Source organism: Jaculus jaculus, chromosome 2 (genome assembly GCF_020740685.1).
Source record: "Jaculus jaculus isolate mJacJac1 chromosome 2, mJacJac1.mat.Y.cur, whole genome shotgun sequence".
NCBI classification, from domain to species: Eukaryota; Metazoa; Chordata; class Mammalia; order Rodentia; family Dipodidae; genus Jaculus; species Jaculus jaculus.
The window spans coordinates 88828227-88900315 of record NC_059103.1 but is presented as its reverse complement, the minus strand read 5'-3'; positions in this window follow the sequence as shown (position 1 = coordinate 88900315).

Genomic DNA, 72089 nt, shown 5'->3' with positions numbered 1-72089 from the left:
CTTCTTTCATCACCCCTATTCCCCCACTTTCTCTTTGTTTGTGCTGCCTCACCATATGAGAGCTTCTGGCATATTATGAAAGAGCAAAATAGACCTTTTCTGAGGCAACCTTTCCATTTTGACATCCCAGCGTAGGTAAATCAAATAAATTGGTATTATCCATAAACTACCCACTGCTGTGGTGCTCTGAACTAAGGGAAGCTGGTATAGAAAATGTCTTCCAGTCCCAGGAGAAAGTGGAGAGTGGTTCTTCCATGTAGCATTTTCAAGTACCCTTGTTATCCCAGCAGAAGGGAAGAATTTTCAATGTTTATGTCTCTCAAGTGTCATTACAACCAGAAAGAGGGATAGTTTCTGGGAACAAAGAATAAGAAAATGAAAAACTCTTTTCCGAAAGTCAAACATGCCCTCTTTTGTTTCTTATTGGCATAGGCTTAAGTCGATTACTGTCAGACCCTTAGGCTAGATGAAAGAACTGTGTGTTGTTTCCTTAGCACTAGTTAATGCCAAAGGGGATGGGACCCTCTCCCCAGTCAGCCCTTGTGGAGGTACAGGTGAGTCAGTTTTACCTAAAAAACATGAATTGCATACCATATGGCACTGGTGATGCAGGATTTTGGGATTCAGGAGGAGTCTATCAAGTTTATGAGCTGCAATTTGGAGTCCTGTTCTATTTTTACAAAGAATTGATTAAAAATGAACTCAAAAAGAATCAATTATGAATTATTAAATTTATTTAGGGAGAAATCACAAATTGTGGGGTTTATTTAAGTGAAATTGTGATCTAAAAGAAGGTTAGATCAGAATGATAAACATGTGGAAAGTGAGAAACATGCACTCAGGTGGCAAACAGCACAGTTCATAAGGTTCATTTAAGAGAAATTGAGATTTTTTTTAAGAAAGATTGAAGTAGAGCCTCAAACATATGGAAGATAGAACCTAGAAACTTTTATAGGGAAATTTAGAAGGGACACACATAGCATCTGCCTAGAGCTTCCATATGGAAGGAATTTAAGAGGGCAAATGGTGGGAGCTTAAGGAAGAATAGCAGAGGGTAAACATCAAAGAAGACACCAAGACATTTCAATGAGAAATGAGTAGTAAAGTAAGTTGTACCCATGGCTACCCTCAGTTTGGCGCAGTTACACGGGTAAGGGGCCTAGAGTTCGAGGAAGCATCCGTGTATGAGATCTAAAGTGTAAGGGGAATACACAGAGTTAGATTTAGCGACCAGAGGAAAATCATGCACGAAATTAAAGTGAGAAGTCACCCCAAATTATAAAGCACAGGCAAGAAGAAAAGTTCCAAGAAACAGTTTTATGCTCTCCCCTCCCCCTTAGCCAGGCAAGGTTGGGGGAGAGGCCAGACTCACATGCATCCCTGTGGCAAGAGCAAGGAGAAGCAGGCAGAGAGAAAATCCAGACAGTAAAGGGGAGCTGGAATAACCCTTATAGTTGATTTGAAAGTATTCTTTCCTTAAATTCAGGTACTAAAAGGGAGGACCCAGTGGGTTTGTAGACTTGCAGGGGCAGGCTCCAGGGCCAGTCCAGCTTGAAAGCACGGGATGCTGGAGTCGAGGCTCCATGGGATAATGAGTTCCATTCCGACTAAGAGTTCTGTTGGTGCCAAAGTGAGTTGGCATGTGGAGTGGCACCTCATGGCTCTCCTTAAGCTTCAATTTCCAACTGAAACTGCCTAAAAGAAACTAGCTTCCTCCTGTTTCTCTTTCACTGGAGAAAAGGGCAAGAGGAACACTTAGTAGATAACACACTGTGCTGTGACAATGTATACGTTCCTGTCCCTTTAAGGACGCATTCTCCCATATCCACAAATTCCCACCTCCAGTATCATGGGATTCTGCAGTCAATCCCTGTCCATGTAGCTTGCCAGAGAGGCCTGCTAGGCATACATTTCCTATTGTGAACCAGAGACCCAGGGGACTGCATCCTTTTGGGGCTGAGATTGTATGTCTGTGGCCACTTGATGAAGTCTCCAAGGGCTTTTATTAGGGGTACACAAATAACAGGGGTCAGAAGAAAGAGGAAAGTAGGGTCACTGTCTAAAGTTACTAAAGCCAATTGGCTCAGGCAGCATGTTGTTTGACTAGGTCACTGCTGTCTGTAAACATTATGTTTTCCTACAAGCACTGTCAGACCTCGTGAGGCCAGAAGATTATAATAGGCTGGGGTTCTAGCAATATGTGCTGTGTACATGTCGCCTTCCTGCCTACTGACTTGTCATGTAGGATGCCTGCATGGCTATTCATGAACCTCTAACAAATCCCCAAAGTTCAAGTTTATGTGACTACTGTGTCTAAATTTCAATGTGAACTTACTTCCCATTCTTTTAAATGTTTTCTTCACATTCTTTTAAGTGTTGTGCTCTGTTTCATGGGCAAATCTCTGCCTGTGTTTTAATGATAGCCTTGGCACTCCATGCTCTTATTCTGTTCATTTTGATGGCTGTTGATAACATATATGTTTTTAGCTTTAATCTTTTTATTTTTTTTTATTTTTTGAGGTAGGGTCTCACTGTAGCTCAGGATGGCCTAGAATTCACTCTGTAATCCCAGGGTAGCCTTGAACTCATGGCAATCCTCCTACCTCTGCCTCCCAAGTACTGGGATTAAAGGCATGCACCACCATGCCCAGCTTGAGTTTTAATCTTGATACCCTTGCACCTCACCCATTTGGTCTGTCAGACAGTACTTTAAACATTGACAGTGATATTCCAAATGAGAGACCAGGTGAAGATTAGTAGCTTCCAAATAAAATACACAGTACAGAGTCAGGACAGAGAGAGTAAGAAGGATAGCAGTTGGCTTTCTCTGCAGAGACATGCTTATACATGATGTGCCAGGCCATAATATAAAGCCTTGTTTTAGACTTATGTGATATAATGTGCCTTTGATAGCTTATAAATAAAGAAATGGAAACTGAAGAGGCCAAATACCTTTCTCAACATTTTTAAACCATGAATGGTAGATCCATGAGATGGACACGGGCTGTGTGCCTGAGGGGAAAAATATAAAATAGGACTCAAAATAATTGTAACTTCTGAAGTAAATCAGCAGACATTAATTTAAATCAATTTCATATGTACTTCTTAGTTTGATATAAAATTTACATTTTATATTGTGCATTCATATTTTGGCAATTTTTAAGTAGAATCTTTGTGTAGACACATCATATGTTGGTATCATCATTTCCCTTCTCCCTTACCCTGGAATTGTGGGTTATGAATTATGAAAGCAGCAGTCAGTCATTGTGGGTGAGGGGCATGCCTTGGGGTATTCTTTCCCACCCTGTGGCTCTTATGTTCTTTTCCCTCCCTCTTCCACAAAATTCCCTGAACCTTGGTGGGTGTGCTTTAAGTCTACATCAATGTTGAGCTCTCAGCAGTTTCTGGATTTCTGCTTTGGTGCATTTTGTATATCCCTGGTGCAGGTTGTCAGGCTTGCCATGGAAGCAGCACTCTTCTCTGCTCACCAGTTGCTCTGTGGTATCATCTGGGCTGTAGCTGCTATGTGAGGGGTAGCTTATCTCCTGCCAGGGAGATATAAGCTAACATTGTCTTGTTGATAGATTTTGGTTGGCCTCCATTCTCCCTGCTTCTGAAAAAGAAAAACAGATTATCTAAAGGAGAGTGAGTTCCGGATAGGTTAAAGGGGATAGGCATTGTTAATTTAGAGAGATTTTGATGGCGTAACCTCACTTTTGGCCAAAGACCAGTGGAACCTTTTCATTGTAGTCCATAAGCTGGGTTTTAATAGGATTCTGACCTGGTTCCCATTTATGGCTATGAGTTCCTTTGTGCCAAGCAGATCTCTTAGCCAACCAGAGAGCCCTTTGTTACAAATTTAGGTTGTGTGCCATTATGGCATGGGTGTGTACATCTTGTCAGGCTGGTCACTTTCACATAGCAGGACACACAATGCTTGCCCACAATGTTGATGGCCATTTTCCCTAGCAGATCATGTAGCACTTTTTAGCACTATTTAGGATATCTGGAATTGGCTTGCTTCTAGATTCAGCCAGATCTCGCAGTGTTCTGCATTGGCAGCCTGTGGTGTCTTCAGCGATACTGTCTGACCTTTAACTCAGGTTGGTAATCAAGTGCTTTGACAGAAGCTTGTCTTGTCTTTGGGTCCTTGTAGTTCTCACCAATCAATAGCTCAACAGTTCAATGAAGGTTGTAACCAATTTCTGGTACTGGGAGTTACAAGCCAAAGCAAGATAGTTTAGGTTTAGGCTTCATCTCATCCCTTTCAGGGCCCTTCTTACCACACAAACCCTCTATGCTCCTATTGAGGGATATATCTACTAGTCTACCTCCCACGGGAAGGTTTGTGTGGTACCAATTCATTTTAGATTTGATTTTGTGTATATGTCCTCCCCACCCTCCCATGAGGTATTTGTCTTTCTGTGCTTGTGTGAGTTTGCTTTTTATATGTTCTGACTCTGTCCATTTTTCTAAAAAAGTCCATTATATTATTTATCCTTGCTGCTGAGTAGAATTCCATTGTTAATATGTGCCACATCTTCATTATTCATTCATTAAATAATGGGCATTTTCCAGTTCTTATATATTGTGAATTAAGCAGCTATAAGCATACTTGAACAAATACCTATGCAGTGAAAAGTGGATCAGTTAGGGTAAATTCCCAGCAGAGAATTGGCTGAGTCAGTTGATAGCTCAATTTTCATCTTTTTCAGCAGTTTCCACATTGGTTTCGATAATGGTTGTACAAGTTTGCACTCACAATCAGCAGTGAATGAGAGTTCCTCTTTCTAGACAAAGCTGGACTCTCACAGTTGTTTTAATTTGCATTTCCCTGATGGATAAGGATGTTGGACATTTTCTTAGGTGAATATTAGCCATTTATATTTATTCCTTTAAGAATTCCCTATTCAGTTCTCTTCCCCATTTTTTGAGTGCATTGTTGTTGTTTTTTTATTGCTTCATTTTTGAGTTCTTTGTATGCCACACCAACTCCAGTGGAGTCTGCGTGACTTGTTCACCAAGCCAAGGCAAAATCTTCAAGGAAGAAAGCCTCCTGGAAGGACGTGCATTCTCCAGGCTTATAGTGCCTTGTGCTGCTCTCTAATAGCTGTTTTCTTCATTACTACTGTTCTGTTCCTGACACATGACAAAAACATGATGTTCTTCCACAAAAATTAGATATGGAACAGTTTCCAAAATAACTGAGTCACCTGATGGTGTGATGCTTCCTCTAAAGACCAAACTGTTGTTTCAAGTAATAGTCAGAATTCTGAGGACCAGAACCAATCGATGAACCATTACCTTATACAGGAGTGTAAAGAAATGGGGATACACTAGTAAAGAATGGTGGGAAGCATGTTTCTTGGTAAGCTTTAACTTTTGTGGAAAGATTTGCTAGGTTGAGGCCACCTTTGTGCTTGTTTACATTTTTATGGCATGGTTCAAGGAAGAAAATATATTAGAGTTATGAAGTCGCCCTGTTAGAACTTTTGTTAAAAATACTTGATGCTTGAAGCAGGCTAAAAAGCAAACATCATTTGTAACCACTGACTGTCTAACACTAATTTTGGTGAGATATTAACTATTAAATTTGTGATTGTAATCTTTACTCAATGTATTTGTGCCTTTCCTGGAACAGGCTATTAATAGAGATTGTACCGCTTACATAAACAAAAGCTAAGCTTATGCAGCCACAATTGTATATAACCTGATGCTCTACTTCAGTAAAATGCACTCAGATACATTAACCTTGTGTGTGTGTCTGTTTGTCACTTCGCCAACTCCTTGCCCACTTCCCAAGGCCCTGTTTTCCCTCGGACTGGTGGTCCCGGCTCTGCCAGTCCACAGCATTTGTAGATTCTAAATATTAGGCCTCTGTCAGTGGTATAGCTAGTGAAGATTTTTCCCATTTTGTGGGTAGTCTGTTGGCTTTGTTTATAGTATATTTGTGCTTATAAAAGTATTTATGCTTCATGAGATTCCACTGGTTGAGTGATTGTTTAATTTTCTGGGCCACAGGGGTATTGCTCAGGAAATCTTTCCCCAGTTCTATATCATGAAGAGTTCCCTTTGAGAGTTTCAGGTCTTATATTGAGGTCTTTAATCCACTTGGAGTTGTTTTGTGCATGGTGAGAGTAGTGTATCTAGTTTCATTTTTCTACATGTAGTTATCCAATTTGTCCAGCACAATTTGTTGAAAATGATTTTTTTTAATTTATTATTATATTTGTACTAAGTGAATACAGTCAAGTTGGTACCATTTTTAGCATCCTCCCTGTCCTCCCCCTCTACAGACCCTTCTTGTTGGAGTATATGAGTCATACATTGTGGGGTCAGCCCTCAGTTATGGGTAGGAGGAAATGTCTCTGCATATCATGACCCAACATGTGGCTCTGATGTTCTTACCATCCCATCTTCCACAAACTTCCCTGAGCCATGTTGGGTTCATTTTAGGTCTGCTTCACTGATGAGGTCTTGGGAGCCTCTGTGTCCCTGGATATCTGGTTTGGAAGGAGTTGATGGCTCTCTGTGTCTAGCTGCTCCACCCTTGTGCTGGTTCCAGGTTCACCAAGAAAACAGCACTCTTTATTGTTTCCCCAATTATTCTTAGTTTCAGCTGGGACGCTTTTAAGGTATAATGGGGTGGTTCTCTCCTTAGGATTTGCATGCATCTGAAAAAGAGAAGCAGATTCCTGGACAGAGAGTAAAGTTAGCACAAGATAAATGGGATAACCATTATTTTTTAGGCAGAATTTAATAGGTGTAGGCCCTCTTCTAGCCCACAACTGGTGGGAGCTTGATAATGGAGAGTAAGCTCATTTTTGGATATGGTTCTGATTTGTTTCCCAGCTCCAGCTATGAGTTCCATTCCACTGAGCAGATCAGTTAGCCATATCAAGAGTAGTTGGTTTCCCACCCTGGCTTTGCACCACCATTGCTCTTATGTGAGCATCACAACAGGTTATTTGCTGTTAAGTAGGTTAGACCATGAGTTCATTGGACAGATATTCATCATTTTTCCCCAGTTGCTCATTTAGCAAGCAACTTTTGGCACTAAAAGTGCTAACTGTCTGGGGACTGACTCTCTTCCAGCTTCCAGCCATGTCACTCCATGTTTCGTGCCAACAGCATATGGTGTCTTTAGCAGTAGGGTCTTACTACTAACCTTTTGTGGATCATCAAGTACTCTAACAGAAATCTGTCTTCTTTGGGAATACTTTCAGGTCTCTCTGATCAAGAGATCATTGTGGATGATAGCCACCTGCTCATACTGGGTGTTACAGGTCAGTGCCCTAGAAGAGACTCCAGAAAAAGATAAGTAATATAAAAGAGATAGAGACATGAGGAAGACAGAGAGAGAAGGGAAGAGAAGAGAAGAGAAGAGAAGGGAAGGGAAGGGAAGGGAAGGGAAGGGAAGGGAAGGGAAGGGAAGGGAAGGGAAGGGAAGGGAAGGGAAGGGAAGGGAAGGGAAGGGAAGGGAAGGGAAGGGAAGGGAAGGGAAGGGAAGGGAAGGGAAGGGAAACAGGAGAAGATTAAGGTCAGTCTTTATCATACATTCTCCAGGGCCTTGTGACTCTGGTGTTTCCTCTAAGGGTCTGGTGAAGGTTCAACCATTGGTCTGTCTTTTAGGATGTATAATTTTATGGTACCAGTGCCATTTGGGTTCAGATTTGTGTCTCCCATGCCCTCCTTTACCCTCCCCTCCCTCCTGATGCACCCTATTGTCCAGTCCTCAAGATGCTTACTATGTATGTAAGCATCTTGGATAGACTCAGGTTAGGACCTGTAGATGAGTGAGACTATGTAGCAATTATCTTTCTGTGATTGGGTGAGTTCACTGAGAATAATCTGTTCCAGGATTGACAATTTTTCTTCAAATTTCATTTTGTTGCTTTTCCTTACTGTGGTGCAGAATTCCAACATGTAGATATACCACATCTTAGTTATCCATTCTGCTAATGATGGACATCTGGGTTGATTCAAGCTCTTAGCTATTATGAATTGAGCAGATATAAACATGGTTAAGAAAATCTCTCTACACGGAGGCATGGAGCTTTTAGGGTACATGCCCAGTAAGGGAATAACTGGGTCTGCTGGTAACTCTATAGTCAGCTTTTTTAGGAGACTCCATATTGCTTTCCAAAGTGGTTGTTCCATCTTACATTCCCACAAACAGTGGATGAGGGTTCCTATTTATCCACTTCCTCACCAGCATTTATTTTCATTTGATTTTTTAACATTTGCTATCCTTACTGGGGTCAGGAGGAATCTCATTGTTGTTTTAACTTGCATTTCCCTGATGATTAGGGATGATAAACATTTTCTTAAGTGTGTGTTTGCCATTTGTATTTCTTCCTCTGTGAACTTCAGTCCAGTTCTTTGCCCCATTTTATGATTGGGTTGTTTGACTTTTTTTTGTTTAGATTTTTGAGTTCTTTCTAGGCCTCTGTCAGTTGGATATTCAGCAAATATTTTCTCCCATTCTGTGGGTAATATACTGGCTCTGCTTATTGTATGTATGTCTGTAAAGAAACTTTCCAGCTTCATTATATCCCAATGGTTGTGTGATTATTTAAGTTCCTGAGCTACTGGGGTTTTGTTCAGGTAGTCTTTTCCCATTAATAAATCATGAAATGTTCCTCCTAATTCTTCTTCCAGTAGTAGCTGAGTTTCTGTGCTATACTGAGGTCTTTGATCCATTTGGACTTGATTGTCCAGCACCATTTGTTGAAGATGCTGTCTTTTTGCCAGCCTATACTGTTGGGCCTTTGTTGAATATCAAGTAGCTGTAGTTACTTGACCCAAAATCTGGGTCCTCAATTCTATTACACTGGTGTATACTCCTGTTTGTCCAGCACCATGCTGTTTTTATTAATATGGCTTTGTAATGTAGCTTTAGATCAGGTATGGTGATACCTCCACAGATGTTTCTTTGGCTGAGGATATGCTTGGATATCCAAGGCCTTTTCCTTTTCCATATGAAATTTGTGATCAATTTTTCTGTCTCTTGAAGAATGATGTTGGGATTTTGATGGGAATTGCATTAAATCTGTAGATTGCCTATGGAAGGATGCCATTTTCAAAATGTTAATTATGCCTATCTAAGAGCATGGGAGTTCTTTCCATTTTGTTAAGTCCTCCGCAATTTCTTTTTTGAGTGTTTTTATGTTTTCATTGAATAGATCTTTCCACTTCCTTGGTTAATAATATTCCAAGGTATTTTATTATTATTTTTGTTGATATTGAAAATGGGACCATGTCCCTTATTTCTTTCTCTGTATCTTTGTCATTTAAATATAAAAAGGCTACTGATTTTTGTGCATTGATTTTGTATCCTGCTACGTTGGTGAAGGAGCTAATCACCTTCAAGAATTTTGGGATGAAAACTTATGGGTCTTTATGTATAGAATTATGTCATCTGTGAATAGAGCTAACTTAACTTCTTCCTTTCCAAATTGTTTCCTTTTTATTTCTTTCTCCTGTCTTATTGCTTGAGTTAGGACTTCCAGTACTGTACTGAAGAGCAGAGATGAGAGTGGACAACCCTGTCTTATTCCTGATCTCAATGGGAATTCCCTCAGTCTCTCTCCATTAGGTAATATTTGGGCTTCAGGAGCTTTAAATATAGCCTTTATTATGTTAAGATATAAACTAACCATGCCAATTCTGTCCAATGTTTTGATCATGAAGTGATTTTGTATTTTGTCAAAGGCCTTTTATGCATCTATCAAAATGATCATGTAGTTTTTGTGCTTAATCTTGTTTATGTGGTATATTGCAGAAAGATTTCCATATGTTGAACCACCCCTGTTTTCCTGGCATGAATCCCACTTGATCAGGTGGATAATGTTTTTGATGTGTTGTTGGATTCAGTTTGCAAGGATTTTGTTCAGGATATTTGTGTCTAAGTTCATCAGGGAATTAGGCCAGTAGCTTTCTTTTCTTTTGGTGTCTCGGCCTGGTTTTGGTATTAAGGTCATACTAGCTTCATAGAAGGAGTTGGGGAAATTTACCTGTTCTCCAGTTGTATGGCACAGTTTGAGAAAGATTGATTTGAGTTCTTCCATGAAGGTTTGATAGAATTCAGCTGAGAAGCCATCTGGTTCTTGACTCTTCTTTTGGGGGAGGTTTTTGAATACCTTTTCAGTTTTGATGGGTGTGATAAGTTTGTTTAGGAGATTAATCTACTCTGAAGTTAGCTTAGGTGGATGGAATGTATCCAGGAATTTATGCATTTCCTCCATGTTATCCAGTTTTGTGAGTAGAGTCTTTTAAAATAAGTCCTGCTGATTCTCCCAATTTCACTTAGGTCTGTTGTGATCTCTCCTTTCTCTTTTTATCACTTGATAAAATTGGCCAGGTGTTTGTCATTCTTGTTTATTTTTTCAAAGAACCAGTTCTTGTTTTGTCAATTTTCATAGTTCTAATTCATTAATTTTTGCTATGATCTTCATTATTTCTTTCCACCAGGAGCTTTTGGGGTTGGATTCTTCTTGTTTTTCCAGTGCCTTTAGGTGAATGGTTAGGTTATTGATTTGGGATCTCTCGTCTTTGTTATGAAGGCATTTGGTGCTATGAATTTTCCCTAGGATTGCCTTCATTGTGTCTCATAAGTTTTCATATGATGTGTTCTCATCGTCATTCATTTCTAGAAATTTTGAAATTTCTTTTTTTTTTTATTGTGTCCACTGCCCATTTATTGTTTTAAAGTATGCTATTCAGTTTCCAGGAGCCAATGGGATTCTTGGTGGGCCTTTTGTTGTTAATTTCAAGCAATATAGCATTGTGATCTTGTATCATGCAGGGAATTATGCCAATCTTTCTAAATATATGGAGGCAGGCATTGTGACCCAGTATATGATCTATTTTAGAAGGAGGTTCCATGGGCTGCTAAGAAGAATGTGTAGTCTGTGGAAGTTGGGATGGAATGTTCTGTAGGTGTCCATTAGGTCTAAATGTTCTATGATTTTGTTGTACTCTATTATGTCCCTGTTGAGTTTCTGTTTGGATGACCTATCTATTACTGATAATGGTGTATTGAAGTCCCTGACTATGATGGTGTTGTTGGTTATTTCTGTTTTATTATAAATTGGGTTTTGTTTTATGAATCATGGTGCCCTTGTGCTTGGTACATAAAGATTTTTGATTGTGATATCCTCTTGATGGATTGTTCCTTTGATAAACAGGAAGTGGCCTTTTATGTCTTTTTTGATTATTATTTTTGGATTGAAGTCTATGACTGCTTGTTTCTTGTTCCCATTTGCTTGGAATATCGTTTTCCACCTTTTACCCTGAGGAAGTGTCTCTTTTTAGTGATGAGGTGGGTTTCTTTAAGAAAACAGCTTGAGGGGGTCTAATTTTCTGATCCACCCAGTTAGCATGTGTCTCTTGATGGGTAAATTGATAGGGTAATGACTGTGAGGTTTGATTTGATATCTACCATATTGTGTTGATATATGTGGTTTGGTGTTTTCCTGGACTTGGAGGTTTTTTGTGCCTTCTCTGAGTTTGGTTATTATGATCTGCTTCTTGTAGGCATTTGAGGTTGATTATGTGATTCTTTTGTGTGAAGAATTTCCTGAAATACTCTCTGTAGGTTTGGTTTTGTGTTCATATAGTTGTAAGGCTGAGTTTTGTCATGGAAAGTTTTTCTTTCACCATCTACTATGAGGGATACTTTTGCTGGATAGAGTAATTTGGGTTGGAAGGGATAGATTCTTAAACTTTGCAATGTTCCATTCCAGGCCCTTCTGGCTTTCAGGGTTTCCATTGAGAAGTCTGAAGTAATTCTGATGAGGTAACCTTTAAATGTGATGTGCTGTTTTTCCCTAGCTGCTTTTAGGATTTTCTCTTTGGTGTCAATGTTTAGAGTCTTAATGACAATTTGTCTTGGAGAATTTCTCCTGAGGCCCAATCTTTCTGGAGTTCTGTTAGCTTCTTGTATCTTGATGGGTCTTTATTTTGAGAGAATTGGAAAATTTTCTGTAATAATTTTTTTAAATAAGTTCTCCATGTCTTTGGTCTGAATTTCTTCCCCTTTTGGTATTCCCATGATCTGAACTTTAGGACATTTAAGGGTATCCCACATTTCCCTTTTATTCTATTCGCAGAAAATGTTGAACTTATTGTAACTTTTGAACTATCAAACTATCCTCTGTTTTGTCTTTCAGGTCTGACTTTCTATCCTCCACATGGGTGCCTCTTTTCTTGAGAGCTTCTATAGAGTTTTGGGCTTGTTCAATTAGGTTTGCATTTTCTATTACTTTTCTATGAATAGTTTCTAACCCTCTGTCAAGTTCCCTTTTCACATCATTTTCTGATTTTCTTGATGCTTCTTGGAATTTGCCCTTTCATTTCTTTATGTCTTCATTTAGCATAGCCAGCTGATTTTTGAGGTACTCTTTTTTTTTTCACTCTTCTTCATATTCTTTAACTGTCTTTGGACCCCTTCCATTTTCTTATTTATTAGGTCCAGTCTGTTGATGGGAGCATCCACATGATTATTGGTCCTTTGTTGTTTTTCTGTAAGTTCTACCAGTAGCTTGGTCAGAAGTTGCATTGCTCATAACTTCATTTTGGGGTTCTGATCCTAATGTCTCTTCTGTGTTTTGATTAGAGACATCCATTGTAGGACTGGGTGATCTTATTGGATGTACTTTCATTTTACTTTTCATGTTATTCCTTTTGCACTGTGGTCTGCCCATCAAAGTGTACAGGCAGGGAGAGTGGGACTATGGTCTCAATGGGAGACAAAGTGTTGCCTCTTTGGGGGAGTGGGCCTGAGGTCATGGTCAGGCAGGTGCAGGGCCTGAGTTTGTGCATGTTCAGGCAGACTGAGTGGGCCTGAGGTCGCACACGGGTGAGAGGGTGGACTGAGTTGGCCTGAAGTCATGGGCAGGCAGGTGCAAGGTCTGAGTTTGTGCATGTTCAGGCAGACTGAGTGGGCCTGACATTGCACAGGGGTGGGTGGGTGGAGGGGATCTGAGCTCTTGCATGGGCATGTGAGCATAGTGGGCCTGATCTCACCCATGGGAGGGTGGGCAGGCGGGTGAAGCCTGCCCAAGGTCAAGTGTGGGTAGGTGTAGCTGGGTGATTGCCCATGTGCAGTGGCACAGGTGTAAATGTGCTGGGCTTGCCTGCAGTTAGTGCAGGAGTATCCTGAGCCTGGGACTATGGCTAGGACAGCTGCTTTCGGGGATTTGGGGACTGGGGGACTACCCAAGAGTGAGGGAATCAGCCAATTCCCTTTTTTTGCCCCTCCGCGCCTTCCCAGTGGTGATCTATTAGAGACTTCTCTCCCTTAAAAGATCCAGTGAACCCTTAATGTCTTGCATTTTCTTCCTGGGAGGTACAGCACCATTAGACAGATGCCATCTTGACTGGAATCACCAAAATTACTGTCTTTTTTCTAGTGCACATTGTTGGCTATTTTGTCAATGTTCAAGTAGGTGTAGTCACTGGAACTAAGTGCTGGGTCTGCCATTCTATTCCACTTGTGTATATGTCTGCTTTTATGCCGGTACTATGCTGTCTACTTATCTATTTATGTTACTATGGCTTTGTAGTATAGCTTTAAATCTGGTATAGTGATGCCTCTAGATTTTTTTTATTGTTGTTGGTTTTTTTTGATGTTGTTTTCAAGGTAGATAGGGTCTCGCTCTCAGGCTGACCTGGAATTCACTAGGTCTCAGGGTGGCCTTGAACTAACAGAAATCCAGATATCTCTGCCTTCTGAATGTTGGGATTAAAGGAATGTGCCACCATGACCCAATAGGTGTTTCTTTTGCTGAGGATATTTTTAGATACCTGGAGCCTTCTGCTATTCCATATGAATTTTGAGATTATTTTTTCTACCTCTGTCAAGAACTATGCTGGGATTTTTTTATTGGCATTGAAATAAATCTGAATATTTCTTTTGGTACAATTGCCATTTTCACAATATTAATTCTACCTATCCAGGAACGTGGAGGGTCCTTCCATCTTCTCATGCCTTTCATATTTTCTTTCTTGAGTGTTTTCATTATATATGTCTTTTATTTATTGGTTTGTGTTATTTCAAGTTTTGTTGTAGCTATCGAATATGGGACAGTCTTGCTGACTCATTCTCTGTACACTTGTCTTTTGCATATAGGAAGGCTACTTATTTTTGTGTGTTGATTTTGTATCCAGCCACTTTGCTGAAGGGGTTAATCACCTTTAGAAGTTTTATGGTAGAATCTTTCAGATCATACTTTGGTAGAAATCTTTTGGCCTTTCAGGATGCTTATCATCAGTGCAGGTTTTTATTTTTTTTTAATGGGATGTCCAGATTACATTTAATAATACATTAAAATGTAAAATCTATTCATAGCTCAATAGCCATGCAAAACCTAACTGCAGGATAGATTTAGCCCATTGACTACATTTCATCAAATTCTCCTTCAGATACTTTTTCAGGAAACTGAACATTGAAAGCCAGGGCCTTAATAGACTAAGCACTTGCCCCACATGAGTTGCAACCCAGAGATTCTATGTGAGATTCTTAATATGTTAAATTCTAAGAGATAAACTGATAATAAAACCTTCTCAAATACTGGAATACACTTCTTGATCAGTTGAGAGGGAGAGAGAAAGCAATAAAATCAAGCTGGGTAGACTATAAGAACTCAAGGCTCCCCCCCGTGTGAAATACTTCTATGCTACCCCCTATGATATGCTTCCTCTAGCATGGCTCTACTTTCTAAACTTCCCACAATATACCCAAACAGCACCACTAGATTTGGATACAGTATTCAAATATATGCATCTATGGGGGACATTTTATATTTAAATCACCATATGCTTTTGCATTCTAGCAAATGCTTTTGTATTCCAGCTTTATCCATTAGATCTGATAAGAAATAAGAAAATATTTCAATTGTTTTACAATGGTCTAAACTTGCTTTCTCTCCTAGAATACATTAAAAGTTGTATTTTTTTAAATCTAAAAACTCTAGAGGAAATGTATAAATTTCCTAGATATTCATGACCTAAAAATTATAAATAAGAAAATGTAAACAACTTAATAAATCCATAATAAGCAATGAGCTGCAGAAATAAGAAGCCTTTCAGTAACAAAAAGTCCAGGAGGCATTAATTCCCAAATATCCATCAGCTGGGAACCTAGCATCCAGAAGACTTAAGTTTATGGGGGACACCTGAATCAAAGCACCACAACTGTCTTAGGCTAGGGTGAGAATTTTAAAGAGGTGGGAAAGGGTGACTAGCAGGTAGTGACGTATTTGTGATCTCAAAGCAGAAGGTGGAATCTTGAGGGGAATAAAGGGATCAGAAAGAGAAGATAAATGAAGATGAATAGGGATCAGTGACCAAGAATAAAATTTAATGTATGAAAATGTCACAATAAAATCTTTGTATGTGAACAAAATAATGTTTAAAAATCACAAATGTTTATTTATATAATCTAGGAAATATTGTGCATTTAATGAACATTGAGTAAAGCAGGACAGATAAGTGATACATAAATCAATAGATTGATAGAGATAGATAGATGATAGACAGATAAATGATAGAGTTTTCACTGTATTTTTTGCAAGTCTTGGATATCAATATTTATATTTGGTTTTCTTGTTTCTGAGAGATATACTTTAAAAATTTAGGACTCTAATTATATATCTTTTCTTCCTGCTTTTAAGTTCACTGTTCATATTGTTGTTTGCATATATGCTTTGCACACATTTATGGTCCTTCTCTATTGTGTCTTTAACAAAACAATAGCATTTTGGAACATTTTACTTGAAAATCTATTTTGAATGATGGTGATACTGTTTTTTCAGGGTATTTTTACTATCACATGTGCAGGTATATCTCTTCCTGCTCTCTCATTTTCATGTTCTTTGGAGAACACATCTATCTCTTATAAAGAATACAATATGGAAGATCAGATTACTGTATTTTCTTTTTTCTCACTATCAGGTAAATTTTCTGATCCAAGTTTCATTTTTACACTCTTAGGGAGAAATAAATCCCCACCCTGGGTGAGGGAGTGCACACAGGAGCCAATAGGGGTAATCTGTTCATATTTCAGCACCTCAGTGGGCTTTTCAACCCTTGGCAGTCTGCAACATTGCTGCCAATTTCCAGTAATGAGCAGACAGTAATTACCTAATGGTAATATGGAAAAAAGCAAAAACAAAAATTAAAATAAAAACTTTCTGTGATTTATTCTGGCAGCCTACCTTAAGGAGCTGTGCCCCTTTGTAGCTGTTTACCATGTACACACTCTTCAGTTGAGGAAAGTCTTAACACTTTTCCATGGCTTCTCACTTGTTTTGTTAATTCTAAAATTCTGTTTTGCCCCGGCCAGTGGGGAGTCGAACAAGGAAACGAGGGGAAAATTAACCTGAATGAAAAAAGGCAAGCAGACACAAGAAGGAGACCATGCTAGATGTGTGTCAAGGCCTCGAGAGTTTATTCTTACATGTAGGTTTATATAGGGTTGTAGGGGGAAGGGGACGTGGCCAGGGCAAGAAGTTGTCAGAAAACCTAGAGGGGATATAATTAGGTGTTCATCTAATCTTGCCTCACTGGCTTAACATCCTGACTGCACTTCACATCTTGACCATAAACTCGCCTTTTTCAAAAGATAAGATTCTGTAAGCAGTCTGCTGACTGGTTCCAGAAGTACCTAACAGAAAGCTGGATGGACCAGCTTCCTTGTTTTTATAACCCACATAAGGCTAATTTTATGAGACTAGAGCCATGCTTGTTCATCATTGTGATAAACTCAAATGATTTATTTTTAGGTTATTTTTGGTAGTTTGTGGATTCTGGTATTGCCTACAAACATTGCTAATTTTGCAGCATGTCCTCATTATTACAGTTCAATGATTTGTCATGCAGCTGACCTTTTATCTAGTTTGGTGCTATTATGAACAGGTTTGTTGTTGTAACAGTGACTCTATAGGATATTGTCTGCCATATAGAGTGCTTTTCTCAGCAGGCTTACATAGATGACAACAGAATACAGGCTTTGGATGGCTCTTTAAATGCCTCAACTTTTTTTGAGTTGGTTATTATTATTTAAAATTTGTGGGCTGGAGAGATGGCTTAGCGGTTAAGCGCTTGCCTGTGAAGCCTAAGGACCCCGGTTCGAGGCTCGGTTCCCTAGGTCCCACGTTAGCCAGATGCACAAGGGGCCGCATGTGTCTGGAGTTCGTTTGCAGAGGCTGGAAGCCGTGGCACGCCCATTCTCTCTCTCTCTCTCTCTCTCTCTCTCTCTCTGTCTGTCTTTCTCTCTGTGTCTGTCGCTCTCAAATAAATAAATTAATTAATTAAAAAAAATTGTACTTTAATGCTTCTGTTCAGGCCCAGGCAAAGTGATATAACAGAGATTATCTCAATATCATGAGATTATTTATATGAAAGCAGGAATGGAGGAATGAAAATGAACATGGCAAAGAAAAGATAATGAAAACAGTTTTCATTCAAGGATAATGTGTTCAGTTACAGAAGATGTTAAAGTATCTGTGATCCATCAAGGGGTTGTTTTGCATTAAAGTTCTTCTGAACATTCATGTACAACTTGTATGACTACGTATGCATCATTTCCTTAGGTTAACTATGAGGGAATTGTATAGATTACACACTAGTCATATCTAACTTGGGAAGAACTACCGAACTGCTTCACATTCGACATAGTAAATCTTTAATTTTGTACATTCTAATATGTGTGTATTAGTGTGTCACTATGGCATTGCAAATTAATGCTATAGGGGTTAGTGATGCTATTCATTATTTTCTTACCATTGAGTTTCCTAAGTTCTGTTTTTACATTTAAAACAAATTGTTTATCAGATATGTGATATGAAAATATTTTCTCTCATTTGTCTTATATTATTTCATTATTGATATATTTTAGAGAGTTCTTCATTTCAGTATTGTTCAACTAATCTTTTTTTCTCTTACTGATTACATATTAGACATTGAATCTAGAATAATTTTTACCCAATCAAACCTCAGAAGTATTTTCCTGTTTTCTTCAAGAAGTATTATTCTAAAAGGTGATTAAATTTAGGTTGACAATTTACTTTTAGTTCATTTCTTATTAGTTGTAAGACATTTATCAAAGTTCCTCTTATTACCAAATATATTGATCTTCTCAAATAACTAGCTATTTTTTTCACTCAGTTCTTTATTGATATTCAATATATAGCTAGCAATTGGCTTAGCATAATCCTTAAGAAGGGTTTGTATTCCCCTATTGAATCACCCTTTTATCAAAAACCAATTGACGGGCTGGAGATATGGCTTAGCAGTTAAGCGCTTGCCTGTGAAGCCTAAGGACCCCGGTTCAAGGCTCAGTTCCCCAGGTCCCGCGTTAGCCAGATGCACAAGGGGGCGCACGCGTCTGGAGTTCGTTTGCAGAGGCTGGAAGCCCTGGCGCGCCCATTCTCTCTCTCTCTCTCTCCCTCTATCTGTCTTTCTCTCTGTGTCTGTCACTCTCAAATAAATAAATAAATAAAATTAAAAAAAAAAACAATTGACTATGTGTGTATGTTTGCATGTGTATGCATGTTTATAAAGATGTGTAGGGTTTGAGAGGTAAAGGTGCTCTTTGACTCAGGCTGACCTGGAATTTGCTATGTAGTCTCAGGCTGGCCTCAGACTCACAGCAGTTATTCTACCTCTGCCTCCTGAAAACTGGAATTAAAGTCATGTGCCACAACACCTGACACACACACACATATATATGGCTTAATATTAATTGCATTCTGCTACTTTATAATAAATCCTAAAAATAGGTCTTATGATTCTGAATTTGTTCCTTTTTAGTCATATCTTTTATATACTAACTTTCTTATATATAAATTTTATAATCCACATGCCAGTGTGTATCAAAATGAAAAGGTGCTTAAACATTTTAAAGTGTGCTGATGAAGGCTATATTTGATCTATAGACACAGTTGGGGAAACTGATGTCTTACTCAAGATTACTGAGCTGTTCAAATCTGAAAATAATTTCTCTCTCCATTTCCTCGGCACTTTTCATTGTTGTTTTCACTCTTGCTGTGGACAATTTGTGTACCTCTGAACTCTTATGCTGAAGACTCAGTATGAGGATGTGGAACTGTCCCCTGTCCACTGTCATCAGAAGAACGGTGACTATTCCCAAGAAGATCTCACAAGATTTGGCACACAACATTGTCTTATGGGGGGGGGTGCTGAGGAAGAGTAGCATGCAACAAGGTGCATGAGGAGCTCAGAACCCATTCATCTTTGAGGATGAATGAATCATTAATACTTGCTAATGGGGGAATAGTCTGTTCAGTTGTGTACCTGCTCCTGTAAGTGACACTAATGAGACTCATAGCTTTCCCAGAAAGATGTGGATAGAACAATCTTTTGACCTTTCATTGGTGTGTTCCCCAGAGAAATATATATTTGTCCAGGTATGTCCAGGAAAACTCACATAACAAGGTATTTGAAAAGTGGAGGTGTTATATGGGCTTGATGCTCTTATAAAAAGGGAAGGAAACCAGACCTCTCTTTTATTTCACCATGTGAAAGGAAACAGTGCTCAAGGAAAACATAAAATAAGCTAAAAAATTAGCAAACAGAATCCATAGGTTTCTTGTCCTTTGAATTCCCAGCTGGTAGAACTATTAGAAATAAGCCTTTGTTAGTTAATCTACTACTCTTTGGTACATTGTACCAAAGTCTTGACTGACCAGAAAACTTTGTCTCTCAGGAATGTTTTGTGGTATTTTTCCGTGTATAGGATTTGTATGTTTTTAGATAAACTTGTTGGAAAGAATTTCATAATTGTATGCTATTAAATGATATTACAATTTTCAATGTGAAGTTGTTGTAGAACTCATTTCCAATGTTGCTGAGATGAATATCTAACCAGGCACAAAGTTTGTAGGAGGAAGGGAGTTCTTTCAAACTTACAGTTCCAGGGGAAGTTCCATCGATGGTGAAAGAAGCTGACTATCTTTCCAGGCAGAGAGAGAAATCACCACCTGCCAGCAAATACCAGTAAGCAGCAAGCATGAAGGAGCAGCATGCAGGGCCCCACCAGAGCTCACACTGTTCTCCACACCTTTGGGCTAGAATTAAGTTCTGTCCCAAACACACCTTTGGGCTGAATCCAGGATCCACCCCCAGTGGTAACTCCTCCAGCCAGGTGACTGGAAGCCCAACTTACAAGCTTTAACACCTGAGCTTATGCATTCACATTCAAACTACAATATTCCTCCTCTGTTCCTCATAAACAGATAATCATACCACAGTGTGAATTGCATCTAGTCCATCTTCAAGGGTCCCATAAACTTTTACCAACTTTAAGACTTTCCCTTAATTGTGAGTCTTGTAAAATCTAAACAAGTTACTTCCAGCATACAATGGCAGAGAGTAAACATATCCATTGCTATAAGACATAATGAGGTGTACTAAACAGCTTCGATTGCTGAGATAAACCTCCAAACAAGGCACAGTTATGGCGAAAGGGATATTTAGGGATATTTATTTAAAGCTTATAGATCCAGGGGAATTTCCATAATGGCAGAAGAAGTTGTCTCCCCTTTCACAGTTACAGAAATGGGGGGGGGAACCCTACCAATAACCCAAAGGCACATCACACAGCACACACAAGCAAGCACACTTCAGGAACTCTAGGCCAAACTCCAGCACTTTGCATATCTTTACACTGGAATTTCAAATCCATCTCCACACCTTACGCTGGACCCTAGGATCTGCCCAGCGAAACCTCCTCCAAACCAGGTGGTTGCAGATCTAAATTACAAACTTTACTAAAATCCTGTATATATTGGTGGCTATCCATTCCAACTACCACACAGGAGAGACTGGACCAATGAAAAGCAATAGCCATCAATTAAACATCAAATATCTGCAACTCACGTCCAACATCTCAACTAGAGATGATAGCCTCTGGATTTCCATTTCCATCTCTACTATTGGGCTGAGTTGCCAGAAAAAAACTTCCATGATGCACCAGCAGCACTCCATAGTAGCCATTGCACAGTACTGGTATACCCAAAATATTTTGGGATCTTCATTATAAACCATGGTCCATCTTTAACTCCATATACTGGCCTTTATAAGAGGAATAATCCTGCTTCCCGTGCCACATCTCAGGAGTGGCTCCTATTTAACTTCAGAGAATGGCCTCACTGACCACACAGGGAAATCACCTTGCTTCCCAAGCTGCATCTCAGCAGTGGCTCGTGGAAGTGTTTGCACTTCATTACCCACTTCCATATACTTTATATTCTTCCCAAAGCAATACCAGGTGTGCAGTGACACAGCAATTTCTTAATCTGGGAGAAAATAAATTTTGATCTTGAAGAGCAGTTTCTTTCAGTCATCTCCTTTCAAAAGAGTTTGCATTCCTCCCAGTACGACTTCACTGAGTAGAATTCACCTCAAGCATCTTTTCCATTGTTTCAATGTAAAGTAGGTGATTCATCCTTACTGTTAGTAATCTGCTTCATTTTCAGTAACTTAAAACATTGCTCTGTGCCAGTAAATTTAAATTTATGTGAATTATTCCAACTTTAATTATTTTGTTGCTGCTGTTGGTTTTTCAAGGTAGGGTCTTGATCTACCCTAGGTTGATCTGGAATTAACTATGTAGTCTCAGGGTGGCCTTGAACTCATGGTGATCCTCTGATTCTCCTGCCTCTGCCTCCCAAATTCTGGGATTAAAGGTGTGAATCACCATACCTGGAAAACTTAAAATTTTATACATATATATATATATCTCAGTCTATACCATCCACCAAGCTCATCAATCCATACTTTTGAATTCAACCTTAACCAAATTCTTAGGGCTCAAGCAGAAGAAAGCAGTCAGCCCTTATGCCAGTAACCCAGTTCCAACAAAGTTCTCTGCCATCTATTTTTCCTCTTTGAAAGTTCACAAGCTAACACAATTATCTCTGCTTAGAATTTTCAATCTCTAACAAAAAGAGCCCACAAAATTTGGCTTTTCACTTTGGAAGGCATCTTCAGTCCCAAGTGCCAATTCCATTGGCATTCTCCAGTATACAAGTTACAAAAGATGAAAATCCACATGGTCAGATTTATCACAGTAAGACCCCACTCTCCTGTTACTAAATTTCTATAGTTCCACCATTGCTGGGAAGAATATCCAACCAGACAATTTGTAGGAGGAAAAGATTTATTTAAAGCTTACAGGTCCAGGGGAAGTTCCATCATAGTGGGAGAAACTGGCTATCATTCATAAACCCAAACAGAGAGAGAAACCATCACCTACCTACAAACATCTAAAATCAGTAAGCAAGAACCATTATCAGGCAGTACCCATCAGGAACTTAGACTGTACCACACCTTTTGGGGATTAAATTCAAATCCACACCAATGACACCTTCTCTAGCCAGTCAGCTAGATGAAGGACCCAGAAACTAAATGATGCCACAACAGGCTTCAGCAGAGTGCTGCCCTGCTTAGGCCTAAATTACAAGTTTCAGCTTAAACAAAGAAACAAAGGGGCAGCTGCCCTGACCCCTGCCCAGGACACCTGAGACTGTCCTTCCTACCTCCCTGCCCTGGCCAATTAAGAGATTTATCCCTCCTACCTCCCTGTCTCGGCCAATCGAAGTACATACAAATGTTATTGCTGCTCGTTGCTTAGTTACCTAGCTCCCGCCAGCCAACCTTGCCGCCAATGACCTAAGAATCAACCAATCAGAATCAACCAATCATGTACCCATTCCCTACTTCTTTGTTCAAATCCCTCTAAAAAAAACCTGCCCCCCTCCTACTGGGGACTCTTGTATGGATCCACTGTACTGGTGAAGTCAAGAGACCGAGCTTAAGTCCAAAAATAAAGCTCCTTGCCCTTGCATATGTGATTGGTTCTCCTTGGTGGTCACTGGAGGTGCTGAGAACTGAGCATAACACTAGAGACCAAAGTTATAATCTTAATAAAACACCCTAGTCTGTGGGCATATCGATTTTAGCCTAAACTATAGTGCTTGAGCTCTGCGTAGGGTTCCCAGCGTGTTTCCTCATGGTGGTGCTGGTGGTTTCTTCTCTGTCTGCCTGGATCTGCCAAAGGGAACCAGCTTCTTCCACCATTACGGTACTTCCCCTAGATCTGTAAGCCTGAAATAAATCACTTTCTCACATAAACTGTGTCTGGTATAGAGGTTCATCTTTTTTTAAATTTTTTTTTGTTTATTTTTATTTATTTATTTGACAGCAACAGAAAGAAAGAGAGAGAGAGAAAGAGGGAGAGAGAGAATGGGCATGCCATGGCCTCCAGCCACTACAAACGAACTCCAGATGCATGCGCTCCCTTGTGCATCTGGCTAATGTTGGTCCTGGGGAATTGAGCCTCAAACCAGGGTCCTTAGGCTTCCCAGGCAAGTGTTTAACCACTAATCCATCTCTCCAGCCCTCAAGGTTCATCTTGGCAACATGAGGCTGGCCATACTAGAAAACAATTGACTTTACTACATAAATCCTGTGTCATGTAGCTTTGATAATCTCATTGTTCATCTTTATTTCCTTACAAATATTTTAATCACAAATAATCAGGTTATTTATAGAATTTTGTTTGTTTCCAATCTGAATGCTAAAATAATTTTCCACTCTATTTTCACTGAATAAATTCTCTAGTAATAGATTGTAAAGAATGTACCTTTGCTTTCTGGTACTCAGTAGTTCTTTACTGAGGCTAAGAATGTTCTCTTTCTTGCCTGCTGATAGATTTTCTAAATGATTTTTCTGCATCTAATGAGGTAGTCATCTTGAGATCAAGAGAATGTTATGTATGTGGACCTGGCGCATGACAAAGATTAATTTTTGAATAGTAAACCTATATTCTTATGATACATCCCATTTAGTCATATTTTATCCTTCCAATAAAAAACTAGAGCAGATTTTCTGAAACATTTAGGATATTAAAATTGAAGGACTCAGGAACCAGAGGGATGCCATGACAGGCTTCAGAGTCACCAGTAGGACAAAGTTTCTGTTTCCCAGCAAGGTTTAAATAAGAATTTAACAGTTACTGAAAAAAAGATCACAAACTGCTTATGCCATACATTTCTACAGTCATAAGACAAGTTGCTTAAGTTTCTCAAACATACATAGCAAATCACAAGAAAGGTTATCTAATCTGCTTGAAATTCCCCTAAACCCCTGCCCACCAGCTCTGCCCCCAGCATCCTAAGCCTATCAGAAAAATACAAGTACAGTTACTACTTAAATCTACCAATCATGTAACCATTCCCCTACTTCTTTGTTCAAATCCCTATAAAAAACCTGCCCCTCTGCTTCTCAGGGCTCTTGTATGGATCTACTGTGTTGGTGAAGTCAAGAGTCCGAGCTTAAGCCCTAAATAAAGCTCCTTGCCTTTGCATACGTGTTTGGTTCTCCTTGGTGGTCACTGCGGGTGCCGAGAACTGGGCATAACAAAAATCATACTTGTAAGGGATGAAGGTCCATGTTTTACTTTTATGGAATTATCTTCATTTGACATGAGAGAACGACTGAGCTTATCCTATGAGCAATGCTATATTCAGTCTTGCTAAATTTTCTTGAAAAGTTCATGGAGGTGGTTTCATTTATTCTTTAAAGAGTTAATAGAGTTCATCACTGAAGCCAAATGGACCTTGATTGTCCTTTGTGGTAAGGTTTCTAACTGAAAATTCAATAGCTTTAATAAATGTGGGCCATTTAGCTGAACTACTGATTTCTAGAAAGTTTAGATAGTTAAATCTACATTTCATGGAAGTTGTCAAGTATACTATCATTAAGTTGTTCATAATATTGCTTTGCTGCTATTTAAGCATCTGTAAGATCTGAGGCTTGATCATCTCTACCCTTTCTGATATTGGTAATTTGTCTTCTTTCTGACCAGTCTGTATACATTCATCAATTTCTTTGATCTCTTCAAAACTTTGTTTCACTAATTTTCTCTACTTTTTTTTCCTGTGTTCTATTTTATTGATTTCTCTTTCCTTTGTTATTTTCTCTCCAGCTTACTTTGGATTTAACTTTTTAGCTGTTCTTTTTCGAATATTTCAACTGATATCACTGATTTAAAATTTCTTTCCCAATACAGTCATTTAGTTCTTTAAACTTCTTTCTAAGAAGTGGCACATTATCTGCAGCCAGAAATTATCACATGTTTTCATCTCACTTAGGTAACAATACTTCCTGATTTTTATTTTAATTTTTCATTTGGCCCTTCAATTGTTTAGAATTGTGTTATTTAGTTTATAAATACTTGAGGTTTTCTACTATCACTCTTTAATTAATCTCTAAATCAATCTTATTATTGTTGTACACTGCTCACTTTGGTGTATAACATAGCCATTAGGTAAATTATAAAGAAATTTCATACATCGTATAAAAAATTCACACACATACTGTGTCAGCCTGAGTTTTGTAAAGCAAATAGGAATATATATATATGAAAGCTTGAGTTCAGAAAAGGCAACACTCACTTATCACTTTCAGGAAATCTGGAAGTCAAACACAGTACCAAAGGAAATTTTGTAGTTTTAGGATGACACTGGTAATAGTCAGTTCCACACTGTTGGAATGTCTGAACAAGACATAGTACATGGAATGAACAGGATTTATTTCAGTCTTACAGATTGAGGGGAAGTTCTATAATGATGGAAGAAGCTGGACCCTTTCACGGGCCAACACACAAGATATACCACCAGCACCACAAAGCAAGCAACAAATAACAAAACACCAGAAAAACAGTAGGGAACCAGGCAGAACTCACGCTGCATACCTTAGGTTGTAACTCAGATCTGCCCCCAAACACACCTTAGAGCTGAATCCTAAGATCCATCCACATTGACAACTACTCCAGCCTGGTGGCTAGAGATCTAAGTTAAAAGCTATAGTAAACTCCTGAATCTATTGTGAGACATCCATTCCACCCCTAGTACCCAATATATTCATAACTGTCTCACATTTTAAAGTGTATTCAGTCCAATTTCATAGGTCTCCATAGCCTTTACCAACTTAAGATAGTTCCAAAGTCCTATCATCTGATATTTAAGAGAGTCTCTCTATTGTGTGTCCTATAAAAACAAAACAAGTTATACACATCTAACATATAATGCACATTGTAAACATTTCCATTGCTATAAGGCATAACAAGGAGATACTAAACCAACTCAAACTCAACAACCATCAGGTAAACACCAAACATCTGCAGATCAAGTCCTATATCCACAACCAGTGACAAGTCTTTGGATTTTCCAGTTCTATCCCTCCATCTGAGCTGAGTATCCAGGGAAAACTTCTAACCTGAGCCAACAGCACTCCATGGTAGCCCTTACACAGTCCTGGTATACCCAAAACTTCTTTGGGTATCCATGTAAACCACGGTCCATCTTCAATTCCATACACTGGTCTTTCCAGTCTTTAAAATAGGAATATCCTGTTTCCCATACCTCATCTCAACAGAGATTCTTGGAACTGTGTGCACTTAATGATCCACTCCACACATTTTCCATGTTTCCAAAACCAATACCAGGTGTGCAGGACATAGCCATATTCCTAATTAAGGAATGAAATAAATTGTGACCTTGAAGTCCAAGTTCTATTCCTTCCTTTCTCAAGAGTTTGCATTCCTGCCATTCAGTCTTTCTGGTGTATAATGCCTCAGGTATTCTTTAAATTGTTTCATTGTAAATTAGGTGTGTCATTTCCCTTACAATTACTAATGTTTTGACAATAAGAGCTTCAGTAACCTAAAACCAGCCTCTGTGCTCATAACTACTAAACTTGTTTAAATTTTTCCAATTTTATATCTTATTTAACTCAGTTACATACCATTAGGCCAGCACATCAGTCCATTACAAATTTAACCTTAATCAAATGGGAATACAGCCAGCCTGTATGCCAGTAGCCCAGTTCCAACAAAGTTCTCTGCCATCTTTCTTTCCTTTTTGATAGAACCAAAGCCAATATAATTCCCACACTTAGACTAGCCAACCTCTCAACATAATAGTCCATAAAACTTGGGTTAATGCTCTGGAAGGCACTTTCAGTTACAACTACTAAGTCTATGCCCCATTCTTCCCAAATGAAAGTTCCAAAAAAACAAAATCCACATGATCATATTCATCATGTAGCAACAACCTACTCTCTGGTACCAAGTTAAGTCAGCTCCACACTGCTGGGCTGAATTTCCAAACCAGACAAAGCTTATGGGAGGAACAAGATTTATGTCAGGCTTTTAGATCCAGGGGAAGTTTCATAATGGTAGAAGGATCTGGCTCCCTTTCACATGTCCATGCAGAAAGAGATATCACCACCAGCACCAAAAAGCAAGCAGCCAGTAACAAAACACCAGCATCAAAACAGCATGGACCCAGGAAGAACTCACTCTGTGTACTTTAGATAGCTTAAGGCTGGACTCTAGCATCTGCACACAGTGACTCCTCCCTCCAGCCAAGTGGCTGAAGATCTATGTAACAACCTTTACTAAACTCCTGAATCTATTGAGAGACACCCATTCAAACTACTGCAATACTGAAGACATTTCATCTGCCAGCAGCCCCTAAGCAGGAGAAGCCACTGGGAAAGCCTAACCTATATCTTCTGTGTGCAACTTACCCTCTGCAGCTACAGCAAAATTGTTGTGATTCTCTATCATCTTCCAAACACTGTAATCTTTAAGTGTTAGAACACAAACTAGTACCTTATGAAAAGAGAATGTTGGGGGGTGGGGGGGAAAGCAGCTTACTAGTCTTCAGGATTCTGAAGAGACAGAAATATAAACTCATTCTCTGGCTGGAGAGATGGAATAGTGGTTAAGACACTTGCCTGCAAAGCCAAAGGTCCCAAGTTCCATTTTCCAGGACCCGTGTAAGCCAGATGCACTAGGGGGCACTTTCATCTGGAGTTCGTTTACAGTGGCTGGATGCCTTGGTGTGCCCACTCTTCCTTTCTCTCTCTCTCTGCCTCTTTCCCTGTCAATTAAGTAAATAAAATAAACTATACATAAGTAAAATAAGGATTCACTGTTTCTTCATTGTCTTGCCAGAGGTGTTTCTCCTGCTATTCTAGAATGGTGACAATCGCTGCTGGGAGGGACCAAATGGACAAGGAACAAACTTTTTTAGCTTTCACAGGATGTGACATAGCATATGCCTTAATTGGGTTTTCTACCTGGTAAGTATATATGTAAACTGCAGGCTTAGCAAGAACACTTGGTGTTGCATAATTTGTGAAATGAGAATTTCTGCACTTATTCAGTATGTCTACACATATCACCCCATTCAATTCTTGTAACATTTCTCATTTGTCAAGAAAGCATTATTATTTCACATTTGAAAATAGAGGCTCAGAAGTGTGAACCAAGATTTTGGAAAAGAAGTAACATCAGTGTTAATAAAAGCTAATTGAAGAAAATTTCAACAATTGTGGAGACATTGGAATGCTGCATGTTTACAGCCAAATTATTGTGAGCTACATATTAACTAATTTAACAAAGCCATTTATCATGCACCTTTGTGTGTGACCTAAGATTCTTTGACTGTTGGGTAAATCCTTTTGAAATATTCAAAGAGACCCCTTAATTTACACAAACATATATGTTAAGGTACTATCTGAGGTTTATAACACAGATTTTCACACTTTTCTATAACTGACCTGCCTATTTTCACCAATGTGAAGAAAGCTTTAATTTATGACTTTTTTGGTTCTATAACTATAAAACCTTCCTTAAATTCGTAACCATGTTAGATCATAGAATTTGGCTAAACCTAAATCTGTATCCAAAGGCCATATTCACTCATATTTGACTCTAAAGCTCTCTTCTTCCCTTTGATGTATGACCTGTGCCTTGTGCATTGACAGAAGAGATAAAGTAACATTCTAAATGTCACATAACTAATGGTAATCTGGAGAAGAGTTATCCAAATTAGTGCTAATCCAGTTTTCATGTTTTTTAAACTTTTAACTTTCCTTTATGTAATGTAAATGTGTATATTACTAAATAAAAGATCCATATCTAAAATCTTAAGTTTGTTTGATTTCTGAAAGAATTGTTTCTAGGAGATAATGCTGAATGAGTGATAATTTTCAGAGTGAATTGTGTTCTTCATTACATGGGAGTTTCTCTGAGAGACAATAGGATCATGCCAGTCATGATTCCTCTTCTCAGAACCAACTTTCTATAGCAGTTAGTTTCTTGTTTCTGGAATAAAACACCCAACCAGTGGCAGTACTATTCAATACAATATGGCTCATGTACATATATAATGGACACATATATACATATATATATGGATATACATATGTATATGTATATAATATGTATTTTATATATATATCATAACATAAATATTTGAACACGTTTTATATTTATATATTCATACAGATGTTCTTATGCTCTTCAGTAAACTATAAATTTGTTGTTGCACTTACTTAAAATCCTTAAGTGATTGCTATAATCACGTGTGTAGTCTGTTCTAGAAACTAGTCACAAATATTCTTAGTCAATTGTAAATTCTAATCAGGTCTCAAGAGTGGGGAGATGACTGATTGGGTAAAGTGCCTAGGTAACTGTAGACCCCGAAGTACATACTAAATATGCTTCTAAACTGGGTGTGGTGGCGCACACCTTTAATCCCAGCACTTGGGAGGCAGAGGTAGGAGTATTGCCGTGAGTTCGAAGCCACCCTGAGACTCTATAGTGAATTCCAGGTCAGCCTGGGCTAGAGTGAGACCCTACCCGGAAAAAACAAACAAACAAAATAAATAAATATGCTTCTAGCTTTGGAGCAGGTTATATGATGGACTATAGTTAGAACAGAGTATAAAATCTCATTTGTAAATGAATAAAGACCTAAATAAACCATCTAAGGTAAATATAATTATATGTAAAGAAGAGTTAACATGACAGAATTAACTATATAGGAAATAGAGTGCATAAAATTGCCCTTTAAATTTGAGAATCAGAGTTGTGCTACTGTGTTTGAAGTTCTTATACTACACAAAGTAGACATTTGTTTACCCAATAAAAAATAAATCTTTGTATTGACAGTTGAATGCTTTGTTTATGATGGTTCATATTAACATGAATGTATTTTAGTAATGTTGAAACCTAGAGTTTATAGATTCTTAAAATTATTACACTTGATGTAAATAATTTCTGAATATACTTAAACATAAATGTGAAAGGGGAGTTTTGAGGCAAAGTACAAAGAGAAAATTAATAGCCCTGGTGTTTTTGTGTTGTAAATAACTTACAGAGTTATTGTTAATAGTTTTAGGTCAATTTTCTCCTTTTGTATTATTATTTGGAAATTTTTTGAAGCATAGTATTTTTTTTTTTTTTTTTAGTTTAAATGAAGAACAGGACTATTGGGGACTTTGTGTTAATTGTGAAATCTATTTGTTCTGATTTATACAACTTGGAACTTACAGAAAACACTTTTATATAAAGTTTTCAATTTTAAATCATCAGGAAATTAAAGATTTCAGAGGCCAGGAGGCAATAAGACTAAAAAATTAAGTGTAAGGTGACCATAATCCAGAACATACTTCTATCATAAGCCAAGAAAATAAATAAAAGCAAATAGTACAACAGTGTTTTTTCTGTCAAAAGGTAAGATTCTTTCATCAATTCATTACACTCTGGGCTCTTAACATCTTATTAGGTACATCAATAATCAAACCCTCGCCTAATGTCTTTATGTTACCACCTAGAAACTTGAAAGGAATGCATAAAGTAACCTCTTACGAATATAAGAAATGATATTAAGGCATATAAAACAGCATACCATAAATATTTTAGAATCAGCTGTGGACCCATGAAATCACAGTATTTGGTAGTAGTGCTGATAATAGCTCATGAGAACAAGCATTTTTCTTTTTCCCAAGACTCTCCAAATGTGTTTGCTACTTTTCCAAGGACATAATTCAGACTACTGGAGCAATAATGTGAAAATACTAAGTAAGATTGAACCACAACAGGCAACCAACCTGTGGTCATTAAGGTGATGCTGAAGAAAAACATATAGAATGCTTTCACCAGAATCATGGTAAACATGGGTTTTCTCCTTAAAAATTAAGGTAGTAACTACTAAAACAAGAAGTTGGTACTTCTTTTTATACTTGCTCAAACTTCAATAAAATTGTCAAGTTAGGTCATTTTAAAAACAAACAAGACTGTGAAAAATAATATTTTGAATATTCTCTTTGATACATGGTAATTTCAATAGAAAATGGGCGAGAAATGCCGAGGTGGTTTCTTTGTGTGAGGCCCTGTACAATTTATTCATACGGCCTTTAAATTGCCATGAGACTATGATCAGACAATTTCTAGGGTAAGAAGTCAATAAAGCAAAGTCTCTGTACAATGGTGCTGACAGTTAGTGGAAGCAGGACACTGCAGTGCTCATCTTAGCTTTGTCACAGCGGAGGCAGTACTAATGAGTGTGGTCTACATGAGAAGGAAGACAGAAGGGAGCATAATCAGAAACCAGAAATGGTAAAACACAGTCAGATATTTAATAATATTTCGTACATAAGTGTTTGAGGAAGCCCCTTAATTTTAAAGTTTTTTCAAAGTGCTCAAATTGAAATGAACTTTCATATTTTCTTTATGAAAGAGTTCCATGATTTAGAAACTATATCTCAAAATGTAAAAAATAACCACTGGAATTATGGAGGTTAAGAATATGTATTGAAGAGAGAAAAAAAATCAAAAAAGTCTATGCCTTCTCTTGGAACCATCAATTCATTAACTTTTCTAATTCCTTGTAAATTAAGCATACTCATATGAATACACTGCTTTGTTAGTTAATAGTGTATAAACCAAACTAAATCTTAATGTCAAAAATTGTTCCCCTACTTTAGCACACTCAAAGGATTTTACCTGAAAGTTTCCAGAAAGTCAGTTAGTCCTGTCTACAAAATCCAACTGAGAGCAATTAAAGAAAAATATTTTTCTTTTAAACTTGAAAGAGCCCACTGTTAGACCTACCAGGAGATCCTGTCCAAAGCTGCACTGAGTAGTATTTATAGAAAAAGTACATAATTTTTTCCTTTGAAAACACTGTAAAATAACTACATTGATATATATGATTTCTTTGCTACTGAAAAGAGAATTTTAAGAAAGAATTATCAAGTTTCTGGACCTCTGTATTAAAGTAATCAGAAAGGACCAATAATATGTAAATATAAACCCTTATAAGTTGAGGCAAATGTGGAGGTAGGTAGATGTAAATGAATTAAGAACAGATGTTTTTTTTTCCTTTACAAAAATATCATAAATTATTTATTACAGTTATAAACTAGCCCTATTCCTATAGCAACAACTAAAATCATTGCAAAGAAAAATGGACCATTTCTGGCTTTTGGTATAATTATTTTCTCATAAATAATCTAGTGTGATTGTTTGGAAGTAACTGCAGGCTACCACAGTGTAACTGTGGGTTAACACATCATAGACACCCATTGGATCAGATGGGCATAAAACACTGTACTTAGCCTAGTTTACATTTGTTTCATTAAGGCAAGAATAGACATATATCTGTACATCTACAAGATTAACACACTTCATAAATTCTTTTTAAAATATTCATTTATGAGAGAGAGAGACTGAGAATGGGAGTGAGAGAAAGAAAATATGAACACCAGTGCCCCCAGTCACTGCAAACAAACTCCAGATGCATGTACAACTTTGTATGTCTGGCTTTATGTGGGTACTGGAAAATTGAACCCAGGGCATCAGACTTTGCACACAAGTACCTTTAACCACTGCCCCATTTGTCTAGCCCCATAAATTCTTTTGAGACAAAGAAATATCTTGGAAATTTTTCCAAAAGTTATTTTTATGAAAAATACTAATAGTGTTCCTTTCTCAGCTTTATCTGTATTGAAGCAGCTATATTTTCAATAGGAAACTGAAATTCTGTATGGCTTATTATGTTATTACTTTGCCTTGACATATGAGGTATTTTGGGTAACTCATATAAGACTCTGAATTCACTCTCTTGACTTTTAATTTCACATGTATGTGGGTTTGTGTGTATATATACAAGTGGAGGCCAGAGGTTGACATTGTGTGGCTCCCTCAGTTCTTTGTTGCTTTATTTTTTGATACAAGTTCTCTCACTTGAACCCAGAATGTGGTGATTTCACTAGCCTAGCTAGTCAGCTTGATCCAGGGACTCCCTATCACTGCCTCCCAAGTGCTGAGATTATAGGTGGCCACCACCCTTTCCCAGCATTTATATGGATGCTGGGGACATGACCGTAGGTCCTCATACCCATCCAGTAAGCACCTTATTTACTGAGCTGTCTCTCCATGCCCCTGATCTCTGGGGTGGTATCACTGGATTCTCTAGGTAAAAAGATGCTTTACAAAGAGAAGCATGTAAACATTGGTAAACTGTCTCATGCTGCATTGCCATCTGTAGGTAATCCTACATAGATGTGTCCTGGACTGTACATGGAAGTAACTAATTGGTAAACACATTATTGGAAACACTTAGGAGCCTGGACATAGTGAGTTGGCTTCTGCTTAATTAAATGCTTACTTTTGTCAAATAATTTGGTGTGTAAAACCAAAAGGAGGGTGAATTGAAAGCTTAAGAGCAAATATCTATCTTCTGTGCCCTTTAAACTTTCCTTGCAAACATACTGGTAAATTCAAAACTCATTGATACAAATATTTGAATCAGCTTTGAATTATTTCAAGGCATGATGCAGTAGGAAGGTAATTATGAGAACATGTTTTTCTTGGGTTATTTAGTGTTTCCTTAAGCATATTGGTATTATGTGTTGTCCTTACTACCAGCATGCAGGGAAAGAGGAGAGACTTCTTTCAAACACTTTGCTTTCAACTTGTACATTATATTTTCAATAAAGAAGTTGAGAGCACTTTCACATGACAAGGAATCCTCTTACATTAGATAAAACATCCAGAAGACAGAACTTCACCAACCTGTCTTGAATGCCTAGCTTTTACTTGTTGGTGATATATATATGTTTTTTTATTTGCCTTGTTTTCTTTGGAAGCAGAGTCTCAGGTATCCCAGGTTGGCCTCAAGTGACCTTGATGGCTCAAACTTCAAAATGCTGGGATCACAGCATGTGCCATGACAATTGGCTCTGTCTTCTACTTTTAGAAGGTGCTTCTCATTCACTCCGACCTTTCAGTGAGTCTAAAAGTTGTCTCCAACTATAATATTTAAGATTGATTTACTATTCACTAGTTTACAGTATGAATTCTTTGGACTTGGAAAACTAGTCAATGTTACTCTGTCATTCTGTTCTTCAGGTTTCTCATCCCAGATTGAAGAATAACATTATCTTTTAATCTCAGAAGGAGATCCCATCTGATGTCATTCCTGTGATAATTCAGATTTTTGGGTTTTTTTTCCCACTATTTAGTTATGCAAGGAATGCCTGATTTTCAAACTTATTATGTTCCAAAAGGTTTATTTGTAGGTTAGTTAGAAACTTGGAACACATTTAATCCTTATAAACAAAGTTGCAATGAGAGATTGATTCTCAAGCCAGTCATAAAAGCCTCAAAAACCCACAAACAAGTACTGAAGTACAGTTTTTGTGTCGTGACCCTGAGCTCCAAATTATCAGAGAGCCCATTAGTGACTCAAAATAGTTAAGAGAAGGGCAAATTCAATTAAGTGCAAATATAAACTAGAAGTAATCTATTTACAATCAGAAACAGCACATAAAATAAACCTAAAAAATTTATAGGAATATTATAAAATGTTGAAAGCTTTGCTCATGTTATAAAATTCTGCTTGTGGGCTGCAAAGATTGCTTAGCAGTAAAGGCACTTTCTTGCAAAGCCTAAGGATCCAGATTTGCTTCTCCAGTACCCATGTAGGCCAGATGCACATAGTGGAACATGCATCTGGTTTATTTGCATTGTGGCTAAAGGCCCTTTCTCTCTCTCAAATAAGTAAATAAACATAACAATTTAAGATACAGATATTAAAAAATAAAATTCCGCTCTGTAAGTGATAAAATGGCTGACTCAGAAAGTGTAAACATCTGCTCCTTCACACTAACCATGATAGAGATGGACCATGGAAAGAGTACTTGCAGGTAAGAACTGAAGAGTGAGAGGACTTGCTACAGAGGCCAAGTGGTATGTACACTTTAGTCACAGTTCTCGTATATGCCAGAGATCATTATGGAGTGAATATGTTCCAACAAGTGTGCAAATCAAAAACACAGAGAAGGGACTGGAGAGATGGCTTAGAAGTTAAGTTGCTTGCCTGCAAAGCCAAGGTCCCAGGTTTGATTCCCCAGGATCCACATAAGCCAGATAAACAGAGTGGCACATGTGTCTGGAGTTCATTTGTGGTGGCTGGAAGCACTGCTGCACCCATTCTGTATCTGCTTTTCTCTGCTTCTTTCTCTCCCTCTCAAATAAATAAATAAATAAATAAATAAATAAATAAATAAAATTAATAAAAAAAACTTTGAGGAGAGAGAAGAAATTATTTACTTGCTTATTTATTTATCTGTTTATTTATAGGTTCATATTGTGAAGACCAAGCTGACCTAGAACTCAAATTGTCCTTCCTCACCCTCCTGAATGCCACAATTGTAGGTGTGCAGCACAATGCTCAGGAGGAAGAAAAAACTGACACATTTGATTTACATATATATATATTTGAACTTATGGCAGAAAGGGAATCTGCCCTTTGATATTGCATGTCCCATTGATCCTGGATTCCTCATTTGCTATAGAATGTATTTGAGATGTGGAGAGCACAGTGAGGGCTGATAGTAATGTTCTCTCAAAGTCAGCAATTTTTGTTAAACTATGTTTGCAGGTTTGTCCCAAGCAAAGAGCATGGATGATTTCTACAAAGCAAATGCCCCCAGATCAATCAGCACATCACAGCAGCAGCCCAGAAGCCTTCTCAGCATGTCTTCAAAGTTCATTCAGACAAAACTCAGACAAGAGCATAGACAGCCTATCAATATCAATATAAGAAAGTGTTAGACATATTTTGTAATTTTGCTAATATGCCATAAATAAAACAATTAAAAATGTAAAAGGTATAACAAGATTATTTAACTTTCCAAAGCATATAAATGGGTAACTTTAGTAAATTTGAGGCATGTTACCCATATATAAATGTACCATCTAATTACTTTTGTAAATAACTCATTAAAATAATTAAGTATAAAAGTTATTACCTGAATTTTTAAAATATTTACTTTATTTATTTGCAGACAGAAAGAGAGAGAGGGAAGACACCAGTTCCTCTGGCTATCAGTGAATAAAACTAAGTACCAAAATGCATAGAACTCAAGTGACCTATCTCTCTATGACAAAGTGTTAAACCAAAATTTGTAAGATAAAGAAGCATATAATCACATTATTCTAAAATGTTATTGATATTACTGGTTAATGAGAGTGCATTAATTTTCTCCTGCTACAGAGCAACACTTCCAGTGGCTTAAAGTAACACTTGTGAGTTAGCTCACAGCTCTACAGCATGATGTGACTAGTTTCTCTGCTCAAGGAATCATGTGAAGACATTAAGTGGGCCAGGTTCCCAGTGGAGAATTGAGTTCATATTGTTGGTGGTGAATTCAGGACTGAGTCCTTCACTTCCTGTGGCCATAGTGACTCCTCTGAGGTACAGAGACAACCTACTTTCCTTATCAAATGGCCTCATTCCTACCAAACTTACCATCTATGCAGTGATTCCTTTCTTCCTTTGCATCTCTGACTCTTCATCCACTAACAGAAACTCTAGTGCTTTTACATTGCATCAGGCCCACCAACAATCACTGATAAAGAATGTTAAGTAAATTTGCAGAATTGCTGCACGGCAATACCCAAACTTGTTTGGCTGAACAAACTAATCAACACATGATCTACCATCAGCTTGGAATCTTAGAGGACCATATCAGAATATGCTTACCATGAGGACAAAAACATAGGTTAAAAATTATGATTGTTACAATGTAATGATTTTGCCATATGCAAGAAAAAAAATAAATTTTATGGGGTTAATATAAAATCATTCAAATATTTCTAGTCCATTAGTAGGATACCAAGAGGTAGGCAGTTTATATGGTTTTTAATATTAGATAAAAACGATTTTATGTGCATTTTATAATTTATAATTATGAAGATATATTGGTCTACCAAAGAATACTTAATAGCTTGTTATTATAATTTATAATTTTAATATATATATTCTTTCACTTCTTTAGATGCAAGTTCTCACTGCAGCCCAGGTTGATCTGAATTCCATATGTAAAATTTTCACATATTTAAACATGGTATATCGGCAGTCCTAGACTGGGACTGTTCTTTCTCTAATTAATTGTCATTTATTCAAAAAGCTACAAGTTAAGATGCTTATGGTAGGACAGTTTATGGATTGCTTATGAAAGACATGAACTGGAGCAATTGTAGGTCTCTGTGCTCTCATGTTCCCTGACCAGGGAGAGGAATTCATTTTCATCTTCGCTGTGTGATTTCTTAAGTGGCATGCTATAATTTCTTAAAACTATATGACATCAAGGACTAAAAGATCAGTATAATAAAACAAACATCTGAATTTCCTTTGCTTGTGAGCATATTCACATAGGTTTTCACAGGGACTGAAGTAAGATTAAAAGCATTGCTATCTTAGGTCTATAAAAGAAAGCCAAAGAAAGCTCAAAAATGATGCAGTTAGATTAATCAGTGGTATGACAATGTACTTAGCCAGATATAAGCAGATGTCTTCAGCAAATGTTACAGGCGTGGCTCATGTCTTAATGGGTACCTTGGCAGTGTAGAAGAACAAGATGAGACAAAGAACATCAGGCAATGCGGTGGCGCAAGTCATTGGACTTCCTGAAGTGACGGAATTATCTCTCCTGTTCAACATGGTGACTACTAGCTATATATGCTAACAAGAATTCAAAAGGTGCCTAGTTATACATGAATAAAACTTTGTTTAATTCATTTGTATTTATATCTGAATTGCTACGTACAACTAGTGCCAACTGTGCTGCCTACTGTGGCACAACACTGTTTTGAAACTGAGTTCAGAAGGACGCATACTCAGAGGACAAAAGGTTTGAGTGAATCCACCTCAGACACTTACTCTATTTTCTTATTCCCAGTAGCAAATGCATCACTGTGGTAACTTCAAAATAGTCCTCCAGTATGTTCTACTTAATGACTAATAGTACCCCGGCTGTACTTATGTAATGGATTGTAAAAGCTCCCAAAGAGAAGTAATATCATCTTAAAATGTACCTCTAATGTACTGTAACCCATCTTAGACTCTTAAATATTTATTACTACAATTTTCCTAGGAAGAGCATGACAAATGCTGTTGGCAGATAAAGACAATTTAGCCCAGCAAAGTAGCTAAATGTGCAGATCAGTTGGATAGAAAATGGTTTACAACACTTATTCCAGTCCTCTTCTTATGAAGTCCTATATATGCTGTGTGTCTCTATGTGTGTCCAGGTGTGCGTGTGCATGTATACATGCACCAAGGCATGTGGCATGTGTGTGTGTACATGTGCATCTGTATATGTGAGTACATGTGTTCATATGTAGTATGTGTCTGTGTGTGTATGTATATCTGTGTGTGTATATCTATTTGTGTGTCCATGTATATATCTATATGCACCTTTATCTGTGTGAGTCTGAATGTCTGTGCAGATATGTGTGTTTAGTAGTCTTGTGGATCTTAGTCAGTAAACACTACAGAGAGGTCCTGATCTCTGCATTTTATCTAGCTTTGGAAAAACTGTAAAACTATATTGGTGCCAAAGATGGCCACTAAAAATGGAAGCTTTACAGCCTATTCTGGCATTTGAAATTATTTTAAATTACTCTGAAAAGTATAATTAAAGTGCAATTAATAAAATAGATGCTAACTATAATTTTCTTTTAATTGTAACTCATCCTCTCACCCTTTAAGGTTCATCTTTCTTACCAGCTATTTAATAGTAAAAGATAAGACTGTGGGGCTAGGGAGGTAGTTCAATGGATAGAATGCTTGGCTATCATGCACAAGATCTTGGGTATAATTGCCAGCTCCACATGAACTGTACATGAGTGGTAATGCATTCCTTAATCCCAGAACTCCAGAGCCACAGGATGAAGTTCAAGATCATCCTGGAAACACAATAAGTGTGAAGCCAGCCTGGGTACAGGAAACTCTACCTCAAAAAGAAGAAGGAGGAAGAGGAAGGAGGAGACGACAGTGTTGAACTAAACCAAGTAGCAGTTGCTTGAACACAGCAGAACAGAGGGAAGTGCCTTGCCTCTGCTACTGTGCTACCTGAGTATCGCTACACTCACTCTGACCACTACCACAAAGCCCATGCCACCGGCTTCCCATCACCACAGTGAGATTGTTCCAAGGAATGTCTCAGTTCTCTTTTCTTCCCTTTTACATAATTGCCCACACCAAGAACACAAAGTCATGCAGTCAATGAAGGTATTGTGATGATTAGGGACATCTCAACCTGGAATACTAGTGTTGAGGGGACAGATATGAAATAGAAGACTGCATGCCAATATTCAAAATAAAGAGGACAAGCCTCCAAAACTCTTGTACAAACTGATCATGGTCTCTAAACTATTTCTACCTGGAATTGCATCTCTATCCATCCTTCTCAGGGAAAGCAGTCCCTCTGAAACACTCACTCTTTGCCCAGGGTCAAAAGTGCATATGGGCTTCCTATATTGGGCTTACAATAACCCATAGAGTTGCATTTATTTCTCAACATCCAAGACATTATAGTTCAGGCCTGTTTTTCTTCCCCAAAGCAAGTCCCCTTTAAGCCCTCTCTTCCTTGGGGTAGAATCCATTACTGTATCATGTTCCCCACTAGTTTTCTCACATGAAAACAAAACAAAGAGCAAATCTGCATGTGACACATTTTCTTGAAGCTCTAAGGCCTGGTTTTATGTCACCTTCTAACAACCTTTGATCTATACTAACTTACAAATGTAGAAGTAGAAAAAGCCATGGATTAACCACGAACTAATGGTCTATTGGGAATAAAAAGTGACAGGTCAGGCTGGAGGGATAGCTTAGTGGTTAAATGTTTGTGTGTGAAGCCTAAGGACCCCAGTTCAAGGCTCGATTCCTCAGGACCCACGTTAGCCAGATGCGCAAGGGGCGCACGCATCTGGAGTTCATGTGCAGTGGCTGGAGGCCCTGGCACACCCATTCTCTCTCTCTGCCTCTTTCTCTCTCTGTCACTCTCAAATAAACAAATTAAAAAAAAAAAGTGACAGGTCACAAAATAAAAAGATGCATATGCAATTAGAACCACATAGATGTCTCACAGATTTTGGTGAAAAAGAAGGTATGCCTTAAACAAGTGTAAAGGATATGGGTGGGAGAGGGCATGTTTGCAGAATGTCTTCTGCACTTAAACAAAATTATGACTCAATGCCATAAAGTAAGTCACACTCAACATATTTTTTTTCATTAAAGATACAGACTTGAAATGATGGCACACACCTATAACCTAAACACAGTGTTAAACACAGATGGATCAGGAGTTCTATGACATCTCCAATTATATGATGAGTATGAGGCCAGTCTAGAATACACTAGACAAAACAAAGCATGGAGAGCCACACTAAACTCCAAAATATATGTATATGCATATATTTTGATATGTATATATCATATATAAGAACATATATTTTATACACACACACACATATATATTCCAAAAGTGCTCTAAATTATGGTCTTAGTTCTTACCTAAATTCTGCATATTTTGTGTATTTCTAAATTAACTCATCATTACACTCAACCTCATCTAAATAACTTCTGAGCATGGGTTGGGTTTTGTTTTGTTTTGTTTTTATATTTTACTCTCGCTCATGTTCCTTTTCAGTTAAGAAGTAAAATAAGTGGCCTTTTGTGCAGATTCACTTATTTTTTGAAATATATTTCTTTGATTACTACTAAACATCCATTAAATAAATTATCAAATAATTGCTATGCTTGTTTATATAAATATTTTACAAATGATTACACTGATTTAGAGTTCCAGGTAATTTTTCAGGCAGGAGCAGTTTTGATTAATACAGTTCTACTAAGTCAATCCTAGTTTAATTTGTAGTTGAGTCCTCTAGTTCTGGCCTTCACTAGCAAACATCATCTCATTTAACTTTATGTCAACATGCTTCCACTGTAGATTTCATTACACTAGGAAGCAGTCCTTGGCTGGTGTTTCAGGAAGCAGACAACAAGCTACATATTAATCCTCCTTCCCAACAAGGAAACTACTGCGTTTTCCTGAGTCACAATTTGTTCAGTTGGAAAGTAGAAAAGTTGTCACTTTTAATTTCAATGTTGATGGGAAACTAAATTGTCAATAAATAAATGAATAAAAGAATTTCAATCTGAGTCCAACCCTCCAAATTGCTTATTCACAAAAATTGGTCAACATAAGGGCAGTAACATCAGTTGTGAAGTTGATCAAGACACTAGCTTAGGGCTGGAGAGATGGCTTAGTGGTTAAGCACTTGTCTGTGAAGCCTAAGGACCCTGGTTTGAGGTTTGATTCCCCAGGACCCATGTTAGCCAGATGCACAAAGGGGTGCACACGTCTGGAGTTCATTTACAATGGCTGGAAGCCCTGGCATGCCCATTTTTTTTTTCTCTCTCTGTCATTCTCAAATAAATAAATAAAAATAAACCAAAACAATTTTTTAAAAAGACACTAACTTAGACCCACCATTCATCACCATGGATCAGAAACTGAGTAATCAAGTCAACAGTCCATGCTTTAAGAAACCCACCAGTCATTGTGAGTGGGCCAAAAACTTTTAGCTTTGGTCACTCATTGGAGTCACTTCAGTGATTCAGAGCTCAAACATGGCATTTGGAATCTATTTACCATCTGCTTACTGTTTCTTCTGAAGGAACCACAAGATGGGTCCCCACGCTCTGCCCGGATATGGCGGCGCCCCAAATCACTCACGAGAACCGGTCTTGATGCAAACTGCAAGAGGATTTTATTCCAAGCATGCTGGGGCCCACAGTCGTACATCGCACAGGGGTAGAGGACTGCAGAGAGCCCCGAATGCAGGAATGGGACAGTTTTTATAGGGTTTCTAACAAAGCCTGTGCATTAGACCAATCATTTTTTTAATATCAGGAGCCTGCGGGGTGCGAGCCAGTCAGTTTGTGCCACTCCGCAGTTTCTAAGCCAATTAGTTTAATTTGTTCAAGCCCCTCATGGACCAATCATTTTCTTATGACCTTGGTGGTCAGCATTTGCGCAGGTCCTTAGGTGGGAGTAGCAGAGTGTGGTATCAGTCTCCTATGACCTTGGAGGTCAGCATTTGCGCAGGTCCTTGGGTGGGGGTAGCAGAGTGTAGTATCAGTCTCCTATGTCCTTGGTGGTCTGAGGCAGGCTGCTACAGCTTATGGTGCGAGTTACTAAGGCTTACAGTGTGGGCTACTAAGGCTTACAGTGTGGGCTATTAAGGCTTATGGTGCAGGCTATTTACAGAAACCAAATAAGTGGTTCACTTCATTACTCATTTCCCATCCTTGAGGGCTATCTCATGCCCTTTTTACCTAGTTTTATATTAGGAGCGGGCTCTGATATATGAGAAGAGGGATTCTTTACTTGCTTCCAACATAGAGTAAAGCCTGGAGTTTGAGGTATGCAGGGGCCCGCTTAAGCTCCCTTTGGAGCGTGATAGTATTTCTGGGCTTCTGTATTCTTGGGCCTGTCACTTCCTTTCTAGTCTGTCTTCCACAGGTTTTTCTTTGTAAATCTGCAGAATTTCCATCCCCAGTGTATTGCTCATGATTCAATAAGCATGGGTATTTATTACCATTCCTTTTTAATATGTGTGTGTGTGTTCAAGAATATATACACATATAAACAATGTATATATTGTTTTATGTAGTTTTATAACATATAATACACTGTAATTACTTCAAACTACTCTTATGTCTGGAACTACCTTCATAGATTTTTTGCTAGTGAACTATGTGTCCTGGGTATCAGGACTCAGAATACTGAGAATTCCTCCAAGTGATTCAAATGTGCAACTGGTACAAGAAGCCTGGAACCACTGCATCAAAGGATACTACTAACACAAATCCCATGAGGACTGTGTTAATTACTTTTTTTTTCTCTTCTTATAACAAAATACCTGGCAAAGATAATTTAAGGAGAAAGGGCTTATTTTGGCTCACAGTTTAAGGATAGCATCTGTCATGGCAAGGAAGACAAGGTGAAAGAAAAAGGAGGTAGCTGGTCGCAATGAGTCATATTGAGGCAGCAGAGAGAAGAATTCTGGTGTTGGACTGGCTGTATCTTGTTTATGTATTCCAGAACCCTAACCTACAGAATGGTGCTGACCATGTTTAGGTTGGATCTTCTCATTACATGTAGCCTAATCTAGAAAAGAAAAACCTCACATAAATGCCCAGAGACTTGTTTCCATAATGATTCTAAAACCCATTAAATTGACAACCAAGATTAATTATTACAAGCACTATACCCATAATATTAAAGTACAAAGAAGTATTCTTGGACAATTCTTAAAACTACAGATTATGATATCAGGTGTCTGAGGTATGGTCTGAAAGTAAGCGCATAAACTCACTGCAAAGTGCAAAGCGCAAAGCTGTACATATTTACGTGGAACTTTATGTCACAACTTCTGCAGATGAAGAAACAAGGGATTGACTGGAAATCACTTGTCCAAAGATAATTGTTTGCTCAGAAAAAAAGATTAGAGCTAGAGCTCATGACATTGAAAACACATCCAAACTTAAAATTATCAAGCCGGGTGTGTAGGCGCACGCCTTTAATCCCAGCACTCAAGAGGCAGAGGTAGAAGGATCACCATGAGTTCGAGGCCACCCTGAGACTACATAGTTAATTCCAGGTCAGCCTGGACCAGTGTGAGACCCTACCTTGAAAAACCAAAAAAAAAAAAAAAAAAATGAAAGAAAATTTTCAGAATAAAAATTTCCAAAATCCAAAGTGCTTTGAAAGAAAGTGATCCTTTAAAACAAGATTCTGTATTAAATTAACCTGTCTGTCTTTGTCAAAGTTAAACTTTTGCAGTTAGACCCTGAATCAGTCAGCTTCATGTGGCTGAGATAAACTTCCAAACCAGGCACAGTTATGGAAGAAGAGATTTATTGAAGCTTACTGATCAAGGGGTAGTTTCATGATGACAGAAGTTGGCCCTATTTCATAGGACTAAGCAGAAAGAGAGAGACAGAGAGACAGAGACAGAGACAGAGACAGAGAGAGAGAGAGAGAGAGAGAGAGAGAGAGAAGCCACAAGCTACCACCAGCAAACAAGAACACTTAGGAGGTTTAGGAAGAGCGCAAGCATTATGCATATCTTCTTTAGTCTGGGATTCCAGATCCACTCCCTCACCTTAAGGCTGGACCCTAGGATCCACCCAGTGTGATACCTCCTCCAGCCTTGTGGTTGCAGATCTAAATTACAAACTGTTTTAAAATCCTGAATATATTTGGGAGTGTATTCATTCATACTCCAGATTCTGTCCTTGGCCCCAGTAGATTTATTACCATCTCACACTATATATTGTAAAATTCTGAAGTCTCTATAGTCTTTACCAACATAAGATAGTTGCAAAGTCCTAAGTCTCTCCTGACATTTAAGATTCTCTCTTAGCTATGAGTCCTGTAAAATCAAACAAGGTAAATACTTTTAACATATAAAGGCACAGGCACAGAGTAAACATTTTCAACTGCTATAAGGCATAACAGAGATAGTCAAAGAAAACTTCCATCGGTATCTAAGAGCCTTCATGGTAGCCCTCACACAGTCCTGGCATATCCAAAACATCTAGTCATCATGTAAACCATGGTCATATTCTCATGGTTTGCCAGCTTCTGGGTCATCACACCCTGCCTATAGGCCCTGTCTGAACAGCAGCTCCTGGGACCGTGTGCACTTCATGACTGTTATGGGGTCCGGTGTTTCAAAGTTTTATTGGTTAAAAAAAAGATAGAAGATGAATTCAAGGAAAAAAAAAAAAAAAGGATAGTCTGATATACCAGGGCTCCACTCCAGATTCTGAGTGAAAAAGCCCTGAACTGCTCAAGAGTGTCAGTTTTTATAAAAAAGAAACAGGATGGGAATTAAGCCATAAATCACAATTTACAAGTGACAGTTACAGTCATAAAAGTAAGAAAAAGAACTTGTAAATAGGTCTGTTGGTCAGTTACAGGAAGCGCCACCTGGGGGTGCAAGGTAGGCCTGTGACCAGGAGCCCCACATATCTTAAGGAGTTTATTCAACAATGCAGGCTCCAGGAAATGCTATTCATCCCAGCAGAGCCTCCTGTTCCACTGTCATCAACAGAGCTTCCTGACTTGTATAGTTCTCTAGGCTAGGTATTTTGTAAAAGGTAGAGAAATATAACATTTTGCTCTCTTTACAATGATGACTCCACACATTTTTTCATGCTTCCAAAATCAATTCTAGGTGAGTAGGACACAGCCATATTCTTAATTGAGGGATGAAATAAATCAAAGGAGTTGGCATATCCATCAGTCTTTTCACAGGCATTCTTCCCATTATTTTAATGTTAAGTACTTGGGCCTTTTCCCTTAAGATTGCTAATGTATTTGACAATAGCAGCTTTAGGAACCTAAAACCAGTCTCTGTGCCAGTAAAATTTAAATTTGTTGAGTTTTTCCAAGTTATAAACTTAAAATTCTCAGCCCCATATCTTTAACAAAGCACATCAGTGTATTACAAATTGGAGAAATGGTTCAGTGGTTAAGTCGTTAAGGCACTTGCCTATTGAAAGACCAAATATAACTATTTTATGTTAAAAAAAAAAAAGACCCAGGCCTAACTTAGATAGAGAACTAGCCGGCCAATGTGCTGATCTTTTGCTTCTGTAAACTTTGCTTGCTTAATTGCTGCCTTTCCCCCTAATGTTTCTGAGGAATCTACATTTCAAGGCATTCCAGAAACACTCCACTGTGGGTGGCCTATCAGCCTCCTCCCGCCTCTGACCACCTGCTTAGATAAGATCACCACTTCCAGGACCTTCTTCAAGGACCTTCCAGGGACACACCACTGGGGGGGGAGGGGGGGGTCTAGCCTCCAATCACCTGCTTAGATAAACCTATCAATTAAAGTACCACTGTTTGCTTAGCCAATCACAATGGAGGTTACCTCATAAGCCTGGAGTGCCCTTAGCTCCTGCCCCCAACTTTGCCCACCGAAAATCCAAACCAATCATAACTGTTTAAATCAACCAATCATGTGTCTATCCCCTACTTCTTTGTTCGAATTCCTATATGAATCCCTTCCCCCAAAAGAAAGGGGCTTTCTCCCTCACTACCACTGTGCCTGACTGTGGGGATGGAGCCCCGGCCTAGGCTTGCAATAAAGAAACCTATTGCTTTTACGTTCAAGTGTCTCGGCTTCTGTGACGGTTATCTGGGTGACTCCTGGGTGACCCGGGGGACTTAGCTCCTGGTCAGGGGTCTTGGCAGAACACTGTAAAGCCTAAGGACCCAGGTTTGATTCCCCAGTACCCATGTAAGCCAGATGCACAAGGTGGCACAGTCATCTGAAGTTCACTTGCAGTGGCTAGAGACCCTGGAGCACCCATTTTCTTTCTCTCTAAAATAAATAAATATATTTTTTTTAAAGGTGTAGGGCTGGAGGGATGACTTAGTGGTTAAGATGTTTGCCTTCAAAGCCAAAGGAACCAGGTTCAGTTCCCCAGGACCCACATTAGCCAGATGCACAAGGTGGCACATGGTCCTAGAGTTTGTTTGCAGTGGCTGGAAGCCCTGGTGCACCCATTGTCTCTCTTTCCCTGTCAACTAAATAAATAAATATATTTTTTTAAGGTGAGAGTTGAGCCGGGTGTGGTGGCACACACCTTTAATCCCAGAACTAGGGAGGCAGAGGTCAAAGGATCATCGTGAGTACTTCCATGTCAGCCTGGGCTAGAGCATAAAAAAAAAACAAAAAAAAAAAACAATCTATCCAAGACTGGAGAGATGGTTTAGTGTTAAGGGACTTGCCTATGAAGCTTAAGGACCTAGGTTCATTTCCCCAGGACCCATGTAAGCCAGATGCACAGGGTGGTGCATGCATCTGGTGTTAGTTTGCAGTGGCTGGAGGTCCTGGTGCACCCAGTCTCTCTCTCTGTCTTTCTCTACCTGCCTCTCTCATACTTGTTCTGGTCAGCAGAATGCAGCCAGCCCTTATGCCAGTAGCTTAGCTCCAACAAGGTTTTCTTCAGTCTTTCCTTCCCCTTGAAAATTTCATAAGCCAAGCCACCAAATACAATTCTCTCTGAAATTAGCATTTTCAGATATTATCGTAATAGTCAATAATATTTGTCTTACCACTCAAAATGGCATAAACAAGTTGCGCATACCAAGTCCATGCATTATTCCTCCAAAACAGAAGTTCCAAAAGATCAAATTGCACATGGTCGGATTCATGTCAACAACCCAACTCTCCCTACTTATTTAGTATTAGTCAGACTCAGGTCACTGTAATGAGCCTCCAGACCAAACAGTTATCGGAAAAAGAAGAGAATTTATTTTAACCTTACAGATATCCAGAAGTTCCATCAAGGCAGAAGTTGACACCCTTTCACAGATTCAAGTAGAGAGACAGAGAGAACACAAACACACACACACACACCAGCACCAGCAAGCACACTACTTCAGGATCACCAGCAGAACCGAGGCACTTTGCATATCTTAAGTTGGAATTCAGATCCACCCAAGGGCTGCACCCCAGGATCCTTCTCCAGCCATGCAGCTGCAGATCTCAATTATAACCTTCAATAAAACTCCAGAGTCTATTGGGGAACAACCATTCAAACCACCACACATAGTATAGACTCTCAATATAACTTTTACAGTCCTTCTTAGCCATTATTGTAAAGGGGTTAACCTACATTGGGTCCTATCCTTCTATGCAACACTAAGGGGAAAATATTTTATATTTCTATGTCTTTACTTATTCATATACTACAAGGAATATCTTTGGAACTTTTCAATTGTGGGAAGAAGAATCCATAAAAGGGACTACTCAGTCCTATTCATCCATTTGCTGTTTGTTGTATAATTTTCAAAGAAATGTGTCTTTGTTTTAATGAAGGTTGTTTTCTAAATGTGGTAGTTGAGGGAATGCTACTTTCTTTTTCCAAGGTTATCTGTCCAGTCATTCTTGTCTAATTGGACTAACTTCCTCCACTGCAAAGAGTGGTCAAAATCTGATGTGACATTCTCTTTAGCTCTAGAATACATCTTCATTAACATAATCACACACAGTAGAATGATTACATAAGACCTTTGCATTTCCAGGGAATCATCAGCTTTCTGAAGGTAAGAGGTATTTCCTCTAATTAATTAGTAAATGTGTAAGTAGAGCTTGGATGGAAATGAGATGATGAATTAATTAATAATGGTAAATGTTGAAGGGAAATGTTCAGACTGAAATTAGATACTTTGTGTTCTAACCAGTTAACCCAAAATATGATCAATCTTCAATTTTCCAAATATCAAAACAGGAGTTTGTTTGTTTTTTTAACTTTACCATGTTAACATTTAATAAGGTAAAAGCAAAATTTCAAAATCACATATTGGGGCTGGAAAGGTGTCTTAGCAGTTAAGTGCTTGCCTGTGAAGCCTAAGGACCCTGGTTCGAGGCTCGATTCCCTAGGACCCATGTTAGCCAGATGCACAAGGGGGCGCACAGGTCTGGAGTTGGTTTGCAGTGGCTGGAGGCCCTGGCACACCCATTCTCTCGCTTCCTCTCTTTCTCTCTCTCTCTCTTTGCCTCCTTCTCTCTGTCCCTCTCAAAGAAATAAATAAAAATAAACAAACAAACAAAAACCATGTTGAAAATAAATCACATATTGTTATATAATTTCCTTATTACTGCCCTGGCCAGTGGGGAGTTGAACAACGACTCAGGGAGAAGCCAACCTGAATGGGGGAGGCAAACAGACACAAGAAGGAGACCAAGCTAGGTATTTGTCAAGGTCTCGAAGTTGACTTTTTACACATAGGCTTTTATAGGGTTGTAGGGGGAAGGAGTCATATTCAGGCCAGAGATCACATGGTTACTGGCTAACTGTAATTTCTTTGTTTCTTCATCAATTACCGCCAGCACCAGGAGAGGCTATCACCCAGGCATAATGTCTCCTTTATTTCTGGTAAAAGATCATTAGATGAGGAAACAGAAACTTAACTTGCTATATGGCAATTTCTGTCAGCATGGCCGAGGTTTGGTTCATAGCTCCCAACATCTCCTCCCTTCTTTTATACAAAAAGAGGGGGAATCCCACTTTGCCGTGGTGGGCATTAACCAACTGGGGGAGTAGGGACCTGACTCCTCTCATGGCATGTCTTTTTCACACAATTTTTGGCCCTTGGTACCTTTTTGGGAGGGGGGGCAGGGCCTATGTGGCCAGAGAGTGAGGCACGGCCTTAGTGATAACAGTTATGGTACCAACCTCCCTGTAAATTAGGTTTTTCTCTCAGGGAATTCAGAAGTGGTCAAAAAGGGACCTTCCCTTGCGGTGCTTTGCCTCATTTACCCACGTTGGTGCCCATATCACACTCACTTTATTGTGTGCTGATATGCATAGGTCTGGATCCTATGCAGCTCCCGTAGGAGGGGTAGCTATTTGGCCATGACAGGTAGACCGCAGCAATAGCAGAGGTGTAGAGGACAGTAGTATAGTAAATGAGTACAGAATGTAAGATCAAGGGAGAGTGACAACTGCAGGTGGTAGGTCTTCAGTGGCAACGCCTCAATCCGCCGGCTCCAGCCTGTGATAATGAATCTGCAAAGGCTGCATCTTAATAGCTTCAATCTGTTGACGTATAAAAGACATGATTTTATTTATAATAATAGGTCCATTGTGAGTAGGAGGATTAAAATAAGTAGAGGTCCTTCTAGCTTTGTCTTGTTAGGAAAAAAAGAGAGTTTCTCAGGGAAGTGTTTCTTCCCTGAATATGTGAGATGTCATTGGAGGTTTATCAGCCTGTTTTACAAGGATCTCTGGCAGCCATCTTGCAGCATTTTTGTGTGTGTGTGTGTGTCAAACAAGCATACTGATCTTCAGCTCCAAATGAGTACCAGGTCTGGGCAATTCCATGTTAAGGTTAAAGGATCTTCCCACATAGCTTTGGCAAAGGTAGTTTTTGGGTTTGTGTGCAAAAGTGACCAGCAGCTGACTTTCCTTGAGCATCAAGGGTTAAAAAGTTTAAGACAAACAAAGCATGATGAAGAATATTTTGGGGGGAGCCTTTTATGGGATGTAAATCCCCTGTTTTTAACTTTTGGAGGATATGTTTAATAGTTTGATGGGCTCGCTCAACAATTCCTTGACCCTGGGGATTGTATGGTATGCCTGTAATATGTTTAATTTGTAATTGATGACAGAAATTTTGGAATTTATTTCCAGTATATCCAGGACCATTATCAGTTTTAATAATTTAGGGCTTTCCCATGACACTAAGGCAATTGAGTACATGAACAATGACATTATTTGAAGCTTCTCCAGCATGGAGGCTGATGAAAATGAATCCACTAAAGGTATCCACAGTAACATGGAGATACTTAACATTGCCAAATGAGGGAACATGTGTTACGTCCATTTGCCAGATCTCATTGAGAATTAAACCTCTAGGATTTACTCCTAAGTGGGGAATGGGTAGGAGGGTGACACAGTTTGTGCATGGTTTGACTATCTGACAAGCTTTTTCCCTAGTTATTTTTAAAAGAAGACGCAAGGTTTGATCGTTAACATGATATACAGAGTGAGCTGCTTTGGCCTGGGCCACAAGAGAAGGTCCCTTCATGTCAGGACGACCTTTGCAAGCATTTTCCAATCATTTACTGGAAGCCAATTATCACTAAGGGCCTCTAGTAGGGTCGTGGTAAAGGGAGCAGTAGGTCCATAAGAGGAAACAGCACTTTTTAATTCCTTGATATGTTTAAATTTTAAATGGTGATACCGTTGGGGCTTAATAACAATACTTTTGTTCCTGTCTGGTTCACTATCATCATCTGAATCAGTGGATTGTTTAGAGTGCTTATCTCCTCCAGAGCCTTCCTTCCCTGACTCTGTTTTTGCCCCGCTTGACTCAGGTGGTGAACAGGTTAAAGAATTTACTCCTGCTTTTACTTGGGCTTTGATGTGCTGTACAGGTGCAGGAGAGGGAGAGTGGATTTCTAGGTCTACGTCATGGAGTTGTTTAAGTAAAGTGGCCTTTTCTTTTTTAACTGCAAGAAGAGATTTTAGTGATTGGGCTTCCCAGGAAAGTTGGTGGGTTGCCTGTCGAGTCACTGCTTCTAAATCACAATCAAGAGTTACAGGGGCACAGAAGTGACATGACTTAGGCTTGTGAAGATAAGGTGGAGGGTCTGCTATAGGGGCTGTGGGAGTTGGCCAGTCAGGGTTATGATATCTGGCAGCCTCATACTTTAGCTCTGATTCCTCATCTAGGGAAAGAGGGGTATTGGGGGGAGGGGTAACTGCAGATTTGGAGAGAATAGGGTAAATGGATTTAAGGGCAGGTGGATCATCCTCAGGCATAGGAATAATGACAGAGGGGCACCATGAAGGGGGATCATTTGTTGCCTAGTGCCTTTGCCTGGGAGCTGCTGCCATGGTGCCTGCCTAGAGGGCAGGGTGGCTAGGGGGAGAGAATTGCCTGCAGCATCAGCAGTAGCCACTCAGGGATACTGATGGCTGGAAGTTAGTTCATGAATGGGAGGGGTTTGGATAGGTTTAAGATTATGTTTAAGAAACAAATCTCCATCTCTAACAACTTTTGAAACATCCGGTTGACACCGGTGAACTTGAAGTACATCATTTATTAAATTCCAATATGAGAAGATTTGAACTGGGACTTTTTCAGGACCAAAAGTCCTATAATAATCTTTTAAACAATCTCCCACTCTCCCCCATCTTTTTTCATCAATGGTACCTTCCTGGAGAAACCATGGACATAAATCTTCTAAGAAGAGGAAAAAAGGTACAAGATCTTTTTTCTTAACTTTTGCTCCACGACTCTTGAGGGAGTCTTTAAGTCCCCGGATAAAAAGTTCCTGTTTACTTAGTGTCTGTCCCATGATAGAAAAGGAAAGAGGAGAAATGGCAAGACCAAAGGGCAATGTTCCCAGTCCAAGAACCGGCAGGGGGGATTCCCTGGTGGGCCTACCATAAGCCTAACCTCAATTCTAAGAGCTGGCAGCCGCTCTAAGAGCATTTACTGGCTGTTGTGTAGCCAGTTTTGTTGATAGGAAGAGAGGCTAGATAGGAGGTCTTTGCCAATGCCCAAACGGGCTGTCAGGACTCGCACAGGGAGCTAGGGGCTTTCAGCCAATGCCAGAGAGTAGCCCTGGCCAAGAGGCTTCAGTTGCCCTATTGCTATGTTGCAATTCCATGGCACCAACCAAAAGTAAAAGGAAGAAAAGAAGTAGAAAGAGAAAACCCGCAATTCTTGTGTCTTGAAATTTGACTAAATAGTCTTTACTTTAATTGCCTAAACTTCGTCACTTACCTCAAAAGGATCAGTTTCACAGGTGGGCTTTTTCTGCGTCAATCACAGTGCGGGTCTGTATTACAGGCGCGGGCTGCCTGCAGTGACCTCTATGCAGATCTTCACTCACCCCGCTGGTGGGATGGCGATCCAATGGTGGGATGGCCGTCCACTCGAGCGACATTCAGGTTTTTTCTTCAGGTTTTTTCTTCGTACCCTGGGCCCCACATTTGGGCACCACTTGCCCTGGCCAGCAGGGAGTTGAACAAGGACTCAGGGAGAAGCCAACCTGAATGGGGGAGGCAAACAGACACAAGAAGGAAACCAAGCTATGTATTTGTCAAGGTCTCAAAGTTTATTTCTTACACATAGGCTTTTATAGGGTTGTAGGGGGAAGGAGTCATATTCAGGCCAGAGATTACATGGTTACTGGCTAACTGTAATTTCTTTGTTTCTTCATCAATTACCGCCAGCACCAGGAGAGGCTATCACCCAGGCGTAACAGCTCCTTCATTTCTGGTAAAAGATCATTAGATGAGGAAATAGAAACTTAACTTGCTATATGGCAGTTTCTGTCAACATGGCCGAGGTTTGGTTCATAGCTCTCAACATATTACTATAGAAATATACTAAACTCCTTTCTTTGGAAACTTTTATTTCCTTATTTGCTTGAGAATGTGCATGAATGTGTGTGTGTGTGTGTGTGTGTGTGTGTGTGTGTGTGTGTGTGTGTGTGTGTAAAGAGAGAGAGAGAATAATGGGCCTGCCAGGGCCTCTTGCATCTGTGCAAATGAACTGCAGATGCATCTCCAATGGTGAAATCATCCAAGATGGGGTGAGGTTCTCTGGTCAAGCTGCTGTTTGGGGGCAACCCACATTTCTGGTTTTGTTATAAGGATAATGCTGGCTTTGTATACCAAGTTTTGTAGTTTTCCTTTTCTATTCTATTTCATAGAAGAGTTAGAGGTATCTTGGTATTAAATGTTTCTTTAAAGTTTGGAGGAATTCATCTATGAATACATTTGGTTCTGAATTTTTTCCTTGTAGAAAAACTTCCAGTTGCTGCTTCAACCTCTTTGTGTGTTACAGAACAGGCACATTTGAACTGTTTACTTCTCCTTGATTTAATTTTGGTAGGTCATATGTGTTCAGAAACATCCTTTTTTATGTTTTTATGGTATTAGGAATATAAGATTTCAAATTATCCCCTAGTGATTTTCTAGATTTTATTGAAGTTTGTTGCAACAATTCTCCTTTCAATTCTAGTTTTATTAATTTGGCTTTCTCTCTCTTTCTTCTAGTAAATTTGGGTAGGAGATTGTCAATCTTTTTGATCTTTTCAAAGAACAACTCTTTGATTGATTCTGTGTATTATTCTTTTAGAATCTATTTCATTAATTTCTGCTCTAATACTTATTGTTCTTTCTTGCTATCCAATATATATGGGGTTGGATTTTTCTGATTTTGAGTAAACCCTGAGGTGCATCAGTAGTTGCTTTATTTAAGATCACTGTGATTTATTTATTATGAATACTCATAGCTATAAACTTTCCTCTTAGGACTTCCTTCCTTGTATTTCAAAGGTGTTAGTAGGTTGTGCTCTTATTTTCACTTGAGGTGAGAAAATATTTTCAATTTCCTTTCTGAGCTTTCAGTGATACATAGCCCATTTAATAGTTTATTTTTCTCTCCAAATATTTGTGTTTCCATGAAGTTTCTACTGCTGATGATTTTGAGTTTGACTGCACTGCAGTGTGATAGAGTCAAGGACTTAAATTACTTGTATTTGATAAAATTTGTTTTGTGAACTATATTGTAATGAACTTTATAAAAGTTTCCATGGACTGCTATAAGGAATGTGTGTGCCCTATGTGGTGAAATATCCTACAAATACCTGTTGTATCCAGTTATCTATGTTGTAATTTATCTCTCAAGTTCTTTTGCAGATTTTTGTTTGGAAGACTCATCCAAACATGACAGCTGAGTTTTAAGCTTTCTTACTATTACTGTCAGTACCTATGTGACTTTTTGTGTCTTTTGTGATTTTGATGAAACTGGGAGATGAAGATTCAAAAATATGTTTATTTATAAATATGTTTATTTTTTTATTGCATGCTCTTGATAAATTTACCTGGTGTTAATATGCAGTGGCTCTCTGTATCTTTTCTGATTACTTTTGGTTTAAGCCTAAGTTTTCACATATGAGAATCATTAGACCAGCTCATTTACATCTTCCAATTGCTTGGTGGGTTTATTTTCAGTCTTTGACTCTTCATTTTTGGGTGTGTTTATTAATAGGTAATTGGTTCTTATTTCTTAATCCATTCAATTAGTCTGTGTCTTAATTGGTAAGGTAAGAACATTTTATTTTAATGATTGTATTATTGAGAGTGGTTAGCTCTTTCCTGTCATTCCTTTGCTTGTTCTGGTTGATTAGATGATTGGGATTTGTTTTTTTCACCTCTACTAGTATTTGGTCTTCCTGCTTTGCTGTGCTAGATGTGTCCTTCCTGGGTCTCCTCTGTTCATCTTTTCCTTTCATGAAATGTGTTCTTGACTGCCCTATCATAGATGAGGCTATCTTTCTTCTTCCTTGGTGCTCATTTAAGTATCTTTTTCAGTATAAGATTAGATGTCATGAATGACCTTAATTTGTGCTTATCTTGAAATAATCTTATTTTTCCAGTAATTTAAAGAAGTAACTTTGCTGGATATAGCACTTTCAGGGCTTAAAGTAAATCATTCTTTGATTTTCCATCTTTTAGGGTTACAGAGGATCTGATGTTATTCTGATATTCTAGCCTTTGTATGTGAGTTGATAGTTTTCTCCTACAGCTTTTAATATTGTTTCATTATTTTGTATTTTGGATGTCTTGACAATGATGTCACAGAAAGATTCTTCTGTCAATTGTCTTTCAATTGAGGATTCTAAAGGCTCCCCTGTTTGGAATGTGCAGCATTTCTTTCTCTAGGTCTGAATTTTTTCTTTCTGTACGTTCATCAACTAAATTACCTGTTTTCTTACTTTATCTAAGCTCCTTCTTCTAACTCATGAATTCTCAAGTTTGGTTCCTTGAATGCATTCCAGAGTTCTTGGATATATTGTTTATATTCATTATTTTTTCTTATTTAAAAACTTCTTAATGTATAATTATCTTGACCTCATCCTTAATTCTTGAAATTCATTCTTCCGCTTGATTTTGTTTGTTGCAACCATTTATTTTTTTTTTAATTTTTTAAATTTTTATTAGCATTTTCCATGATTATAAAAAAAAATCCCATGGTAATTTCCTCCCTCCCCACCCCCTACACTTTCCCCTTTGAAATTCCATTCTCCATCATATTACCTCCCCATCACAATCATTGTACTTACATATATACAATATCAACCTATTAAGTACCCTCCTCCCTTCCTTTCTCTTCCCTTTATGTCTCCTTTTTAACTTACTGGCCTCTGCTACTAAGTATTTTCATTCTCATGCAGAAGCCCAATCATCTGTAGCTAGGATCCACATATGAGAGAGAACATGTGGCGCTTGGCTTTCTGGGCCTGGGTTACCTCACTTAGTATAATCCTTTCCAGGTCCATCCATTTTTCTGCAAATTTCATAACTTCATTTTTCTTTACTGCTGAGTAGAACTCCATTGTATAAATGTGCCACATCTTTATTATCCACTCATCAGTTGAGGGACATTTAGGCTGGTTCCATTTCCCAGCTATTACAAATTGAACAGCAATAAACATAGCAACCATTTATTTTTTATGATATGGTACTCTTGGTTTTGCTTTTTGAGAAAGAATTTTATTGTTTTTATTTTTTTGGTTTTTCGAGGTAAGGTTTCACTCTAGCCCAGGCTGACCTGGAATTCACTATGGAGTCTCAGGGTGGCCTCGAACTCACAGCGATCCTCCTACCTCTGCCTCCCAAGTGCTGGGATTAAAGGCGTGTGCCACCACGCCCGGTTTTCGAGAAAGAATTTTATATAGTTCAACATGGACATGAACTTACCGTGTAGCTGAGGCTGGCCTTGAACTCCTCAGACTTGCATGGGATGTACACTAAAATACTGACCATCTTTCTAGCCTTTTGGTCTTGTCTGTTGATGATTCATCCCATTGGTTTTTCTTCTGTGCTTTGGTTGGTTGATTCTTTTACAAGTCTCAATTTGATTGCTACAGCTTTCCTTTATGCTTTTAACTTTCTCTTCTAAGATAATGATCATTTTGTCCACTTTGGTAACTTTCTTTTCTGGGGCTAAAATTGATTTCTTTATTTTCTTTGTCTACTTATTATGTAATCTATATGACCACTGATCCTTTACTAGACTCTGAAATCATTTTTGGTGCTGTAGTAGGTTACTATCTGTTTGTGTGAGTGGGGCATCATAGTGGATTGTTGTCTGTTTGGGTGGAGGATTGGTGTGTCACTAGTGGATTGCTGTCTGTTTGAGGGGAGATTGCTTTGCTGCATTTTGAGTATCTGTTGGATGTATGTACCCCTCCCTGGTTTACATCATTTGTCCCAATGCTCTTTTTAAATTTTTTTTCTTAAAATATATTTTATTTATTTGTTTGAGAGAGAGAAAGGAGAGAGAGGAGAGAATGGGTGTGCCAGTGCCTCCAGCTACTGCAAATGAACTCCAGATGCATGTGCCCCCTTGTGCATCTGGTTTACATGGGTCCTGGAGAATCAAACCAGGATCCTTTGGCTTTGCAGTCAAATGCCTTAACCACTAAACCATCTCTCCAGTTCCTGTTTTATTTTTATATAAGTCTTTTGATGACTTGTCTTCACTTAGATTTATGTGGGGATTTTTAGAAAGTAGCTTACTGTACAACAAATATAATGGTTTGATAGCACTATAACTATTAACTGAAGGGGAAGACACCTGTGTACTTTAATTATGTCCCCTATGAAATTCAAACACAGAGGCACTAAAGTACTGGTTGGGGAAATATTTATTTTTAGTACTAAGAACTTCAGGACCAAGAACATCAATATTTAAGCAATGAAATTAGGAGAGAATGGGAAAGTGGGGAGGGGAAGTGTAAGAATGAGAAGAAAATTTTATGAGTTGGAGATATGAAAAATAGCAGTGTCTATGTTCTATATGAGTCTATATGAGTTTTAAAGACGGGAGGACATACATAAAAGGATTTTCCAGTGAGATGCAAGTTAAAACACAGCAACTGAACAAATATAATACAAGCATGTAAACACTTAACTATAAATATAAATATATATATATATATATATATATACATATATATATATATATATATACATATACATATATATATACATATATATATGTATATATATATGGCGATAGAGATAAAAGTGAGCAATAAAGTGAAACAGAAGGCAGACGCTCAGTCAGTATTTCTTGCTGGTTGAGAGGTGTGGCTTATTCCACCCTTTGCATTGCTATTTTTCCATGGGTCTCAACTGCGGGGTGAGGGTTAGGCTGCTGATCTCAATAATTCAAAGAAGTTAAGTCAGTGTGTGCCAGAACGAACATTTTTGTGGCTGAAGACCTAACTTTCTACTAGATTTTCCTTTGTCTGACTTTCTCTGGTGCCTTAAGCATTGCTGGTCTGTGTAGCACTTTCCAAGCCTAAGGATCACAGGGAGTGTGGGAGCTGTGCATCTGTGTTTACCTTTTTCTCATGGGATACTTCAGCAAGTTCCACCACAAATTTCCTATGATAAAGCTATGGAGGGTAGAGAGGGCTGAGAATCTCTCAGCTTCAGAATCCCTGATGGCATGCCAGCTGCGTCCCCACCATCTGTGTGGCTGGGGTCTGCTGCTTCCATGGGGACACGCACCTTGCTCCAAGCTTTGACACTGAGCTCTTGCCATGCTCCAGATCGCTTGCTCACTTGGGCTGTGGCCAGGTTGGGGCATAGAGATACAGCAAAACTTTTTGCCTCTGTGAAGGAAGCCTGTTCTTGAGATGTGTCTACTGTCCTTTCCAGGTGTGCTAAATTCAGCCTCCACTTTGGGTTTCTTCTCCTTGGCTCTTGCATTCAGTGCTTTGAGACTTCACAGGCTCTTCCATGACAGGCTTCAGGTCAGCAGGAACTGCTGCATAAGGTATGGTATGGCTGGAGGCACCAGCTGGATTATTGTGTGTTTGTACCAAAGCATGCTTTTGAATGCATGTTCATATGTGTGCACATGTGTGTGGAGGTCAGTGATTAACAATGGATGTCTTCTTAAGTTGCCCTCCACCTTTGGTCTCACATTGAGATGGTAAGCTCACAAATTGGGCTAGATTAGATGACCAGCAAGGCCCCAGGGTATTCTTATGTCTTCCGCCATAGCTCTGTGATTATAGGAAAAATGGCTTTTATGAGGCTGCTGAGTATCTAAACTCAGGTAATCATGCTTATATGGAAACCACATTACTGACTGAGCTTCTTAATGCAGAAAGAGTCCACCTAGTCATATATCTGTTTTATGTAGCTCTTCCTGTAATTCCTCTGCTAGCCTTTTACTCTGGCTTTCTTTCATCCATTCTCACTGACTTGGCTTCTATTCCACCAACTTGTAGTCCCAAAACACTGATTCTTTTTTTTATTTCTTTTTTTTTTTCTTTTTTTCTTTCTTGTTTCTTTTTTTTTTTTTTTTTTTTTTTTTTTGATGATGCCCTCAAAGTCTTAAGAACAGCTTAACCAAAATTTTCTCATATCTGGGCTGGAGAGATGGCTTAGCAGTTAAGCGCTTGCCTGTGAAGCCTAAGGACCCCGGTTCGAGGATCGGTTCCCCAGGTCCCACGTTAGCCAGATGCACAAGGGGGCGCATGCGTCTGGAGTTCGTTAGCCGAGGCTGGAAGCCCTGGCACGCCCATTCTCTCTCTCTCCCTCTATCTGTCTTTCTCTCTATGTCTGTCTCTCTCAAATAAATAAATAAAAAATAAAAAATAAAAAAAAATTTTCTCATATCAATGCAAAATAGTAGATTTTGTGGATAGTAGGTGCATGAAAATAAAATAAACTTTTATCATTTTATGAGGCTACTTCTTATCCAATTACATATCCCAGATAGTGTGTGGCAATAGCAATCTGAGATATCAAATTCCTGAGTATATTTTTGTACATGACAAACACTTTTCATGTTTTTGTTCACACCCAATAAATATGATCTCCTTCAGTATAACTACTTTGGAGGAATTCCAGTGTACCATAGCCTATGAATTATCAAGATTGATCTGGCCTTTTTGGCTTGTCTTTGATATTGTATGTGTTGAAGAACTGTGGAAGTCAGGGTTTCGAAATAACTGGGTAGTCTCCTTTCATGTGGATTTTGATGATTCAGTATGCAGATGTGTTGGGATGGAGAAAAGGAAAATGACAAGATGTGATCAAGTGGCCACCATTAGTGAGGTCTATGGGTCTGCTGCCATCCTTTCATATTTACCTAGCATGAAAGTGACAAGCATTTCCCCTCATAACTAAAAATCATTTGTGTTATGTAAAATGTTATATATTTTAGAAGATATGATTTTTAGTATTTTTAATAGCTATGTACACAGTGTGTATATAGCCATGTTGGTACCAGCATTAGCCTCCTCCCTGTCCTCCCCTCTCTGAAGGGACCCTCCTTGTTGGGGAATGTGAGTCGGGTCGTGCATTGTGTGGTCAGCCATTAGTTATGGGGAAGAGGCAATATCTCTGTGCATAATGTCCCAACATGTGGCTCTAACAATCTTTTTTTAGTATTCTTAATTAAAAAGAGATATCACTCATAATTTTACCACTTAGAGAAAGCTATTATGAGAACGTTGGTTATCTATCTTGAATAGTTTTCCTTCTACTCATGTGCATTATGTGCATTAATTTCCTTCAAATTTGTTTAATACTATTTGTGTTAATACACATTTTCTTTTGTTACCTACCACTAAATTATATTCCCAAGTTTACTATGGTATTCTACTAGATCATTTTGATGATGTTATGTATCATTCTACCACATGGGAATTATACAACTTTCTAAAACATTTATTTTTTTTCTTTTGATATTTTGTATTAGAAGATTTTTGTGGCAAACATCTTGATACATACATCTTGGAGGAAATATATTTTCTTTAAGATATATTTTGAAAGTATAAATTCTATGTTAGGGACTATATATACACATATATGTGTGTGTATATATATATATATATATATATATATATATATATGAAATTTTATCTATTGTTTATTTGAAAGAGCAAGAGAGTGAAAGAGGCAGAGAGAGAGAGAGAGAGAGAGAGAGAAGGGGGGAGAGAATGAGTGTGTGAGGGCCTTTAGCCATTGCGAATATAATTCAGACACATGTGCTACCTTGTGCATCTGGCTTAAATGGGTCCTGGGGAATCAAACCAAAGTCCTTTGGCTTTGTAGGCAAATGCCTTAACTGTTAAGCCATCTGTCCAGCCTGAGACCATATATATTTTAAAAAATGTCATGCAATCTTATTCTAGAAACTATATGTCAATTTACGTTTAATCCAGAAGTATTCATTACATTGTCTGTTTTTTCTATTCCAGTAATAAACTGATAAAAGCATTTTTAAATCTTTACCAACTTGAAAATTTTATTAAAGTTAGCTGAATTTAATACACATTTTATATCTGTTTGCACAATTTTATATGCATTGTCTTTTTTATAGTTCTTTATGAATTGCTACTTGATATTTTCATACTTTTTTACAATCATCCTTTTATTTTACTGATCTACAGGTATGTTCTATACCATGTATGTTACCAAGTTTAGAAATTAATCCATAAAACATGTTGCCAATATATTTACTCAATTTTTCACTATATAAAATTGTCAGGGGTATTTGGTAAGCAGCCTTTCTAGGTTTTATAGCCTTTCCCCAAATGGTGAAATGTTGAAAATAAATTTTCAGCAAAATTAATCTAACAGTGGTGAGCAGTTATTATTCAAACAATAACAGAACTAAAAGACAGAGATGGAGACAGAAGCCAGACTTAGAGAAAAACATAGTGACTAAATGTCAGCTATCTTTCAATGGAGAAGTGATTATGAACTGACCCAGTGGTTCAATATATTAAAAGATACAGGTTCAGAAAGATAATTCCAAATTTGATAACTGAGAAAAAATTCCAGAGCCAGAAATATAAATGTTTGCATGATAAACATTTTTTGGTGTTGAGGATTTTTTATTTGATATTAAATAAATTGTTTACAGAGATAACTTATATACCTGAATATTGGAGAATTATTAGAAATTTTTTGTAGTACATTCTTGATATGAATATCGAAATAACCACACTGGTATTTTGTTGGTTTCATTATTTAATAAATATTTGTACCACCAGAGGCCATCAAGCAATGGGGATTTTCTCTCTCCATAACTATCTGGAAGGTTGTGTTATTCCTCCTATCCCAGTCTAGTAAAGGATCATGGGTAAGTGCCTGCAGTTGTCTGCTGTGGCATGAGATTCCTGAAATCTAGTCTGTAGCTTTCCCTGCATTGATGTTTTACAGTTACATTCACTGCCTATCAAAGCCCAAGTTTGAGAAATACATAGTATCATGGACGATGTTAAATGGCTTTTGGATCAGGGAGTAGAAACATAGAAAGGTTAGGTTAAAGCTGGGCATGGGGGTGCATGCCTTTAATGCCAGCACTCTGAGGACAGAGGTAGAAGGATCTCCATGAGTTTGAGGTATTTGGAATCCTTCAGAATGAATGAATAAATCAATGAATACTGAAGCCTTCAGAAGTTGCTGGTGAGTCAGGGCATTGGAGTGATCTACTTAAGACAAGCAACCTAAATGGATAAAATTAAGTTTTGCATCACACAGTGGAGTGTTGTATATTTTTTAATCTTTAATTTTTAATTGTTTTATTATTTGTGTGTATGTATGTATATGTGAATGTGTGTATGTGTGTGTGTGTGTGTGCGTGTGTGTATGTGCATGCACACACACACATGTTCATGGGCACATAAAATAGCATGGCATGTGTATGGAGGCCAGAGAACAATCCTGAGGGTGTTAGTCTTCACTTTTCAACTTGTCTTAGACAACTTTCCTGTTGCTATTGTTTTCAACAATAAGAATGCTAGACTAGCTGGCCTATCAGCTTTGGGATTCTCCCTAATCTGCCTCCCATTGCCAGAAGCATATGGAGTATACGAATGAATATATCCATCTTACATCTGTGCTTGGTATTTGAACTCAAGTTGGCTAACTTACAGAGCAAACCCCTTCAACCACTGGGCCATCTCCTGACCTCCTCATTGGGTACTTTTTCTTTAAAGATAGATTCTTTTGTCACTTGTGAAAACATGGATAGAACTACAAGTCACTGTACTAAGTGAAATAAGTCTGGCACAGAAAAACATGTCCTACATGGCATCACTGTTGCACAAAATCTAAAATGACCAACCTCATAGAAGTTAAACCAAATAGTGCTTGCCAGAAATTAGAAAAAATAGAGGGCTTGGAGATATGGGGGAATGTTGGTCAATGACATGCAGAAAAAGTCAGGAGCAGTTTAGCACAGTAGTGACTACAGATAATAATGAATACTACATTTCCAAAAACGTAGAAAGGTTTTTAATCTTTTTACCACAAAGACATGTCTGAGTAGATAAATATGTTTACCTTGATTTGAATATTTATAAATGTACACATGGACTGAAACATTAAATAGTACCCCATAATATGCATGGGTTTTACATGCCAATTTATGTAGTTTCAGGATGGCCTCAAACTCAACATAAATTTGGAACAAAACACGTTGAAATGATAACATAACTCCTTGCTAAATATCGGTAGACAACTAAAAAAAAGTAACCATTGTCTGAGAAGGGCTTGGTAATCTGGTGCCCAGAATACTCAGGCATATAGGTATGGGTTACATACCATGAATAAAGAATTATTTCACTTTTGAGAGGATTCACAGTAGGCCTCCCATTCTCCATCACATCAAGGTTTAAGAAACCACAACACTCAGGTTATCCTTTTTCTCACAATAGCCTATGTTAACATTCGATCATAGGGAAATGAAAACTCATCATCCTCATTCTACATTGGGACAATAGCAAAATCCATACCACATCTAGAACTTTTCATGATATCACATGAAACCTTCTTTGAAATGCTGTCCCCAATCTCTGCCCAGTCATGTCTCTTTAAACTTCCTTCTCTAGGCATTGACCCCTAGAGCACATCTATTTACATTCTTCCCTGACTCTCTTCCCTAGTATATGAATCCTGTGGAATCCACCCTTCAATTTCAACACACTTATTGAAGGTGTATCACTTCAGACATTGGGACTGTGATGTATGTAATGTACTTTGTGTTGTATGCATATATGCATATATATATGCATATATATATATATTTATATATAATATATATGGCATTACATTAACATAATCTGAAAACTTCTAAATTATAAAACATGGTTGGACCCACTGATTTCAGACAAAGGGTTGTGTACCTGCATTTACCAAATAAAGGGAATGGAGTCCATAAAGACAAGAAGACAAGAGTCTGAATCTTCTGTCTGTCTATGAGTATCACTCCTTCATTTTGTACATTCAGTCTTTCTTGCAAAAAGCAACCTTCCTTTAATCTATGCTTGGCTCAGGAATCTTCCCATGGCTGCAGTTCAGGAAAGCTTACATTTATGTTTCATAATATCTACACACACACACACACACACACACACACACACACACACACTCACTCACACCTAAAAGACTTATATCCATCTTTAAATATTAGTAGCTAATTTACAACATGTCTTCGTAGGTTTGCTTATCAACATGTATAAATTCCCAGGGAATATGCTCCCTAATTTTCCATATTTAACATGAAAATAAGCACACAAGATGACTAAAGTTTTTTTCTTTGACATGTTATTTAAGTTGCTTTGTGATGGCAGTGAGTTATCTACATTACCCAAATAATGTAAATATTTATTACAGGTTTTTAGGGGTAAAATGGCATTATAGCTCCATCAAGTGGTAAAATTGATGTGAAGCTTTAACGACCCAAAATGCCTCCTTAATTTTTATACTAGAGCTTCTCTCATGACTGAATTTGTAACCAAATACTTCCTCATTTCAGAGCATCACCTGAGATATCTTCAATTTGGAAATTTTGATGATTTCAGTTATGTAAAGCCAATTTTGTTTTATATTGTGAGAAAATGGGAGAAATCTCATTATTATATTGTTTACACATTGATTTTTTGATATCTTCAAATTTCCATTTACTAATGGAAATGGCTATTGTGAGGACTCAGGTCCTTTTTGACTTTCTGCCAGAGTCACCTTTTCCTTGCCACATGGACCTCTCCATATGGCTGGTCTCAGCATGGTACACTGCTTCCCTTGGAGTGAAAGACAAAGACAAAAGGAATAAGGGAAGAAGAACAAAATGAACATTAGACAACTTGTAAATTAATGCCAGGAAGGATATTGCATCATATTTCCTGTTTTCTATAGTCATTAGAAGCGAGTCACATAGAGTAGTGCCCCTGCAGGTGTGGAGATCATTAGAGCAATATTAGAGGTTGTCTTTCACAAGTTGTCTTCCTGGAGTGAAAACGCAGCCTCTGAAATTCTGACTTTAAAACATCATTACTCTCAGAAATTAGTAATTTTAGTGTTAATAGTCAAATTTAGTATGTTTCAGGTATTATTGTAAATGTTGCTCACAGATGTAGCCATTAATTATCAACTCTCATATTTATAAACATCTTTTTTGAGTATGATTTATTTTATTTAATTTGTCTTATACTTTTTACTGGGACGTTAATATATGAACACACTAAAAATTGTCCTTATTTTCATTTGGCTACCCTTCCTCTCCACCCCCTTCCAGTGAGGGCCCTCCTCACTCTGGGGTAATCATTCCAGGGCCTTGAATACTCCCGTCAGTCTCTTTGGAGAAGGGGGTGGGCAATGTGTGAAAGTACACCTTCCCACCCTGTGTCTCTTAACATTCTTTCTTCCCTTTCATTTGCAGTGTTTCTTGAGCCTTGGAGGGTATGTTAGAACTCCCCATTAGTGTTGAGCTCTTGGCAGCCTATTATTTTATGCTGTGATGACATTTGAGTCTCAACAGTGTCTACTGCTGTTCCTTTAGAGGCGATTCTCAGGTAGTAGTGAGAAACAACTCTTATTTAAAAATGATACTTCCTCTGTGATATTTCCTGAGCCCTGGTAGGTAAGTCATAGAGACAGCTTTTCCAGTGTTTGGCACTTTGGTTTCTCCTTTTGTCATGTTGATGGGTCCTGAGTATTTGGGTATACTTGGATTTAAGTATTTGCTGCCATCTGTAGAAAGCAGGTTCTCTAAACAAGAGAGACAGTAACATTGAACAAAGGAGATAAATATATATGCACCCAGAGGGAAAGGGAAGAAGAAAGAGAGTGTTTGGCCAGAATACCCTGATGAAATGGAAAAAGCTTTATCCCCAAGCACAGTAGACTTTTGCTGGTAAGTCCCAGTGTTAAAATTGTGTCACTGTCCCCTACAGTGAGCTGTTGGTCAGTGAGGTGCATGGGGCCCCCAAAACAAGACAGGCCATTGCCAAAGAACTCGGATATCTAGGAAAACTAGATGGTAAGATCCCACAGACACTAAAGACACCCCAGCTGTGGTCACAGGACATTGAGAAATCAAGTTGGAACTGTCAGAGTGCAAGTCAACTACTGGAGTTGAAAGTTACCAACAGTGCAAACAAGGAATGGATCTATCAAGCTACAAAATGAACCAGCTAGGCAAGATGTACCCGCAGGTGTAATAATCCCACATTAGTTATGGGCATAATCAACTGCTTTCTAATTGAATATGAGGCCCGCTCAGTGGGAGGGATTTCATACCTGGTACTGAGAACCAAGTCAGAAACCCATGTCTTAGAAGGTTAGAGAGACATCTCCAGACCTTTGACTACTTGGAGTTGTTATTCCCATCATTTTATAAATATTTTATTAGGAATGTAATATTACTCACAGATTAAAAAGTAGGAACTAAAAGTTACTGAACTATCATATTTAAAGTTACTAAACTGTCATATTTAAAATATAGGCCATCTGGCTCCAAAGAAAGAGGAGAAATTATGGGTTTTAAGCCATGATAATGTAAGGTTTAACATAATTTAACCCACAATTTAAGGTTTAACATAATTTCTATTTAACATAAATTATAAATTAGAAGTAAGAAATGCCATTGAAAATAGAAGTAAAATTGAGTTTTTAAAATTGTATTTTGCATTACTCAAATTTATACACTATATGATATAAATGTAGTGATCAACTTCCATTTTACCTGTTAGAACCCCATATTAGGCTGACATTCTGACATAATTGCTAGAAACGCTTCTTTCATTCTCAAAGGTGTCTGGATTTGGATGAAAAATGTTAAAGTCACCTTGAATATAAGGCTATTAAAGTGTTGCAATCTGTCTTAGGAATGTCACATATTTCATTATTTATGAAAAGTTACTACCCATGCTCCTAAATGATTCTTAATAATTACTATTATAAACAGTGGCACTACCTCAAGTCTTTAAATTACTTCCTTATATCACAATTATGTGTGGGATAGATTCATTATTATTGCGTCTTTATATTTATCCCTAAGCTGTTGTAATGAAAGATGTAATGAAGATTGGAAACCTTTTGTGGAAACTTTACCAATGGCCGTTGTAAAATAATATCACCATGAATTTGTTCCATTTAGGAATGTCATGAGAAACTTTTTTCCCCCCCTGGGAAGAAGGGAACACATATCTACACACCCTAGATGATAAACACTCAGATGATAAACCACATGATGGTTGAACTGAAACCAGGTTTGGCAAACAAGTGAGTTTACTGGGGTTACTTACAAAGCAGGGCGAGGGGCAGCTTACAAGAGCTACATCATCACATATCCCACCCCAGCATAGGAGAAGACTTATAGAAGCATCTTCTCTGGAACACACTGCTGTCCTGGCCAGCGGGGCTTCAACAGGAGCATGGACCCTAGAGAATCTGAAATGGAAGGGACAAGAGACACAAGGAACCGACAGCAAGACAGGAGTCTGATCAAGCTGCAATTTTTATTTTTCTCAGGGCGCCTTTTATACAGCAGAATAGGGGAGTTTGTCAGTAATTTAGGTATTGCTACAATTCTGTGTTGACATAATAAGGTCATAGGCCCAAGGCCACAAGATTAACAAACAGCTGCAGGCTTTGTGACTTTCCAGAATAGACAACTTATCACGAAATGGAGTCATTGCTCAAGACAGAGGCACTTTTGGTTGCCTAGTGCCCAGAAGCTTCACCATAAACTGGCCTTTTGCAAAAGATAAGATTCTGCAAGCAGTCTGCTGACCAAGCAGGCCCAGGCAAAATGGAGAGGCTTTTGCTCTATGGCTCCCGACACAGTGCACAACCTGTAGGCAGCTCAGCTGATCAGAGTCTCTTGCACACTACATGGCTTGTAGGAAGTTCAGAGAGTCTCTTCCTAAGTAGCAGTTTTCCCTTTATATATAATTAAGGTGGTATCTTACAACCCTTTTCCCCAATTTGTTGACTTACTGAGTCTTCTGAGCTTCCCTCTCCCCTTAGGAGGCAAAGTGTACACTAGGAGGAAATTGCTATACAAGAAGGAGCAACACAAGTTGTAGCTAACTCCCATATATATATCAATTGCAATAACACCACACTTTAGAACTTTGTCTTATCTAAAATTTAATGTAACTAATAAGCTAGTAAGTTTATTAATGCAGAAATTCAAACTAGATAGATGTGGGTTCCTGAGTGAGAGATAGACTCTAACTTGCAAGAATTATTTTAGGTTGTATTTAATAACATAACTTTAAATAGATGAATGCCTGGGTCATCAATAAAATCTTAATTTTCATAATGTATAACTAAATACTAAACATTGTTTAAACAAATACTATAAAATAATAAAGAGTTATAATCAATTTTGGTCATAATACTTTTGCACTAAGATAGGTTTTGTTTTGTTTTGTAACCAGAAGAGGGCCACCTGTGACTGTCATATGATGGTGTGTATATATGTTTTAAAATCTAGAATGGGTGTTATTTGGAGGTAAGGAATCATAACATACAAATGCTAGATACTGAAATCCCTTAATAAAAAAGTCCCACATGTATCTGCTTAAAGCACTCAGCTTTCTTTTAAACTGATTATCTAACAAATGGATGATTTTATTTTATACATGCCATTATGTCTCAGTTCAGTCATGCTTTAAGTCAAAGGAGGCTTACTCACCAATTCTAAAACTCTCAGGGTCCTAAGAGCCTTCTAGTGATTTCTTCATTTTACTAATGATATAAACAGGCCTGGAAACTATCAACTGAGGTATCTAAAGGGGTTGCATTCGCTCTTCAGCTGCCCTTCTGAGACCAATACCTCTCTCTTCTTCAGCTTCCTTCTGCCAGAGCATCTCCCTGAACGCTGATTTGACAGGCTCCTGAGGTGTGCTAGTACTCCCCCAGCACCAGCTGCTTCAGTGGCACCACTCACTTGGACATACCCTCAAGACAATTTGAGCACAAACATTTTCATATTGACTACACAAAGAATGCTTTTAGTGAGATATAATTGCATCCTTTCCCAAGTGAAATATATAGTTCCAAATGCTTTCCATCAAAGGGGAACATGCATGAGAAAAGACAACAAAATGGAGAGCCAGATTAGAGGTGTGGTATACTAAAGGAAAACTCAGAACAAAAAGAAAGAGACTCTATGCCAAAGAGACAGAAAGCTTTGCAGTTCACAGGGTAATGACAAAACAAGTGAGAAGTTCACTAATGAAGATAGGTGATGTACCAGAAAGAAGTAAGCCAACCCAAACCTAGCTGTAGATATGTGGCTCCTGGGTGGGCAAGCAAAAGCCTGCCCTAAAAGGTAAACTGAGTGGTCCTGATGAAAAGAGACTAGCTTTCATGGCCTGCAGCCCTCACCAGCCTCCAATCCACTTGCACGTTGCAGTGACACACACACACACACGCACACACGTATGAAAACTATATACCAACTACCCTGATAATGCAAAAATTCTCATTAAAATTTTTCAGAATTCAAGAAAACATAGAGAAGATCATCTGCATGAATGTAAATCATGTCAGGGATGCAAAGATGCTTCAATTTGTACAAACTAATAAATGTAACACAGTTCATAAATAGGTATTATGATATAAACCACATGATCATTCCAAAAGATACAGAAGAGGCTTTGGATAAAGTTTAAAATCCCTTTATGCTAAAAAGCCTGGAAGAAACTAGGAACAGAATCAACATTAATCCACATAATAATGCTTGTAACCAACCATCATTATATTCAATTCAGAAAAACAAAATATTTCTTCTAAAATCAAGAATGAGACAAGGATTTAAAGATTTGCAATAGCAATAAGCCAAGAGGAAAAAATGACAGATATACAAACAGGAAAGGAAGAAGTGAAATTATATATGCTTGTAGATGACATGATCTATGATCTTATACTTAAAAGACCTTTAAAGATTCCCACCAGAAAAATCCAAGATCTAATAAATGCCTTCAGTAAAGTGACAGGTTGCAAAATCAACATGCAAAACCATTAGGTTTTCTATATATCAATAACAAGTTTCCAAAGAAATAACCCCATTTATTATAGTCTTTAAAATAAAATAGATCCTTGGATGGGTTAATGGCTTACAAGGTAACTCTTTTGTCTGCACACCAAAGGACCCAGGTTTAATTCCCCAGAACCCACATAAGCTAAATGTACTAGGTGATGAATATGTCTGGAGTTAGTGTACAGTGGTTGAAGGCCCTGGCTCACCCATTCTCTCTCTTTCTATATCTTTTTCAAAATATAAAAATAGAATAAAATAAGTTTTTAAAGCGAACAAATACAAATGGACAATAATGTCTTGAAAACTATTCATCATCCTCTAGATATGAAAGGAAAACAAAGCAAAACTGTTTTGACACTCCCCCAGTCAGAATGACTGTCATTAAGGGAAAGCCAGGTATGCTAAATACTTGTAAGGATATGGGGAAAGGGGAAATTTCATAAATTTCTGGTGAGAATGTAAATTGGTAGAGTCACTATATAAATAATTATAGAAATTCCTGAGGGATGGGCTTCTAAAAGTAGAACTACCAGGTCATCTAGCTAATCACTCCTAGAAATATACCTGAAGTGTTCTAAGTCAGATCTTTAGATATCCATTTATTCATAATAGCCAAGATATGGAACAAAGAAAGATGAAATGTTCATTTTCAGAAGAATGGATTAAAAAAAACCTGGCATCTATTCAAAAGGAATTTTATTCAGCTGCAAAGAATAATGGAATTATGATATGTGCAGGAAAGGGAAGTAGATACCATTAAGTGAAGTAAGCAAGAGCCAGAAAAAACAAACATTGTATCTTTTCTCCCATTTGTGGGATCAGTATTTAACTTGATAGATATGAAGGCCCTGAAAGTAGAAAGGGTACTCTGAGAAAAGCAGGAAAGGTCTAAAAGAAGATGGGATGGGGAAGCAGGAAAAGATAATGGAATATATTTGATACAAAAGCAGAAAGACATAATATTTAGGGAAGAGAAAAGGAATTAGCAAGAGGCTAGAGGAGGCTGGAAAGGAAAGTATGAAGGATGAATAAGAGCAAACTATAGTGGTACAAATGTATGAATCTGTCACAAAGAAACCACTTTGTATTCTACCTAAAAAAATTAACAAAAAAAGACAGAAAAAGTCTGTGCTTTTCTTCGTGTCTGTCAAGTAGTGCTGGTGTCAGGTCACAATGTGATTGGATTACAAAAGTAGAACGTGAGCAATCAGTTTCTCTGTATTCTATATAAAACTTTATAACTGAAGATCTAAGGTCTTTGAAGATTAGCAGATTAGCTGAAGGATGTAAACCTGGTAACTGCCCAATGGAATGGATCACTTAAAGCCTGTGGAAGGCAGAATTCTGATACCTGTTGCCCTGGCATTTCTCCCACAAGGGTATTACTATAGGTAGCAAGAGATTGGAATATGCAGTTAATGTTGTTAGTCAGCTGACTTCCAAATGGAGATACCCAGAGGTTTTCACTGTATCACATGGTCCTTTTATAAAGAGATAATTTTTCTAGCTATAGGAAGAGGGATCTGTCAGAAAAGTCTGGAGATGTAGCACAGTTATAGAGCATTTGCCTTGTGAGTACAAGGCCCTGGGAAGATTCTTAGAATTGTGGCTGGAGAGGGGTCATCAGAGATGTTCATGGTGTAATAGCGATTCAATACAAGTAATGTTCTACATCTCTGAGATGGAGGGGCTATATGGGGAGGGTCTGGAAGCAGATTACTCTAAAGACAGACAGACGACAAAGAAATAAAGAACTATAGCTGAAAATAAATGAATTTGGCTAATATTTTGGCAACAGATATTTTTGCTTGTGCTTCTAGAAAGGAACGCAGCCACTCTAGCCGTGATTTCATCCTGTGGTACTCTATAAAGGAAGCGTAGTCAAACCCATATGGGGTTTTTGACTTATAGCATGG